Source organism: Oryza glaberrima, chromosome 4 (assembly GCF_000147395.1).
Source record: "Oryza glaberrima chromosome 4, OglaRS2, whole genome shotgun sequence".
Lineage (NCBI taxonomy): Eukaryota > Viridiplantae > Streptophyta > Magnoliopsida > Poales > Poaceae > Oryza > Oryza glaberrima.
Genome location: NC_068329.1, coordinates 3,860,543 through 3,932,274, shown reverse-complemented (window position 1 = coordinate 3,932,274; position 71,732 = coordinate 3,860,543). Strand labels below are relative to the sequence as shown.

At 41.5% G+C, this 71,732-nt stretch overlaps 4 protein-coding genes and 1 pseudogene across 9 annotated transcripts in view; all 5 read left to right on the top strand.

The window, feature by feature from the left end:
• The first annotated feature begins 15,546 nt into the window (after positions 1-15,546).
• On the top strand, positions 15,547-31,195 carry LOC127770358 (actin-related protein 9). 6 transcript variants are annotated; one of them, XM_052296033.1, is made up of 21 exons: positions 15,547-15,648; positions 15,769-15,841; positions 16,205-16,326; positions 16,407-16,466; positions 16,543-16,614; positions 17,813-17,915; positions 18,784-18,980; positions 20,631-20,751; positions 21,695-21,759; positions 22,916-23,005; positions 23,150-23,200; positions 24,119-24,250; positions 24,891-24,980; positions 25,155-25,225; positions 25,306-25,481; positions 25,554-25,597; positions 25,683-25,732; positions 25,807-25,852; positions 26,113-26,163; positions 27,008-27,154; positions 30,601-31,195. In XM_052296033.1, the coding sequence occupies exons 1-20, from the start codon at positions 15,646-15,648 to the stop codon at positions 27,149-27,151; spliced, it is 1,761 nt and encodes a 586-aa protein (XP_052151993.1). In that variant the 5' UTR covers positions 15,547-15,645; the 3' UTR covers positions 27,152-27,154; positions 30,601-31,195. The 6 variants fall into 6 exon arrangements, with proteins under 6 accessions (XP_052151993.1, XP_052151989.1, XP_052151988.1 ...); XM_052296029.1 differs by having other exon boundaries at positions 18,775-18,980; positions 27,008-27,170; positions 30,601-31,193; XM_052296028.1 differs by having other exon boundaries at positions 18,775-18,980; positions 30,601-31,189.
• An 8,786-nt stretch (positions 31,196-39,981) lies between these two features.
• Positions 39,982-44,151, top strand: LOC127769942 (riboflavin biosynthesis protein PYRD, chloroplastic-like; annotated as a pseudogene).
• Positions 44,152-46,131: 1,980 nt separating this feature from the next.
• Positions 46,132-52,316, top strand: LOC127769485 (DNA repair protein RAD5B). Its single transcript, XM_052295069.1, has 18 exons — positions 46,132-47,148; positions 47,265-47,398; positions 47,488-47,626; positions 47,735-47,788; positions 48,041-48,199; positions 48,293-48,444; positions 48,542-48,626; positions 49,137-49,328; positions 49,557-49,700; positions 49,807-49,956; positions 50,082-50,149; positions 50,236-50,358; positions 50,476-50,575; positions 50,730-50,842; positions 50,926-51,499; positions 51,600-51,671; positions 51,781-51,879; positions 51,970-52,316. The coding sequence occupies exons 1-18, from the start codon at positions 46,213-46,215 to the stop codon at positions 52,090-52,092; spliced, it is 3,417 nt and encodes a 1,138-aa protein (XP_052151029.1). The 5' UTR covers positions 46,132-46,212; the 3' UTR covers positions 52,093-52,316.
• Positions 52,317-57,356: 5,040 nt separating this feature from the next.
• On the top strand, positions 57,357-64,763 carry LOC127769887 (LEAF RUST 10 DISEASE-RESISTANCE LOCUS RECEPTOR-LIKE PROTEIN KINASE-like 2.4). The gene is made up of 5 exons (XM_052295547.1): positions 57,357-58,058; positions 58,146-58,294; positions 61,555-61,596; positions 62,356-63,418; positions 64,145-64,763. Exons 1-5 carry the CDS (start codon positions 57,379-57,381, stop codon positions 64,170-64,172), a joined length of 1,962 nt encoding a protein of 653 aa, XP_052151507.1. The 5' UTR covers positions 57,357-57,378; the 3' UTR covers positions 64,173-64,763.
• A 6,597-nt stretch (positions 64,764-71,360) lies between these two features.
• LOC127771687 (serine carboxypeptidase-like 10) overlaps positions 71,361-71,732 on the top strand; it is a 5,584-nt gene continuing 5,212 nt past the window's right edge. The window contains exon 1 of the mRNA XM_052297612.1: positions 71,361-71,524. Coding sequence (XP_052153572.1) covers positions 71,361-71,524 — 164 coding nt within the window. The remainder of the gene's footprint in view (positions 71,525-71,732) is intronic.

Genomic DNA, 71,732 nt, shown 5'->3' with positions numbered 1-71,732 from the left:
TAAAAATAGATCTTTAGTCCCGGTTGTTTATACCAACCAGGACCAAAAACCACCCCGAGCTGCGTGCTAGTCTCCCTCCCACTTCCTCTCTCTCCTCCCCTCATTAAACACAGCCGGCCAACTCACATCTATCCTTATCCTCCTCTCCATCGATCCATCGATCTAATCCTCTCCTCTTCCTCCCCTTCCCCGCCCCTCCCCTCCTCCTCCTCCTCCTCCTCCTCCCAGGTACAAGCACAGGCGGGCAGGCGGCTGAGCTCGGGCGGTCGCGGCGGCTGGCGCGGCGGGCGGCGGCCGGCGCGGAGGGCCGAGCCCGGGCGGTTGCGGCGGCCGAGCCCAGGCGGCTGGCGGCCAGCGCGGAGGGCGCGGCCGAGCGGCGGCTGGCGCGGCGGGCGGCGGCCGACACGGAGGGCGCGACCGAGCCCGGGCGGTCGCGGCAGCTAGCGCGGCGGGTCGCGCACGGCCGGGCGGCGGCGGCTGGGCGCATGGCGGGTGGCGGCGGCAAGGCGGCAGCGTGTGATTTTCTTTATATATTTTGTAGTGAATGATTTGTATATTTTGTTGGAGATTTTTCTTGTTGATTTGGGGATGATTTTGTGATTGATTTGTGGATTGTGATGTGTATGATTTGTGGATTGTGGATGTATATGATTTGTGGATTGTGAATGTGTATGATTTGTGAATGATTTTATTGTGCATAATTTGTGAATGGTTGGGTGGATCTAGGTGGGGAATAGGTACAAGCAAACAAAACAATAAAAAGTAAAAAACAATCGATGACGTAGCCCTATCCATCTTTAGTACCAACCAGGACTAAAGATGGATTTTTAGTCCCGGTTATTTCACCCGGGACTAAAGATACATATCTTTAGTCCCGGATTCATACTCCCAGTTGTAAAACTGGGAGTATAGGGGGTTATGAACCGGGAGTATAAACGCTTTCTCCATCAGTGATCAAATACGTGTTTTCTAATATTAAATAAGCAAAATTTCTCATGATAGTGTAACCGGTCAAATGATCGTGTGGAAAAATAAACTGGCCACATATCTAAAAAATGGGAAAAAAATTACTGAACAATTTTATAGTTGACTGTTAAACCTGGAACATTTTCCCTAGTAAACATGTGAGTACGGATTGCTGATATTACAATTCGACGTGTTACACCCGAAAGAAAGAGACAGCTGCATCACGCGCATATTCGATCACATGGTCTACAAACGAATTTAGTGAAGTACACTAATTTTATTAATGGTCACGTAATTCCAGTCAACAATTTAATTGTATCCCAACTCACACCTCAAAGTAAATTTATATGGAATAGGCTCCTGCCTTTTCCTTCGGTTCAGTGGATGCTCTTGCAGCCCTTTGCAGTATTCTACTGCGCTATTGGAAGAAGAAAACAAAACGACGATCGATGCTACTCTCTCCGTATTTTAATGTATGACACTTTTGACTTTTCAACCAACGTTTGACCATTCGTTTTATTCAAAATTTTTATGCAAATATGAAAATATTTATGTCATACTTAAAGAATATTTGATGACGAACCAAGTCACAATAAAATAAATGGAGGTAGTATTTTTTAGTTGTCCGGAAATCTTTTTTTTTAAGTCGAACATGTAGACCTTGTTGGGATCTCCCATTCGAACTACGGTTCACATGTTATTTTCTTTCTCTCATTCGGGTGATAAGAAGCATACTCCCTCCGTCCTACAACGTTTAAGCGTGCCTTTGAATATGACGTCATGAGGCTGCTATCAGTGAGCCTGTTACATTGGCCCCGTTATTTTTATATGATCTTCCTAAAAAATATTGTTGTGACGTGTACTAACTACTGCCAGTGTACAATACATTTTTGGTCTTAAAATTTAACAACTTTTAACATTTAAAATTTTTTTAAATATAACAACTTGATCACCTATATTCTCTTCTCAATTAATTATAACCTTCCACCAATTAAATTCTCCACCTACTTTCTCTTCTTCCTCAATCACAACATCTTCCCATTTAATTCTACCTAGCTATTTCCTTAATACTCATTCTAACCCTGAAAATTCAGGGATAGAGGTAGTAAGAAAATTCATACTGCAGTTCAAATAACACTCTATATATCCTCCTAGCTAGTTTCCCTTATTCTTTTTTAGTTTGAATAAACAATAAACAAATATTGAAAATGCTATAGTTGAATTATTTTTCAGGTATGCCTGGGAGTATTTTAGGTGGTTGTGTAATTAAGAAACATTATCTTTGACCAGATAGAAGCTAGCCAAGCATAATTCCAAATGTCAAGCGACTAGCTAGCTAGCTACAGCCTACTACAAGACGAGAAAAAACCAAATGTCAAACAACATGCCTGGAAAATTGGCAGGTTAGACATCATCTTTATATCGCAGTTTGTTAGAAGGGATCACAAAAATGGGTGCAATTACAAGTCCTATAGTTGAAGTTCGGATCGCATGGTCAGGTCAAAAACATGCGTGGAAGACTTGTAGTGCATGTGTTCAACGAGCAAATGCTACTCACCTTCCAAACATATATATATAATTTCTCTGAACAATATAGTTCATTCCAAGAAATTGGGCTGTACGAAAGTTGTTTCAAGTTGTCTGTCTAGTTGTCAATTGAATTTAATTAATTTAAGTGCATTGCAAACTGTTCATTTTTCCAAAACAAACAATGAGCAATATATATACTGCTCTATAGCTTAGTAGTAGTAGTACATACGCACAGTGGCGTACCTACGTTATTCTTCTCGGGGTCGCGTCACTAGCATAATCCTAGCTATCTGTAACGGCTCAAGATTGATACTATTTAACACCGTTTACTTTTTAAAATATGTTTAACCGTTCGTCTTATTCAAAAAAAAATTAAATAATTATTAATTTTTTTCCTATCATTTGATTCATTGTTAAATACACTTATATATGTATACATATAGTTTTACATATTTTACAGAAGTTTTTGAATAAAACAAACGGTCAAATATGTACTAAAGAGTTAACAGTGTCAAATATTTAGAAACAGAGAGAGTATAATGGTTCAGCCAACCGTTACCAAGCATTCATTACAGCGATGTGGCTAATAATTAGCTGGAGGCTCGTTACATATGAGTCTGCCATGAAGACTCATCTGTAACGATTCAAGAGTAGTAGCCGTTACATATGAGAGGAACGCTCCGAGGGTGTCTCTTGTTGGGAATTATTGTCGAATGACAACTGCTTCACGTCGAAGGACGTGGTAAACTCGATGTGTGGTTAGAATAGTAAGTCAATATATTAATTGGTAAAAATTTTTGGATCCCCTATTACATGGCCCTAGGGGGCTATTTAATTATAATCCTAGTATAGGCTCATACCCTCTAGGGTTTGGCTAATACATGGAAATTTACATGGTTACCCTCATGACAGGAAAATTACAACGGGTATATAGTGTCTTTTACATTCATAGGCCTTGAGACAGCCCCCTTGGGCCGGCCCATTAGCTGGCGAAGGGCCTCTATAGGCTGCTGGGCCTCCTAAGCCTTTAGCCGAAGGTATTTGCTACTTCGGGCGATGGCCTTGTGCTTCACCCTACAGCCCTCGCCCGTGGTGGATCTCCGGTTGATCGATGAGCCTGGAGGCAAACCCTTCGGCTTTCATTTCACGGCTTCGCCCATTCTTGATGGCGAAACACCCTTGGTCTTCGTCATTTTGGTTCGCCCAAGGGTTTCGCCCCTTGGCTTCGCTAGTGGCACCCGTCTAAGAATTAGCCGATGCTTGTTGTTCTGGATGGTTTCGGTAGGTCGGCCGAAGGCCCTCATGACATACCTCCAACAAGCCCATCACGGGCAAGGGTGAGTAGGGAGCTTTGGCTAAGACCGTGCAAGATGTATGGTACGCCATGAGGCGCCCCCTTTTGGCCGATGTTCCCGCCAAAACCATTCTTTCACCTGCAAAACTTAACACTTGTAATTTGCCCTCTTCATCATTTGCGTAAAGTTGGCGAAATTCTTCTTTTTTTTTCTTTTTGCTTGTAACAACAGTGTTGGGCCATGTGTACTGTACACTTTTGGCCTTATACTGTGCGGCCTGATCCAATGAGAACTTACCGTTTCATCTACCCCTTGTGACACGTGGCGGGCTAGGATTAGGTGGAAGGCGAAGTGTCGCTTCATCGGGCTACAACCACCCCTCCCCCCCCCCCCGACGGGTCGCTTTGACCTTTACCCCTCTCACTTTTTACCACAGTTGCTTTCAGTCACCCTCACTCTCACGCACCTTGTGCTTTTCGCTCTCGTGAGTTTGTCTTTCTCCCCCATTAAGCCTTTCGCCTTTGTACTCGCTTGGTGCTTTCTCCTTCACCACGGATGAAAATGGCCCCACGCAAACCTACCCAAGATGGTGCGATTGGCGATGGCCCCGGGAGCCTTGGCGACAACTGGACTTGCTACCTAGGCAAGTCAAAGGTTGACGACTCCGATGTAGCCGCAATGGTTCTTGTTGGGGTAACTACCGAAGGCCATGCCTCTCAACCTAGCAATGACGTCGTCCTAGCGCCAGGCGACGGGCGAACCGTGGTCTTTGCCTCCTTCTTCGACGCGGACTTCTAGCTGCTGTGCGACGATTTCTTGCCCACCGTCCTGGAGATGTATGAGGCGAGGCTTCCGCAACTCAGCCCTTTGGCCATCGCAAAACTCTCCGTCTTCGCTTAGATGTGCCGAACGACCGGGTTCACTCCTACAGTGGAGCTCTTCTCCCTCCTCTTCACCGCCAGTGCGTCGACAAAAGATGTGCACACACCCGCTGGGCCGAAGAAGTCTATCTTCGGTAGTGTGAACTTCAACCTCCGACCAGAGCGGTCGGACTCATGGCCGGTCCCTACGTCCATTTCGAAGTAGGATTGGCATTGGATGCAAAAATGGCTCTACATCGACAATCCTTGCGCCGCCAACTCCGACAACGCGGGTAGGCTCCGGTTTCGCCGCCTCCACATCTCCATCAAATCCAAGCCGAATGTGGAGGTTAGTGGAACGCTAGAGTAAAGGCTCATCCTTCTTCGCAAGGTCGCATGTCGCCTCAGCACCTGCGACCTTTGCAAAGAGCATTGCATGCTCCGGATCGCTCCCCTTGCTCAGGATTGGGGGATCGAAGTGAAGGAGGACGAAGAAGAGCTCGACCTTCCCAGTCTCGTTTTTCCCGAATGGACCAATCGTAAGCCTTTTGCCACCGATCGCGTCTCTTTCTCTCTTATTCTTTCTAACTACCAGCCTAATTGTCTTTTTCACTTTGTACGACTTTTGCTTGGAGATGCAGAAGCTGACACCAACAAGATCATCGGCGGTCTAACAACTGCGGAGTATGGCTGGCTGCTGCAGTGCCAGCTTGACGGCCGGGCAAACCAGGTGCATGATGGTGAATTGCCTGCCTGGGCGAACTCCGCCAAAGTAGACAAGGGGGCCAGCGCGTCGAAGAAGTGCAAGCGTGCGGTGCCGAAGGCTGCCCCTGGTGCCCGGATCTGATCCCGCAAGGTTTCCAAAGCGCCTGTCGTCGAGTCGGAGGCAGATGATGAGGACGACGAGGAGGACGAAGCTGCCGACGGGAGCAGGGGCGAAGAAGCTTCCCATGGCAACACCATTGCTGGCTCCAGCGCATCTCCGCTTCGCCAAACGGACCTCGAGGGGCGAAAACTCTAGCGGAGATTGCCAAGGCTACGCCGAAGAAAGGTGGTCCAAGTGGCGTGAAGAGGCAGGCGAAGGTCGTGATGAAGGGAGGGGTGTTGATTCCCTCCGCTTTCACGGACAGCGAGTCCTCTTTGCCAAGCACGCCCACTTCGCCAGCGCCCCGAGCTCCCGGTATACAATATACGTGTGAGGACGTCCCAAAGCCTAGGTGGTGCAACGCTCCAAGGCATGTCAGCGCGAAATATCTGGATGGATGGGGTCTCAAATAAAGCCCAAATAAATACGGTAACCATCCAACCTCATCGCAGACCCCGACATGTCTTGAAGAGTGCACTACATAGGCTCTAAGCCATCGGATATGAAATAGAAGACACAACCATTGGAATAGCCACACCAGTCATCTATGTCATACGCCCGTCAACCACTCGATGGTGGCGACCAAAAGCGTACCCCAGAGACTCGATCTCAACAAAGGCATATTCCCCGGTTATCTCAACCATTTCAAACCCATCCTCATGTGGGACTAGTTGCCCAGGAACGCAACATAGTCTCACATAAATCATCTCAAGCATGATATCCAAATAATAAGTGGTTCTAAGCAATAAGCATAAATAATCTTAATAAGGTTCTAAGTAGTACTTGGCGACAAGCCATAAATATTTGTTCATGCGGTAAGCGTGCTACCCAAAAGCCCATAGGCAAACCGACTAGGGTAAATCCCTAGTTAGAACCATCCTGGAAATCTGCAACATCACAAGCTGCATCAAACTCCTCATCCAAACAGTCATTACCTGCAGCGAGGTCTGAGCATAAACAAGTAAAAGAAAGCAAGAAATCAGTACATTAATTAAATTAATGTACTGGCAAGTCGGAAACAATCCTAACATACTACATGTTGGCCATATTCAAGTAGGTTAATTTGCATAAATGCCAATTTTAGTTCACAACATGTTTCGCAACGGAATTTTATAACAATAGTATAGAGTAAGTAAAACTTGTAATGTGAATGAATAAATAACACACATCTACCCCTCAAGGTAGATCATCACCACTCTCCATCATCTCATCACCATTCACCTAACTTTACCCAAGTTCACAAACAAAACATTCCAACCATTTTCCAGGTTCACAAGAGTTTATCAAAATCACAAATTATACTCATGACACTTCACCATGCTGCTCATGACCGTGAGCACGGCTAATCGATTAGTTTTAGACTCTGCAGAGTTTGTACAACTTTTAAGCCCACATGATATGGATCGCTCTAGTTTTTCCGATACCCGTCGGTATCACCACACTCTACACATTGAGTGTGATCTAGAGGTCATAACGGAACCGTTACATTGTTTATTGTCTAGCCTTGCACCAGCACGATGTGTGTTTTACCCACGCTACTAGCAAGGTAGCGCCACTAGGTAGCGGACCCACGCTTTAACCTAGCGCCGTAAGGAACCCAGCCCAGAATCCCTCACGAGGCACGACACCGTTGTATTGGACAGACTACCCGCTAAAATCATCACATACCACATATCATTAATCAATTTCATCATATCACAAACCATAGGAAGTTCCGATAAGTTACCAAAACCTAGTAACCCATACCCTTCGGCCTACCAAGATACAAGGCTAAACTCTAACAACTTAATAGGTTGAGGCCAGCCCATACTTAGCACATGTGGTTTGTACTGTTTTCATTAGTTGGTGACATAGAGTGGGGTCCTTAATCGACCCGGGCGAACGCTCCCCCTATCGGTGTACAGCTACCACCATATGTACACCACTCGCCGCCCAAGTCTAAAAACAAGTTATCTCCATTTTCAGTTCACAATACTCACACATTTAAATTTCTGTCCAGCAACATCAAAATAACCATTTTCACATATAACATTTATCAAAACGAGTAATTTGCAAGGCGGTAACCGAATATAAGCATATAGCGGCAATATAAGCATAGTATAATCCCAAAGAACACAATAATTGTATTCAAAAGCACTCTATGGTTACAACCAGCAAGAATTCAATATTTCAAGGTGGATTATGCAGCAATTAGGTCATATCTACCATTCCCACATTTATATTTTTTTTTACCAAAAGTAATACTAGCTAACGTATGCATGTTTGCAATAGAATCATTTAGCCCAATAAAACATAGGATCAATGTGATCAAAGGAGGGGCAAACTTGCCTTCGTCTGCAAACTCCTGAACCTGGTCGTCAACAAACTCACCCTCTTCTTCTTCGATGTATTCTTCCTCTATACAAAATACGCGTATACGATAAATACAAAAATGCATAAAAACCAAAATGCATGAAAATGCATGAAACTTATGCAATGAGTGTGTGCTGGTCTTAGGTGGTCTCTGGTGAAGGAATTTTTATTTTGTCACTTTTTATTTACAGAGATATGCATTTTACAATTAAAAAGGTTTAAAAAGGGCTAAGTTTTATTAAGCAACATTTTTGTGCAGAAGTGAAGAAATTACTTTTACAAAGTTACAGAGCATGATTTTAGAAAGTTAACAGAAGTGGTTTCACAATTTTTATAGCTATATTCAATTTGTTATGGATTTAACAAGTTCTAGGCAACATTATGGCAAAACAAAAATAAAGGAAAAGTTTGTACAGAAAGTACCTAGTTTTATATTTTTGTAAAATAGCTCACAGCTTTATGGATCTAATAAAACTGGTTTCACAATTTTTGAAGTTAAAATGAATTTTCTACAAATTTTAGAAGTTCTGCTCATTCTCTGTTTCAAACCAAAATAGAAATCAATTTTCAAAATTAAATTCCAGCCGGGTCCACAGGTCAGTGAAAGGAGATTTGCAAAGAGGCCGTCGGAAGTTGGGGGAATCAACCCGCACTTCTTCTGCCACCTGGACAGCAAACTTTATTAAGAGTCCCTATTCTTTTGTTTATTTCCATCAAGGTTCTGCTATAGTAATATGAGTCATGGCAGTTTTCAGATTGGACCCTAGTGTCGATCAAATTCAAGAAATGAAGTCCCCAGCTAGCTCACATCGGGAGCAGCCATGGCTGAGCTCGGTCTACGGCTCACCGGCGGCGATCGGTGGATCGAATCGGTTCGAGCACAAAAGAGAAAATGTAGAGGACGTTCTTGCGCATCCGTGAGTGGTGGTGGTGAGGGAAATGGTGGTCTGTAGCCCATGGAACATGAGCTACAGTGGCGGTGTGTCTCGGTATGCCCATGCATGTGCATGCAGAGGCTTGGTTAGTGCAAAGGGTTAGTGCATGTGCTCTCATATGGTACCAGGGTGCTCACCAAGCAGAGAAACGGAGGCAGCGAGGTCCAGGGAGCGGCGGAGGTGGTGGTTATTGGCCAACGGCGGCAAAACTCCGGCGTCGACGTCGCCGGGTCGACTCAAGGCACGAACTGCAACTTCGAGAGTACAGGGGTGTAAGAGATGAGCCACAGAGGGTGCATGCACGAGGAATCCGGCGGAAACTCACCGGAGCTTGGTGTTGCTTCGGTGGTGAGGAACGACGGCCGGAGCGGCGTCGGCGGTTCGGGTGGCCGGTGGCGAGGACGGTGACGCCCACCACGTGCTCGACAGATTGGCCCTAGGGCAAAAGGGGTACGGGTGAGCTCGGCGTGATGCGTAGGTCACGTTCCATATGAGGGAAGAGAGAGGGACTCACCGGGGATGCACGGCGACGATGGCTAAGTCGCCGAAGCCGGGTAAGACGGCCGAGCTCTGGGCATTCTGTGCGTGGGGTGTGTTTTCTTGGACTTGGAACGCGATGTGGGGAGTGTGCTGTTGCTTCTGGTGCTTTGGCTTGGGATATAAGGAAGAGTGGAGTGGGGGAGTGAGAGAAAGAGAGGTGGCTGGTGCTTTCATTGTGTTCCTTGGGCATCCATTGGGCATGGGGGACGGTGGATGCTGTGAGGGGAGAGTGGGAGGCTGTCATGTGGGTCCCAGAGGGTGTGGGGCCCACTGTCAGTGAAAGAAATTCGAAAATAGCCTTGGAGGCTAAGTCAAAGAGGGTTGCCTGCCAAGGATCTTTGGAGGGGATTCAAGGTGGATTTTGTGCAGCAAGAAATCTGGGCTAGATATCCTCTTGGTCAGGGGTGATGTGGAGAGTAAATGTGCTGAAGTGGATTGGGTTAGAAGTCTCTGGTTTAGGTTTGATGGAGTGATGAACATGTATTGACAGTGTTGGTTAGCAGCAGTTGACAGTGCAGTTAGCAGCTGATTGGATTTTTGGAGGGAGAGAAGAAAGGGTTAGAGAGTGATCCAGGGAGTGCCACTCCTCAGGTTGTTAGAAGAAAGTTAGTAGAAGACTTTGGCTGAAACCAAACTTCAAAAAGAGGTTTTGAAATAAATTTTACAGAGAGAGCAAGTTTGAATCTGCTAAGCAGTTCTTTTCAGGATTTTGGAGAGATTAAAGGAGAACAACAAGTTAGCAAACCTTACTGAAAAACTCTGAAAATTTGTGGATTGATTTCTGACATATCAAGGTTTTTTTTTTTTGAATTTTTGTGGAAGTTTTGGATGTATATAATTACCAGATTAATTGTTTTTGTGACTCTTGGCCTATCAAGATGCATATGATGAGATGATTAAGATCAAAAACAATAAAAATCACTCCACAACCACATGATGCATTTAAATTAAATTTAATTCTCAGGTTTACAGGCTTAGGTATGTTACAATACGTGGGCAATATATGTCCAAACAAAAAGGACAAAAGAAAAATATGGTAGAGAATTGTTCCATTAATCTGTTGTGCGTATACACAAATCAAAAATAAAACATTCGGTAATCGGTGTAATATAGAATATACACCGAAGCTAATTAACTAATCCTAACTTTGAGCATTTGCTATACACTTAAAGAATCTCGTCACTCCACACAGTCCACGGCGATGGTGAAGTGGATGGCTCCAGCAGCGGGGCAGATCGAGGCAGCAAAGTGCGGAGGTGTAGCAGCTCGATCCATCCACTTCCTTCTACGCCGTCCCCTCAGCTACTCCGAATCTGAGGTGATCGCTGCCCTGGACTCCACCCTGTTAGTGGGCCTGTATTGGTTACTTAGATTATATATTTATTTTTCGTAGATTGACAGCATCGAAATTCTTTACACCAGTATATTACACTTGTATTTTTCGTGGGTCAAAAAAAAAAACCAACTGATCTATGGACCAAGCTTTCAAGCAGGCCCTCACTGTAGTGATTCGGCCTAAGGGTTTACCACAATATTAACCGCTGAATACATGATAACAACAGAATATATGATACACAGAAGTGAATCATCTAGGTATATACCATGTACCCAAATATCTCTATTCGTATGTTGCCGCTCTTAGGAAATATAAGCAGTCTGTTAATATGATTACTTTAAAGCAGAGGACAAGACTGCCGTAGTTGCATACAATTACTACCACAGAAAAATAAGCAGAACATCAGGTAAAAAGAAAAGGTGAAAACATGGTTATTTGGTTGAGCAGCATGATACTATCAAGGTAATATGGTCAATGCAAGGTAATAAAGAGAGCACAAGAAAAAGCAAGTCGTGCATTCGAACTTTTGAACAAAAGTATATAACACAAGAAAAAATCAGGCATACAGAAGATCATTTGACAGCATGATTTACATTTGATCTCACCGATCTACTTGTTGGATCCTGCTGTCCTAGCCTTCCTGCTATGATTTTACAACATCTCTAATTGCTAAATTAGTTCCTATTCTCCTTCAGACAAAGCAAGCAAATTTCTAGATATGCTCCAGTACCCTCAATTGATATTTTTCACATATTTGCAAGTTATCAGGACAAATGCTTGTCCACATGCCTGTGGGTACATGGCAGCATGCACTATACTAAACATCCAAAAAGTGCTTCGATGTGATAATGTTCAGAAACTTGCCTTGCAGTGACAAAGAATGTGGAGTGGCGGTTGCGAAGGACGGAGGCGAGGTGTAGAGGAAGGATGGGCCATGGGCAGCCATGGCGTCGGCGGTTCGCGTGAGGACCAGCATAATAGTAGCACTTGTTCACCTTCTCCAAAACTTTCATTAGGCGTAATGTATCTATATATCTATTACAATTTGTCGCCAAATCAGCAATCTGCAGGAGAGCAAGTGGAACAATATGATTTTGAAACTACAAGATCCAAATTAGGGCATGTACAACGGTTTTTTTATTAGTGGTCTCTCTATATTACCATGCAAGTAAGTTTGATGCATGGAAGAAAGAGAAATGAGGAAAGAGAAATATAGTTGTTATGTACGACAACGGTTTAGAGTCGACTCTTAGTATTTCTTAGAGCAAATTTTGTTTCATGGTAGTGAAAGAAAGGAAAAAAAGAGTAAGAAAAAGTATTTTGATACATTAATGGTAGAGACTATATTGTCTCCAACTATTGTAGGACGTTAGTCTTTAGATAGCGTAGAGCTCATACCTGTCTATACCTTTGTACCTGTCCTTAATTGGCTGCAACGCAACTAATCATGAGAATGCAACCAAAATTATAATTTTCCATCTATATATATAGTACATATGGTATCCTTTTAGAAAAAATGTTCTAATAACACCACCCTGCAACCAAAAAAAATGTAACTCCACGTTCTAGTACCACATGGCTTGAGCGGAATTTAATCGAACACCTCCTGCGCAAAAAAAAGAGAGTATGCAATCAAATAAGAACTTGGTGCTAATCTTTCAAGACAAAATCAAACAGTGAAAGGGAAGGGAGAAGAGATCAAATAAAAGGCAAGACAATCTGGGAGGTGGAAGAGATCGATGTTATTCTGCTTGTGATTACACTTCGTCTCTTCTTCTTCTTATTGATTTTCAATCCTGACAAAAACAAAAAACAAAATACAGAAATAGTCTTACGACCTCAACTAACCTCAATGCATAAGCACTCAGGCCCGGGGCATTGGTTCCTACTCGATCGCCACCATTGACTTCATGGGATGAGCACCTCCACATGCTGGATCCAGCTCTCGCAAGTTTGCTTCACCACTTTCTTTCAGCCCTGCCAAAAGAAGTATTCCAGTTTTAGCAAGGTGTGGCACATTTTGTAGTTTCAAATTACAGACATATCCTCTATTCCTTATAATACAAGTAATCTTTTTGAAATGGGCACAACAAAGATGAAATAAGTATGGATTATGAATCTATCACGGTCTAAATGCACAATTATTAGCACGCGCCTTTAAAAGCAAATCAATCATTGAGCCATATAAGGGAGAGATCAGAGATGTATAAGCAGCTTTAACTGAAGAAAATTTCATGATTCAGAGAAACCATTTGTGCACTTAAGTTCCTTGAAATTGGATCTTGATCTCCTTTGTTTACAAACCTACAAACTATCTGGTAACTAAAACAAATAAACACAATTTGAGCTTACCAGTTACTTGTCGCTCCACAGATGGAGACAACCGTCGGCCCATCCATCTACTGCGTATAGATAATTAATTATATATTGATTGCATTTCATTTAACATCCTCCAAAAATAGTTACCACCAATGGAAATAGACAGAATTCTTCCACCAACAATATCTAACCTGTAGCGACTAGATTTGTAAATTTTCGAAAAAAGATTATTTTTTAAATATTTTAATAAAAATAAAAAAAATTTTAGGCCTAGGCACGGCCCAAGGAGGCCATGGGCGCGTGCTGTGCCAGCATAGCCCAAATATGGCACGTGGGCCGGTGCAGGCCCATTAGCACGAATACAAATATTAGAAAAGGATTAATGCAAAAAAAAAGGAAAAACAAAGGAGAATAAAAGGAAAATAGGGGGGAACTAGGAAAAATGATGAAAATAGGTAATACACATATGAAAAACTTGGGGGAAATGGGAAAAAAAGAGAGAGAAAATAGGAAAAATATGTGGGAACTTAGAGGGAAAAAGTATACTTTAACTCCCTTAACTATCACCTGGGTATGATTCATGTCATCCAACGATAAAATCGGGTATATCGACTCCTCCAAGTATCAAAACCGGTGCAAACAATATTCCTAAGTGGTTTTGGAGATTGTTTTGGCTGACGTAACGCCTACGTGGCGGTCTGGACCAAGTCTTTGTCCTACGTGGTGCTTACGTGGCATTAGAATAAAAACAAAAATAAAACAAATATGGGACCCATATGCCATTCACAAAAAAAAGTATTACGGGACCCACTAACAAGTGGGACCACATGTCATCCTCCCTCTCATTCCCTTCTTCCTCCCCCTCTCTCCCTTATCTCTCTCTCCCCCCGGCCTTTCTCTTCTCAGACGACGGCGGTGGAGAGAGGCGGCAGCAACGGCGGCGATCGGCAGCAGCTGTGGTGGTGGGGAGCGGCGGTGGCAGTGGAGAGCAGCCGAAGCACCAGCGCCATCACCTGTCGCCATCGCTGCCTCAATCCGAGCCACCGCCGCGTCGGGACGAGCGACGCTCGCCACGAGGCCGCCTCCTCTCGGCCGCCAACAGATGTCCCCGCGAAGAACTCCTCCTCGCGTCATCCTTCCTCAATGCCGCAACGCCTCCTATCCCCACCGCCACGCCACCAACCTCCTCCCTGTGCTGCTACTCCTTCTCTGCTCCTCCCCGCCGTCGGCATCGCCCCACGGCGGCCTCCTTCCTATGTCGCCATTTTTCCCCTTGCTCCCCACCACAGTCTGCATCACCGCAGCAACCTCCTTGCGCAGCCAGTCCTCAGTCCGGTAGGACCTCACTGTCGGCCCTTTTCCGACGCCGCCCGCCCTAAGCACTGCCTGCGGCAGCCTTCCCCACCGCGTTAGCCAACCTCTTCCAACTCGCCGCGCCGTCACTCGCCGATCGCCTCCCGCTCAAGCGCGCCCGCGAGTGGTGAGAAAGAGATTAGGCGGAGAGATTGAGAAGACTTAGTTTTTATTCTAATGCCACGCAGGCGCCACATAGGACAAAAACTTGGTTAAAACCGCCACGTCAACCAAAACCACCTCCAAAACCACCGAGTGGTTTTAATAGTTGGAGAAGTCAATATACCTAGTTTTGTGGTTGGAGAACATGAATCATACTCGGGCGATAGTTGAGGGAGTCAAAGTATAGTTTTTCCAACTTAGAAAAACAAAAGAAGATAAAACTGGGGAAATTTCGTTGGACCGGCTGGGCGAATTTTTTTTATTTATACATTTTTTATTAAAATATTTACAAAAATAATTTTTTGTTTAGAAAATTTACAAATCTAATCGCCCGCCGCCCTTTGGGAGGGCGATCTTCCAGAGGGCGGCAAGGGACCTAAATGCAAATTTTCCAGCACAACTTGTTAGCTCTATGATTTTACAATTTAAAATTATATTATATAAAGTCAGATGAAATAAAACTTTATATCAAAATTGTAGATCTCAAGGAGATCTACAACTTTGTAGTTAACAACTTTTTCATTTAAGATGTTTTAGATATCCAAATATTCGTTACAAAATATAAAACACATTTTAAAAAATCTCAACATTCCAAACGACATTGGATGGAGATAAGCTTTATATAAAAGTTGTAGATTTTGATGAGATCTATAACTTTGTAGTTTATCACTTCTCCATTCAAAATCATTTAGAGTATCGAATAAGTATTATTAGTTTTTAAGCAATTTAAACCGATGGAAAGGGTTTAAACACAAATATAAATTTTGCATTTAGGTCCCTTGCCGCCCTCTCAAAGGGCGGCGGGCGATTAGATTTGTAAATTTTCGAAAAAAAAAATTATGTTTTAAATATTTTAATAAAAAAATGTATAAATAAAAAAATTCCCGCCTGGGCCGGCTCGTGCTTGGGCCATTGCGTGCCGGCCCACAGCCCGAGCCGACGGCCCAAGCGCGGCACGGCCCACGGGCTGGCGTGCCGTGGCCGGGCCCCGGCCCATTTTAGCAGCTATACTCCCAGCGCCGCTCGGCCGCCGGCGACCACGAGCGCGTCCCCGACGAGGCTGTCGCCTCCGACTCCGGCGCTCCCTTCCCTTCCCTTCCGACGCGCGCGACGCCGTCTCCGGGGAGAAAATATGGTAGGCTCCCCATGGCTTCTCTCCCCTCTCAATCGCGGCCAAAATTCCACTGGGTTTTCTGCTACTTTTGAGCCATAAATCCCCGAGAAACCCTAACTAACAAGTGATTTTCCATCGCAGGATTACCTCAAGACGGTGGTTCCATCACAGCTGATGGCCGAGCGCGGCGCCAACCTCGTCGTCATCAACCCAGGTGCGCCCCTCCGGAAACCCTAGCCCCTGATATCAATCTGGTCATCCCCTCCTCTTTTGGGTGCTATTTCGTATGGCCAAGTCCTTCTTGAGATTCATGCCTTCCACCCTCCAATATCGAGAATATTTGGACGATTCGAATGGGTTGATGTGTTCTTTTGGATGAAAGAGTTGGAAGTAGTTGGACGAAATGCATAAAGCGCAACCGTATTAGTAAAGTAATTTTTGTGTGATAATTTTGTGGTTGTGTGCTGACAAATTATCTTCGCAGCAGCTAGGTGCCTGCCTTATCTAGATGCAGTTTTGCTGCCAGTTCAATTCGTAGTTGCTTTCAGCTGACCAATCAATTATCCGTGTTCTCTAGGATCTTCAAATGTGCGCATTGGGTTCGCAAGTCAGGATGTTCCATTCAATATACCGCACTGCATTGCTCGACATATCACTCAGCGGAAGGATGATACACCAAGGCTTTCTGTGCGAGACAAGGTGGTGCAAATATTGGGAGGTTTGTGATGCAATGCAATTTATCTTTATCCTAATTGAACGACATTCATGTTTATTTGCAGATGCTCAACTGCCATGCAACTCCATCGCAGAATGCAGAGCGGGAGAGGGCATATGATATTGTAAAAAGCAAACACTTGGCGTTGTTTCTTTTTGGATTATGTTTCTACTTGAGCTAATGAGGTGATAGACTTGCAGATTGCATCGCTGCTCAAAATACCCTTTTTGGATGAAGAAATGCCTTCAGCGAACCAGGCGTTACCTCCTAAGGTAGGACGCACGATCTTTAAGTCTTATCTATCTGGTTGTACGGTTATAGGCAATGAGAGTGAACTACAGAACTAGAGGAATCTGCTGAGAATATAGTAGCACATGTTCCACCCTACTGGATCAACTACAGTATTATTGGGTTTAAAAATTCGAGTTCCACCCTATTGCAAGATCCAGATGTCCTTTTGCTCTTGTATGGAACAAAAAGGCTTTAAGATGGGCTCATTATATTATGTCTTTGGTGTTGATGTTTTTTTCTTAGCAGCCAAATGTATGTTACATTATGTACAATTAAGTAAACTATGTGATCTTCTAATCCTTTACAAAGGACCCAACAAAATGACATGCACACATCTATGTAGATCAATTCACAAAAGATCACATGTTATGGAACTAAACATCACAACAACTAACTCCTTTTCATGAGTAAAGATATGCTCGGGCACTTTGGTCTTAATGCATAGCCATGATCAGGTGGGCCACAGAAATCCTGCTTCTTGCCCATCAGTGCCTTGATTGGGTGAGTTAGCACTTTTCAGTGAACAAAGAAAAATAGCATTGGTAGAGGGAGAAAATGGGGAGATAGAGTGGATATTGCTTGTTATCCTTTGTAAGCAATGATACCTCTCCTGCCTCTAAGCTGAAGGCAGAAACTAAAGAATAGCAGGAAGCTTATTCTTGTAAGTCGACTTCACCTAGATATGGTTCAGGATTGACACAATAAAACACTGTATTTCACTAATTAATATAAGCTCAAAATTCTAGTTCAATGTTAAGTCTATGTTTTTGCAAATAGATCCTTGATATCCAATATCCATGAAAAACTTGAGGGGCTATCAAATATATAAAATACTCATAGGGTGTGTTGAAAAGAGAAAATTGATAGTGACATTCATTTATATTGTACAGTGAATCTTTGAAAATATTGCAAAGTGAACTGATTAGTTCATCACTTTCTCCAACTCTTCTGGATTTATAGATTATTTTTGAATTATTCTTTTGTCTAATTTGAAATATACTTTTATCTTTTCATCTTTGGGTGTAGCTATAAATGACTACAACTGTTCGATTTTGCAGTATAGCTCTGTTAGATGGTTTGAGTGTTTGACATCAATGTTCTTGAGACCAAACTTGTTTTGTTTAATAAAGATCCTAGTGTTGTTTCTATATGCTGATATCATTGCATTTACCTCTTCAGATGGGACGTGTTGATGCCCTTTCTTCACAGCAAAACAAAGATGATAGTAAATTCACATGGACAGATGTAATGGACAGAAGTATTAAATCATCTACACCAATTGGTACTGTCTGATCATTTTGCTTGTTTTATGGGGACACTTCATTCTTTGTTTTCTCTTTTCATAGTTGTCCGTTAGCTGAAGCTAAATTGTATACTTTAAGTTAGGGCACTGTTTCTGTAGATATGCTTGTCCATTTGGAAGTTGTACATGAATGTTATTTGATATGGCTTATTTTATTTGACATTACAATTCATTTGTTATGCCTTATGTGGAACACCCCCAGCCAAATGGGTGGTAATCCTCAGATTGGAAGTTAACTTGGATTTGGGCAGTGTTTACACAATTGGAGTCAAATTCAAATGTAGAAACTTGGGGTCAAACCATTTGTGTGCGCATTTGTTGGAAAGGAGGGAAGAGGGCAGAATCCTATGCAAGCTGCCATGCGCGTATCAATGTCTGTGGCCTGTGCCTGAGCTTATGGCAGTAGTGAACTTTGTACTCTGTAGGACCATTGCATTATGATTTGTGGCTAGTTTAGCTGGAGCTTGGAGCGAGCTAGTTCTGTTATTTTGTTGGATTTAACTCTTATGTTTTGTTATGGTATTTCTTTCCCATTGGATATATTTGGATTGGAACTTTGCAGTAGCTATATTGATGTGGACATTGTACTTCAGAAACAATTGTAACTGTTATCTGAAAAGGTGGAAGCTTAGTCGAAATTTGCATCCCATTCTTTTTACATAGCATGTATCGTCTAGCTGCTTTAGATTATTGGATTGGGCATAGCATGGGTATTAGTGGATTTGTTTAATTCCAGGGAGATTAGAAGAGCAGTTTTGCATCAATAGTGAAGTAACCTATGTTTTACCTATACTATTTTATGATATCAATGTTTTGCTGAACTACTCAAATTGGTCAGAAAGGCCAGTTGACAAGGATGCTGACGTGGATCCCCTGCAAAGATCAACTCCTGACGATACTGAGCCTAATTCTGAAGAAAACATGTATAAAGAAATAATATTTGGAGAGGATGCTTTGAAAATCCCACCTTCTGAGTCATACTGTCTGAGTCACCCGATCAGGAGAGGCCATTTCAATATTTCTCAGGATTATTCATTACATCAGGTATTAGTATGTGACTTAATTATTATATGCCATTTTCCTTAGGCTCATTCAGTTATAAACTTATAGTAATGCTCCTTCTGGATGTAATTGACAACACAGCCATTTCAAATGATTAAGCTAGGTTGTGGTTACATTCAAGATAATCAGTAAGGAACGGAACATGATATTTGTTGGAACATTGTTTATTAAGTAAAAATGTATTAACTGATTTGCATTACAACTTCGGTAGAAAGGATTTGCTCAAATGTATTGAACAAAGCTGACGCCATCCACAAATCTGTTAGAAAATTTGGCAGAATCTCCCCTGTATTTAATTACATCCACGACAAACAGTTTATAAAAATAATTAAACATCACTTAACCCGTAGACATGATAGCACACAAACTCTCACAGTATAAAAGTAAACAATAATTACAAAGCCAAATGTGAACTATTCAAATATTAAGGAACTAAGTTTAGTTTAATTCTGTGAGCTGTGGAGATAAGGGGTGCTACTTCCTGCCCATACATACTGGATACCTAAAACCAAATAAAACAGGTGAGTATAATATACTCAGCAAGTATAGTATGGAACTACAGAATGGAAATAGAAAAACATACACACAGCAAATTGCAATAAAAAACACATTTTTCTTTCAAGACAAAGGATTCATTTTATTTTCTTTGAAACTCAGCAAGTATAGTGCCACTAGTAAGCCCTAGCTCTGCTTACTTGGCTTTGCTGGCAAATGCTCTAAAGATGTATTCACTCTTGTCCCGCCTATTGTTTCAAGGAAAAGAAAATTTTGTTTCAAAGACAAGAAAAATAATCTCTTTTGTCTTGAAAGAAAAAGAGTTAGTAGTTTTAGTGTGTTCTGTGTAGCACTCTAGGTTTGTGGATATGGTACCTAGGGTGTTATATTTCTCCATCTTAAAACACATATCAGGAACATGTTGAAACAAAGCGTTAGTATTTTCTTTGATCTCAATATCCCTTCATCACTTCTCTCTTTTTTTCTTTTTTTTTTCTTTTTTGTGATCTGCAATCAAGTCCAATATTGTTCGATGCTTTAGCATGCACCCAATTTCTCAGACCTACCCAAAATGGGTCAAGTGGTTCATCTTCTGAAAAAGCAATATACGTGATGAAGTACAATTGTGATGAAAGAATGAGATACTAACGTTCTGAATCCACTAGAATTATTATTTACACTTTCTGGTATCCATGCCTACTTACTGGTTCTTCTTCTTCTTTTTTCTGCATAATTAATAAAACAATTAATCAATCAGTTTATGCTGCTTGTAAGGCAGCATTTGTACAGCCTTGTAGTGCCATATTGTAATTTTAGGCACTGTTGATTTTGTGTTCAAAAGTTAAAAATTTATTCCAAATTATCTGTTATTTCTTCCTCAGTTTTTATCTCTGATGTGATGTATTTGTTTATGAATGACATACCATATAAAATGTTCAAAACAAAATCTGGCTATCAAATTTTTAGAAATATTAAAATCTGGATTTGATGGCTGATATTTTGTATGCCAAAAGAGAAAACTAAGTGACAACTCTTTATTTTGAATTTGTCATAAACCTGTGTATGCTGCCTTCTTTTTTCTTATGAACAGCATAGTATCACAATGCTAGACCATCTTTTTAATTAAAAAAAGTGCAGGTTTTAGAAGATTTGCGCACTATTTGGAACTGGATATTGACAGAAAAATTGCATATCAATCCAAGAGATCGGCATCTGTATTCTGCAATTCTTGTTCTAGGAGAGACATTTGATAACCGAGGTATTTCTTCTTTCAAGTACATATGTTTCCTTTGACTTGTCATTTTGGATATTAATGCAGTCCCCAATACTGTACCTTTGTCCTTAATGCTCTAGTTACTCCCTGTCCCAAAATATAACGGAAAAATCAACAATTTCAACATTTGACTAATAATAATTGAAGTAATATATGTTTAGTTCTATGCATGTGATGTTATTAAATTTGTATTTGAAAGTTCTTTCATAAGATGTTTATTTTGTAATTGTTACATAATATATTACGATGGGAATTATTTGTCAAAGCTCTTCGTTGGAGACCGTGTAAAAAAGTTATAGGTTTATATTTTGGGGCGGAATGAGTAAATGTTAGCAGAAATATTTTAAAACTATAAGCAAAGGATCTATCTGGTCTCACTACTGCGGGTTTAGATGGATCTTAACATTCTCACTATAAGCAAAGGATCTATTTGGTCTCACATGCTTTTCCTTTATTCTCTAGTTAGATGTTGGCAAAAAGTTTTAAAAGATAAGGAAAATTCTATTTAACCCCAAACTACCATGATGCTTAAACTTACAAAATCAGATCAAAGTGAATAAACCCTGAAATAGTTCTGGGTGGTGGTTTTGCCCTCATCTACTAGCACACAATATATTCATGTTCTGATGGCATCTTGTGCTATCTGTGATTTAGTCCACAACTCTGCCCTGTCTGCTTGACACTGGCAGTGAGAATCTGGAATGATCTTTCATAATACTGTTCTGCATTGAAGTAGTCTTGAATTGACAGATGAGGAAAATACTGGCCACAAAGTTGACATGTACCCTATCTTATGTTTGTTTTTAGTTTTTACCCTTTTACTATAAATTATATTGTATAATGCGTGTTGCATAACACTTTTGAGCAAGATTTTTCTTTTTGCTGATTTATCTGGTCAAAGGAAGTTAATTATTTTATTCCATTTCAGAAATCAAGGAAATGTTGTCAATCGTACTTTGCGATTTGGGTTTTAGCACAGCAGTGATACATCAGGTTAGCTTTTGCATCCAATCACTGGGCATTTTTCATTTTTCTTTCTTTTCACATTCTGGATGTAAGAATACTCTGTTTTACATGGAAGACCTAATTAATTGGATCGTTCATTTGTAAAGTGGGACAAATGAAACTCCACATATAAATTGATTTCCATGTACTACAGTACTATCTATTCCTCTGAAGTGCTCCAATAAGTGTGACAAGACACAAATTTGTAAAGATGGGATGCTAGAATTTTGTCATTTTGAAAGTTTGCATCATTTTTAAGGAACATTGGAATTGGTATGAAAGTACTTGGATGTACACTTGGAAAACCATTCTCCAAAAAGGGATATCATTTAGAATTGTACACTTCAATAGCCACAGGGTGGTTTCCACTATTCTGATGTTATTGTTGAGTTAATCAATGAAGGTTGTATTCACTGAATGGATTGTGTTGTGCTCCTGTGTTTATGCTTTGATGCATTATTGTCTTTGTTAATAACTAAATATACTGCTGAGAGAGTGGCCAACTTGTTAAAACAGTTGAGATATTTCGGTTGCAATGTGGATACTTTTCAGAGTTCAGATTTGTGCCAGAGCAGGAATTTTCTTAGCACAGCAGATATAGTTGCTGAACAGTTTTTTCTTGTACCTTCATTAGATAACATTTCAATGTTTGGTCCAATCCCAGAGTGGAACTAAGCCCTTAGCCTACTGCAAAAAGTACTGCTTGTAGCCCAGCTTGACACTGATTATAGATGCTAATTATTCTGGTTTTAAACCAGTCCATACTTCACCAGCGCACAAAATAAGGGACCCATGAACGTTTCATATTCTTGGGCTATATGAACGACAGAATTTCACATCTAAAAGCTAGGATTTAACTTGTTTTTTGTGCTCGAAATCTTAAGTTGACGCTGGCTCAGCTAGGGGACCAGCTGGTGGATTCTACCTTCTGTGTTCTTTTAGTAGTTATTGACTGATTGTCTGACAACAGGTTTAATGATTCTAATGCGGAACTACAAATTGAGACTGGTTAGGTTAGGGAACTTCCTACTTGCACGGCTGTATAAGGCTTGTAGAAGAATAGCCATTCAACCAAGTTATGTGTTTGATGATCCACAAGTTGAGACATTGAACATCCTTATTTCTTCTGTATATGCTTTGATAGGAAGCTCTAGCTGCAGCATTTGGAAATGGCTTGTCGACATCTTGTGTGGTCAACATTGGCGCGCAAATTACACAAGTAGTTTGTGTTGAGGTAATAACCGTAGCATTTTCTTTGGTCTTTCACTAGCCATTGAGAAATGAGGGTTGTATTCTTAAGTCGTAATATGAATAGCTTTTCTTTAGCTTTCTAGATACTGCTTACGTACCAATATATTGTCCTCCTTGATGTATGCAGGATGGTGTTGCTTTACCCCACACAGCCCTGGCGCTTCCATACGGTGGAGATGTATGCCCTAAATTATACTGTTTGACCTACACAACCAATCTTAGTTACTTTGGATAATCCGCCTTTTATGTTCATTCTATTTAATAGTTTATCATTACTATGAAAATTCATTGTTTGTGTTCATTGTATTGTATCACATTATATCATTTGTTTAGAGTATATCGCTATGGTCATGCAATCTGTGTAGACATCAATAATTTACTAGGAAGACCAAGCTTTAGCATTAAGTTTGTTACGATATTAAGTTTGCTTCTGCCTTTGGTTTATATTGTTTTTGTTTAGTGTTGGTTAACAAGTTTTCCTTTTTTTTCTTGTGTGTTTCTTTCTCCAATTTGTTATGCTAAATGGTCTGGTGCAACGCTGCTATCCACAACGCCATCTATACTTGTTATTCTTTGTTTTTACTTTTTTAGAGCTATTATTTGCTCCTATTTCAAAAAATATGTTTGTGCAGTTTCTGTGTAGCGATTTAGTCTGATATCAGTGTTTGAAACTAAAAGTAGACATTAAAAACTTCTCAGCGAGTCTAGTCTGGTTCTGTTTTTCTTTCACTGCTGCCAGTAACCAGTGAAAAATCTGCTGAAATATGGATTAGGATATTGAGTTGGTATTTGAAATATGACCAGAAACCATCTAGATAATTTTTCGCATCTGGGAATTTTGTTTCTTAGTCAAGTAATATAGGAAATTCCTGTACAATTTGAGATCGCCTCTGTTTTTCTGTCCCTGCTTTTAAAGGGGTTTTGTAGTTAGCACTAATTTGAGATTGTCTTTTCAATTAGTTATTTATGACATGATTATTTGATAGCACTGTTGTTGGTCTAATCAGTATTTACTTATCATCTTCCTTGCGGCAAGGCAGTCTGAGTTCTTTTTAATACATTACACATCAGCTTTGCTTTCCTTTTTCTTTTGTAGGACATATCTAGATGCCTTCTTTGGGTTCAACGTCGTCATCGCACATGGCCAAACTTCCAAACTGATCCAGTGAACAAGCCTATAGATATGCTAATGCTCAACAAACTAAAAGAGTCATACAGCCAGATAAGAGTAAGTGGCTTATACTTATTTGCATTCATTCTTATAAGGGCAACAGATGGCAGAGGTAGTGTGTGCTTCAGTTAACATTTCCATCTCCAGTGTATAGCAGATTGAAATTCAACATCTTCAGAACAACCACCAAAAAAGAACAATAAAAATATAACACCAGTAGCATTGAATAATGGTTTCTAATGTCACGGTATAGAATTCCTGTTATGCTTTAGGTGCAAATCTCTAGAATGACAATGAGTCGGTGATTTGGCTCGAGTGGTATATTTGTGTAGCTTGTATCATATGAGTTACTATTAGTCTTGTCTCCTGTCAGTTTTCGGCTCATCCCTTTACTTTTTCCGTAACTTTCATGAATATGTAAACACAAACTCATATCTGTAGTCTTATTTTCTTTATCATGAGTTGATCATCCAACAGCACAAAAATAAATTCAACATAAAAATGGATCTGGTTGCTTGTTTAGATTCTAGTTACATATCTTGTACTCACTTGTTTGAAAACAGTGTAATAAAATGGACAGAGCTATATTATGTTAAACAACAAAACAAAAGAGATCGTATATGAGGGATTACATATATATTTCAAAGGACAATTCGCACCTGAACCATGATCTCAACCTACATTTTCTTTTTCACAGAGTGGAAGTTTTGATGCTGTCAGTGTTGTTCATTCATATGAGCATGAAAAATCAGTTGGTCATCAGAAAACAAAGCTATCGGCTCTGAATGTAATCCATTACTATTTACTCCTCTCTTTCTCTTATGTGCTTATTTTTTCCTTTTTTGGGTTTATCATCAAATACTAGCACAGGTAGTTGAGCTACAGTCCAAGAACAATGCTGGTCTTCATTTCATTATTTCGTCTTAGTTGATTTATGTATGCCTTTTTTGTGATTAAATAGGTACCTCCTATGGGGCTACTTTATCCAAGGGTTCTTGTCCCAGAAGAATACCCCCCACCTCCTCGATCTTGGTAATATTTTGATTCATCTCGGTAGTTTGGGTATTGTGTGTTTGGATTTGATTACTTTACAGTAGTTTTTCTGCCTGCAGGTTCCAAGATTATGATGACATGTTAGAAGATACATGGCAAACAAGTGACAGTCTTTACTCAAGTGGGAATGGTGGGTTCGGTATGTGGGACAATTATCCGATGTTTCCCACCAGATTAAAAAAGTTTGATAACATCGGTCTTGTAGAAGCCATTGTTAGTAGTATCCTTTCGACAGGTAGTGTCTTTACTCTTCCTTATTATTTTGCTCCCCTTATCTTGAAACTTTTCTAACACCTGCTGACCACAGGACGTATTGAGCTTCAAAGGAAGCTATTCTGCAGCATTCAGCTGGTAAAGTACCAGGCGTCTTTTTAGTCAATACTTCAACACTGTTAATTCAAAGTAAGTTGAGAGGAGTGCTTATGTGGCTTTTCAGGTTGGTGGTACAGCTTCAACAGCAGGCCTTGCACCAGTTCTAGAACAAAGGTTTGCCACTGGAGTCATTTTTCAAAAGACTATAAATGTGCTGCTGTGTGTAACAATTCATATGTTTTGTTCAGGGTTCTCAATACTATTCCATCAAATCAACCGATAGAGAAAGCAGAGGTATGTTCTTTCAAACTAAGAATGTGAACAAGTTTTTAAGTACAAATGCACACTCCAATTCTTGAAAATAACTTGCAAGTTCTATGATAGGTTCATTTCTGACTAATATATTCTATGATAGGTTCATTTCCATCTATCACATGGTTGTGACAGCATCTTGGTGTCCAAGGAGGGGCCGCTCGAGAGCCATGGTCACTAAAGATGCTGTGATAACCATGGCCCATCATTTCTTTGTTATTAATCTCATCTAATATTGATAGGTATTACAGTCGAGGAGTTATCCATTATTTGTCCCATGGAAAGGTGGTGTGGTAAGTTACATCTATCTTCAGTCTGGTGCTCTCCTATTTCTTGTAAGACAAACTAATGAAATCATTACATATTACATGATAATTTATATTTTCAGTACATTTTCCTTATTGTTCAAATGCATTTCATTTTAAGGGAACTTTTGGAATGAACATGATCATATGTTAATCTCACTATTTGATTATGTACTTCATTTCCCCTTCCTATAGTCATATGATGCTTTATTTATTATTCCCAAAAGTAGTAACTGGTAATGTAGTATCAATCTAGTAGAAATACAAATATATCTAGCACTTAATTGGAAAGGATGTTACACATTGGCAAACTCAAATGGAGTGTCAATGTCCCCTTAGGTGGGAAATAGACAAATCTTAACTACATACTTGTGTGCATCATGAGCCAAAGAATAAATCCACTGAAAGAATATTCAGTTGATAACCTGGTACAAATCCTGAACAAGTGTTTTTCAGGTGTTAAGGTGACATACCCCTTGTTTTTGTGCCACGTATCTTAACATACTTTTGCTTGCTTATATAAGCATATTGGTGAAATCATTGGTGAAGTTTGACAGATTATGGTAATCGAAGAAATCCAAAGCAAGAAAGCAATTTACTTAACATAAAATAATGTCATCTAATTGGAAACTTCAGAATAATAGATTTAAAGAGGCTCACTAAATAGGTGGATCCATCTTTAAATTATTTAAATGCTTTATATTTTGCCAGTTTATGCCACATGTTCTTAATGTAAAAAGCATGCAAATGTGTGCAGTGTTGTTTTGCTCCTTTTTATTTTCCCCCTTTTTGCGCTCTTATATTTCAAATTCATAAGCCCTAACTTGTACAGATTTTGGGCGTACTTGATATTGGTCGTGATGCTTGGATACATAGAGAAGATTGGGCTAAAAATGGTGTCCACATAGGGAGTGGGAGAAAATATAGGGATTCTTATTTTCTTCAGGCACAGGCAATGTGTTACTACAATTCATAACAGGTATCTCTCCACCCTGGTGAGCGCCATGTACTTGTCCCTGTCGTCATTTCCATGCTCAGAGCCTCAGTTATGTTATTTCTTGGTCAATTCTGTAGTTATAAACTTATAATCTACATTTGAGCTATCATGTAGGAAATTTTAAGTGGAAATTTTAGTCTGCCTTTTTAAGGGATAGCATGATTTTGTTTCACAGTTACATCATATATTTCTTTATAACAATTGGAGGCTCTCCTGGAAGCGACCACAAATTTTGAGGCCGAAAACTAGATATCCCCACATTAATCTGTAAAACTAAAAATCTATCCATCTATGACATCTACAACTGTATGGTAAATGTACTGATTACAAATATACAGTCTTTCCTAACACATGAACCGATATACGACTCTAGCATGGTATCTTGGTTAGATTTGATTGTTGGAACCACTAAGTTGTTGAGTCGATTTTGTAGCATATAAAGGACACTAAAGAAATTTTAGTTAAAATATGCACGGGTTAAAGGCTAGGCTGGTTTTTTTTTTTAATAAAACGCATGAGAGCTGCGCTTCATTTCATTAAGAAGGAAAAACAAATCACCCATACAACCAAGGGCTCGTGATCCCTTCCCAAAACACATCCGCAAATAGTGCCCTTTGGTTAGTGACCTACAAAGGAAAACTTGAGCGCAAGAGCTCCAGCCAGGCACCATAGCCTTAGCTTCTGTTGACACTGCCTGCAACACCTCCATGATGTTTGGAATTGATCCGTTGAAAACACAAGTCATTACGCTGTTTCCATATTTTGCAAGCAACTAGGGTAATGAATGAAGTCACCCCCTTATTTTGCTCCTTAGGAACATCCTTGACAGCTTTCCACGACTGTTTAGCAAAACGAGTTACTGAAGGTTGAGGGGCAGCACCGGTCAGCTTCAAGAAAATCTAGGTCCAAACTTGCTGAGAGAAGACACATGAGACAAGGATGTGCTCGATGGTTTCATCCTCTTGATCACATAGTGGGCAGGTTGTCAGGTGCACTAGTCCGTGTTTGTCAAGACAGTCCGCTAGTATACAGCTTAAACACTAAGCTATATAATTCATTTTCTAAACATGGTATACAGTGCCAATTTTAAATCATTTATCTTAACTAATTAAAATATTCTTAATTTTCCTTTCGTCACCTAATTTTCGTCCGTATACGCAATTTTTTTCACTTGTCTGTGTGCGATCCTCTCCCAAAATTTTGGTTCATCAGTCCGTGAGATTGAGACTGCGTCGCTCCCGTCCGGTACGCGCATACAGGAGATCAAATCCGATCCATCTGAGCCAAGAAGCATGGAAACGAGAGAAACTGAATCACAAAATCACAAATCCAACAACAATGAATCAAAATCATCCCAAAAAATTAAATCACAAGAATTAAATCACCGGGGCCACTGCGTATCCGAGGCCAAGCATGCCGCTGCCCTCAGGCCGTCATGGCTTGTCTGCGCGCTGCCGTGTGCCACGAGGAGGGTGCACTCACGGATTCACAGCCGATTCATCAAAATTCACCTCGTCGGCTAGCCGATTCATCACAGATTCAATCACAAGGAAGGGGAAAATCAAAAGGAGGAAAAAACTGCAAAAAAAAAATCTCTTAAAACATTCATCACAAAAAGGAAATCACAAGGAGGGGGATGGAGGAGCGTGCTCCTCACCGCCACCCGCAACCGCGCTCGTCGCCAGGGAAGGGGGCCGCCGCAACGAGGAGGACGGGGTGGACCTGGTGGCCGACCGGAGCGCCTCCCCCCTCCGATCGTCCCACCATCTCCATCTTCACCTCCCGCTCAGAGCTGCTCCCACTGCTCGCCAACACCACTGTTCGCTGCTCGCAAAGGACATGATGCCACCGCCGCTCCGGTTGCCTGTTGCTCGTGGAGGACGAGGACACCGCACCTGTTGCTCGCCAACGCCGTCGCTGCTGTTGCTGGCTTGCTGCTCGCCAAGGCCGAGGACGCCATCGCTCCTGCGTGTTGTGAGAAGGGAGAAAGGATAGAAGAAAGAATGGCTGTGGAGTGTGGATGGTAGGAGATAAGGTAGAGAGAGAATAGAGAAGGGGTAAGAGAGATAAGAGTTTTTTTTTGACACGTGGTAGGGAGGAGCTGAGATAATAAAGCAGGAGTTGGGTTGGTGGATAGACTTGAGGTAATTTTTGCTTGGCTCCTATTCTTGTTTTCTGTACCGATTATTTTTTACAACCGGAATCAATGTTTATCTCATACTCTTATCAGTCCGTTAACTTGAATTGCACATGGGGAAGAAAGAAGAGCGAGGATAGAAGAAAATGGAACTGACATGTGAGTCCCACGGCTGGGGTCTGACGGAAAACTCGACGGAGTGGCACAATTCTAATTTCCCCAAATTCCAGTGGCATACAGCCGATATCGTGAATAGTAGTGACATTTATCTAAAATGACATATTTGTAGTGACATTTTAATCGCCTCTTGCTCAGACTCAGAGAGAAGCACCCGTAGAAGTAGCGGTAAAGGAGGTCGTCGCACATGGGTGCGGAATATAGGGGAGGCGACTGGAGCGTCAAAGAGGCTATCGCCATCGGATCCACCCGTGGGAAGCCGTGGGAGGGCGCCGCCACCGCCTTTGCTCATGGTGGGGGAGGGCGTCGCCGTTGCTGTCCGCGGTGGGGTAGGGCGCCGCCAAATGGGCCGCACGTACCTAGCAAAAGAAGCCACAAGTTTGGGCCGGGCTAAAATCAATGTTTTCTCTCTCTCAGTAATTTTAAGTTTTTTTTTTATTTTCAGAAATAGTATTAGTACCATTTTAATTGTTTATGAGTACTTATTAATTTAATTCTAGCTAAATTGAACCAACGAGAAATTTGGCTAGATGTTTCTTATGACATGGATTTATTTTCCGATCAACGTTGATTATAAATTTGTATACATTTCATTTCTGTTCATGTTTCTTAATTATTTACACCAACAGTGATGTAATTCAAGAATTATTTCTGTTTAACTATGTAATTAGTTGAGACAACACAATGATGAGATCTCATTATGGTGATTATTGATAGCTACAAGACTAGATCACTAGTAAATAGCTAGGTTGTGTCCTGACTGCTGTGTGCAGTTGCTCCTCCTGAGATGGGTCCTCTTGCTCTTTTTTGAGCTTGAATAGATTTGCTTTTACTGACTAAAATTTCCAAACCAATCTTGAGGGCTTCTTTTGAAGCCTTCTAATTATTTGCAAAGATATGACCTTCAGAAATTCTCTTGCTGCCACTGTATTTGTACAAAACCAATATTAGGTTTATAAAAATGCAGAAATTAACTTCATGATTTTGTAGGAGATATTTTTGACAAGTGCTTTTTTTAGGGATGACAAGTTTAAACTGCGATATTTTTTATAATATTTTTACAACCGAATTCCTAACCAATACAAGATTTACTTATATTTGTTTTTTTTCACAGGTAATTTTTATGAAGACTGTCATGGGATGTAGGGTGAATTGAGTGCACTTCATGGTGGAAACCTTTGGATATAGCAGAAGGTTCATCAAGAAGGGACCCGGATGTACTGACCCTTCAGTTAGAAGTAGCATTGCATGTAGAACATCTATTTTCACAGTAATCTACTAACCCTGTAACTCGTATTGTCGCATCAGGATACACCTCCATGAGATCGTGTAGACATGCTTTGTGAGGTCAGGAAATTGTATGCTGTGCATGAGTTGCATCCGTTATTCTTGACATATCATTTGTTCCTCTTATGATTTAATCTGATGGTGGCATGGTGCATGTTTATCATTTAATCTGATAGATTTTTTTTTACCATCATTTGTGCACCGATAAGATAGTTGATTTGAACTGCACCAGTCAACAGCAATTATATGCGAGTGAACTAGGTCTTACTATCACAAGTCCTAGAATATACAAACAATTCCTTTCATGGATACCATGAGATAATTTTCATGCACACATGCCACCACCAGAAATAAGGCAGGTCCAGTCTAGAAAACTTTGGTGTTATACAATTTCTGCATATGTATTTGTAGCTGTTCACAATGCAATTGCTTTTTCTTTTTCTCATTCATATTGCACTTTCTTCGACGGGCCGTCAGGCGAGAGGCAGCATGACCGAAGCTGAATTCTCCTGGCACCAATGTCACCTCAAGCTCGATCACAACCTCTCCGGTGTTGCTCGCGCACGTTGGTCACCGTGTGCTGGACGAGGACAGTGACCCTCACGCAGCCGCTCCGGTGGCGCGCGGCTTGGACATCGCCGGCGCCGAGCTGCGGCAATGAGCAGAGGAAGCCAGGAAGGTGATCTAGACGACGACCCCGGGATGGAGCGCTAGCTCCCGCAGGGTTGATGATTATGAACCCGGCGTCGTCGCTGGCTGGTGCAGCGCGTCGACATCGGTGGTCTCCTCGTATTGTTTTCTTCCTTCGAAGCGCCAACTGGCGACGTTAGGGCGCCGTCGGGATAAAAGCCAATGGTGATTAATTAAGTATTAGCTTAAAAACTTGAAAAATAGATTAATATAATTTTTTTAAGCAACTTTACTACATAAAACTTTTGAAAAAAAAATACTGTTTAGAAATTTAAAAAACGTGCTCACGAAAAAAGAGGTTTGTGAGTTGGGAAAGAAGGGGAAAGAACACAACCTTATTCTACAATACCCATTGGTTTTATCCGCTTCATTTCTTCATTCACATCAAGATTCATCACCCTTGCGGTATAATTCATATATTGGATCAACTTGACGTCCCAGGCAACATCCAAATAGATAAAGTCATCAGTGACAAGGCCTAGATGGTTATCATTCATCTTCCAACTACCGATAATAGCTGGATTTGTGAGTTTGTATTCCCCACAAACAATTTTCTCAAAATCTCTTGCACCCTCCCAGAGCGTCCTCACGCACCTTGGTCCACGACGCCCGCCCCTGCGTCCATGACTACTCCTTGGCGCCCCTTGCGCGCTCTACCACCTCTATGGCTCGGCTACCTCGACATCAGCTTCCCAACTTCGGCTGCACCGACCATGACTACTCTACGCACGGCTTCATTGACCATGGCTCCATCGCACTTTTCGCTTCGGCTACATCGACTATGGTACAAAGCGCTATCATCCGTATTGAGCATTTTTGCTGGTTTCTTCTCCAATTCAAGTGTCTGCACTGCTCACGCTTGTACTGCCAGGGGGGGTGTTAGAGTATGTAGGCAAGATCGTATTGTATAACGTTTGCTATGGTAGAATAGGATTAGTTTCCATCTCTATCTCTCTGAGTTTACTTAAGATCCAATACATGCATTCCTATAAATACCGACCCCCGAGCCTCAATATAACGTGTCAATATTCGTAGTATTTCTCTCCTTCCTATACTATGACTATCCAACAATATCCACCTCGAAATTCTCTGATGAGGGGAACAAAGAGTCATACCAGATGGTATTGTCGATGATATTGCTAACAGGGCTCAATGGACCTAAGCAAGTAGTCTGCCTTGAGCAGGGCCCTGTGATGAGGAGCCCAAAAATCTTCCATTGGTAGCCGAGAAAGTGCCTTGAGATAAAGATTGAGGATTCTGTCAAGAAGAACACTTCGCAGTGATTCATTCAACCTGCTGTCTGCTGGCACACTGTCAGTACTAGCATCCATGTCCAAGCGATGAAGCCGTTGAGCAACAAAATCCATGGGTTAGCGTCCGATTTCTTGAGCTTGAGTGGCTGCTTCTGGAGCAATCCTGACAAGCAGCACAAATCCTGAACAGAGAGGCTTGCGACTGAATGATTCTTGTGGCGGATGAGATGATGCTGCCAAGATGAGAGGCGAGCGCGAATGAGCCGGTGAGGAAGGCATCGATGTCGGTCGGGTTGCCTGGACGAACACGCGTCGATGAGAGAGGAAGCGGAAGTATGATACGAGGAAGGCGATGAGGCCATGGAGAGAGCACTCCGTGACGGTGCGTGCCTCGGGGGGGAGAAGGGCAGTCCCGTCACCGGCGACGGCGACAATCTTGGAGAGGATCTCATCCCTCGACGCCGCCGTGGCTGCTCTGGAACTCACATCTCCTCTTCTGCTCCTCCTCTTCCGCTTCAGCTTCTTCTTGCCATTGAGTTAGTGGTTTTATGCAACATTAATAAACAATATTATACTTAGAACATGAAGTTGAAATCGCTAGTAATCGCGGATCATCATGCAACGGTGAATATGTACCCGGATCCTGTACACACCACCCATCACACCATGGGAATTGGTTTCGCCCGAAGCATCGGATCACGAGAGAAAAGAACTAACTGTTTACACCCAAATTTAGCACCTATGAACGAAATAGAGGAAAATTGCTAAAGTTTGGAAAGTGCCGGGTTTTCTTCACAGGGCCAGTCAGACCGCCGGTATATGAGCGGTCTGACTGCGGCCTGAACTCCGGTCTGACCACAATTATGTGGCCGGTCAGACCGTCAGGGTTCGAGCCCGAGTCTATTTTCGTCGGGTCTCGGGTTTCCTTGCTTGGAAAGGCATTTTCGGGTTTCCTTTGGTTTCTATTCTGAGTTGGACGTGGAGGAGGACCTGTAGAGGGCAAAACCAACCCCTATTTAAGGGACAAGGCCGGTTCAATTGTAATCCCCCGAGCATACAATCCAGTTGAATCGCCTTTTCTTTTACCTTTACTTTTTAGCCATATTTTCTATTTTATCATAGTTTTAGTCCATCTTTGTCGATTTGCGCCGTAAATCGTCCGCCGCCGCCATGAGAGTGCGACACCTCTTTATAGGTTTGTCCTGAAAACCTTCCATTTTGCCCACGAGACGGATAGTTATCTCATATCAATCTACATTGGCCTAGAGGCTGATTTTGATCTCTAAATCAGCTTCACTAGCCGGTTTAGCCGTTTTCTACAAAAACCCATCTTGATTTGACCTTTTGGCTAGACCGAGGTGGTTGGCGATTCCATATCACCGCAAGGCGTTTAGGTGTTGCGATCGTGCTTGTCAACTTGTCACAAAAAGTTCCCAACACTAACGACCTGTTGAGGACATCAACACCATTGATACATCCACGTCCCCACAAGTACAACTTTATGGTCCTATTACCCGCGTTCGTACACGTCAACTTAACTATCAGGTGAGTTCTTTCTTGAGTTCATGTTCCTCTTCTTTATACCCCGGAGACGTGTGCACTCTTGTTTTACTTAGGAACGATGGAGAGGATCCAAAGGGAAGAGGATTCGCGCGGGGTGGATTCGGATTGCAGGACAACGCTAATTTCTGACGGCTGCCAGGACTTCATGCGAACTCCGATTTGTGCGTGCAAGTACTTCATGGAAAGCTTATCAGGTCTACTTTCAAATGGATCCAGCCACATGTCCATATCTATTCTGGAGCGGCCGCAATTTTCATTTTACTCCCGACTGTTTTCTGTCCATGGTGCTGCGTCACCTCTTTTGGCCCAATGGATTGTGTATCAAGTTGGGCCCATTAGGGGCACGTCCTAGGGTTTGAACACGACCCTGTGGTCGTTCTTCCCTTCTTCTTATACCTCTAGCCACCGCCAAGAACACTTTGATTTTGTTTAGATCAAAGTATAGCGTCACTACTTTGCTGAGTTGATCTCGTGATCGATTAGATCGCCGAATTGCTTGTTACTGAACCCCACTTGTTACTGTTGTTGATTCAATCCAATATCTTTGATTCGCAAATTGAGTTGCTTGTTCATCTTGTTCTTGCTGGTTCTCGATTGCTTGCAGGAACAAATACCCTCGTGGTTGGGTGATTGTGCATCCATCAAGATTCACGACCGCCTCTGGAATTGGTGTAACGATTGCTAAGACACAACATCCCTGGATAGTTGTAGTCGTATCGCCAACGTCGCTCCATCCAATCGTCTTATCCCTCTCATTGAAAGATCGGGACACCCTCGCGCACATCACCTGTTTGGTTGGAGGGAGTTGGTGATAGGGAATGGGAGTTTAGGTTATCTGAGAGTTTAAGCCTGTAATTTGGTTGGAAGACATGGGAATTCGAGAGGGTTTGGGATAGGGAATTAAGGGGTCCAACTCTCACCGATCCCTTACCAGGGGCATGTTAATTCGTGCGACTCGGAGGGAATTCGACGCGAAAACAAAACCAAGGATGGGGACTAAAAATGTAACTCTCATGACCAATCCCACCATCAATCCCCTCCTTCAAACTCCCATTCACTTTCCCTTCTCTTGCCGTATAGGCCCTAAGGAAAGGCTAGTGATGTGCCACTATATGGAGAGGAATTACCTCATTCGTCCACGCGAACTAGCTATCAACATGAAATGAATTGAGTGAATAAGGCAGAAAAGAAAAAAAAAATCTCTAGACACTACCTGCTCCCCTTCGAGTCCAAGTATCAGGTGAGCGCTATCACCATTTGGCCTTCACCAAATTTTTGGTGTTGGTAAATGCACCTATGCCACTTGGCTCGCACACGCAACCCTGCCCCGAGTTCTGTTCTCCTTTCGTTCTCTTCTTTCTTTTTGGCCGAGAATTTCAGGTTGAGATATCTGCTTATCAGTGAAATTTCAAACCGAAATTTAAATCCTTGACTATAACTAGTGAAGACGGCAAAACATACCCCAAGAAATTTATGAACCACAGCTAGCTAGTGAAGACATTAAAAAAACCTAAGTGATTAAATCCCTAACAACAACTAGCGAAGGCGGCAAAACAAACCCCAAGAAAGATAGCTAGCTAGTGAAGACATTAAAAAAACCTAAGAAATCCAAGAATGACAGCTAGTGAAGAAAAGAAAATGCAGTGTGGACAAGAGGCTGGGTACATTTTCTTGAGCGGGTTAGCTAGCTCGTGAAGACATTAAAAAAACCCAAAAAGTTTATGAATGATAGATTGAGCGGGTTAGCTAGCTGGTGAAGACATTAAAAAAACCCAAGAAGTTTATAAATGACAGAGAGAAGGAAAAAAATGTGGAGTTGATATTTTCTTGAGCGGGTTAGCTAGCTGGTGAAGGCATTAAAAAAACCCAAAAAGTTTATGAATGACATATTGAGCGGGTTAGCTTGCTGGTGAAGACATTAAAAAAACCCAAGAAGTTTATGAATGACACAGAGAAGAAAAAAATGTGGAGTTGACAAGAGGCTGGGTACGTTTTCTCTAGCTAGGAGGCCGAAATCCAGTTTGGGCGGGCTGACTTGCTGCCACAATTCCAAACCATTTACGACGCCAGCACATTTTTTACTTTGTGTGGGGTCGAACCCTTGCAGGGCTCCCTTAAAATGAGGGTGTCTCTCCCTTATTAAGGGACTTTTAGATTTGGTGTTACTAGGAAACGACTAGCACAATTGCCAACTCCATGCCCCCCAAAGCATGGGGTTACAAGTCCGCACTACCAGACCAGGCAGCTAAGATTGAGATACGCCCTCTTTTATGTGGCTTCAACACAATAAAAATTCACGGTATGGTACTAATTAAAAAGAGGGGTTCCAGCGAGTACGATACCGTCTCCAACTCCCCCATCGGCGTGCTAACCCGCGCGGGCTCGACGACATACGCGGATTGGAGCGAGCTAGCAGAAGTAGCAGCTGGGACGCATGACAGAGAGACCTGATTGCAGTTTGATCGCAGTTGCGTCGCGATCAGATCGATCGATGTCACGTACGTGCAATAATATCCAATTCAGTTCGGCGCAACTGATCATGCATGCATGATTCATGCATTAGAACGATCGACCCCCATGTTTTCGTAGACCTTTATGTGTGCTAGCTGTGCGTATATATGCGTTTCTTACGCCAAACGAGACGTACGAGAGCTTTTGCGTCCTCCAGCTGGTTGTTCTTTGTAGGTTGTTGCTAGCGGCTTGCATGCAATGGGCATGCAGAATTGCAGGTGGTGATCACGTTCAGGTGTTTGCAATGGTACCAACGCAATTAGCTAGGAAATTAAAACCGCCTAGCCGTGATTTGTGGATCAGGTGACGCCGTGCGAATCCGAGGCGATCGATGTACTCCTCGGTCCTCGCCCACCAGCAGAGGGGAGGGGAGTGCCGGATTCCTGTGGAATAACCAGCCATCCAAGCCAGCGGCAAAACTCCTCTTCATTTAAAAAAACACAGGGGCAAAATTGCAAACTTTATGTTTCTCTGAACAATTTTTGCTAACCATCTCTTTTGTGTGTACCAGATCTGCTGCCTAGAAAGTTAGTTATTCATCTTGGTGCATCTGGCTAGATCCTTATATTGGTTAAAAAAGACTTTCATGAAAACAGAAGGAACTTATCAGGCTTTTATTTTTATTTTATTATCATCCTTGCTTACTGACGTGTTGTCACAATCAGAGCAAACCTCTTGCGGGTCTGCATTTATGAGATATAAACATGCTCAGCACAAGTAATGCAGACTAAATTGGAGTTTTTTTATTTGTTGAGAAATTCCTCATAGAAATTGGTTGACCTAACATTCTGGATGATGTGGACATCACTACCTCGGATACACACAACAATCTTCCAACGGTCATTCAAGGACCGATAACAAGAGCTCGTGCACGACAATTAAATTTAGAGGTGAGCTCGTTCTTATGTTCCTCTTTGTATGAATTCGAGAATAGATTGCTACCTAATGATTATATTGTGATTAGGAACAATGGAGGGAACAAGGAGACACTTGGAGAAGGACTTAGAGCCATGGAGGATCATCGAGGACGTCCAAGTCAAGGTGGAGGCCCAAACCAAGTCGACGTCAGGTGTAACTCGGAGTCTAGGACCAGTCTGCACTAAAACGGGCGCCCAGGTCGCATACGTGCTCGGATTGGGGCGTTCTTTAGTGGATGGAAAGCTAAGAAGATAACATTTCCATTGGTTTTGGTCGCACGTCCAAATTCTTTCCGAGTCAATGGGAATTGACCGAACAAGTTGACGTCCAAGATCTGTCCCGGTGCTGCGTCACCGTATTTGGGCCTTTGGCCCATGTATCGTGTTGGAACCCATTAGGGTTGCGTCGAGAGGGGGTTGCACGACCCTAAACTCTATATATCAGTACCCGCCGCCATCTTTAGGTTTTTGGGTTTTGCTTAGATTAATATGTCAAGAACAGTTTCGCCGCTAGATCGATTTGTAAGACCCCAACTCATGAACTTAATCATTCATCTGCAATTTTGGTTGTTTTCTATCTCGTTCTTGTTTGTGTTCTTCGATTGGCAAACAGGGATTAGCCTTCTCGGCGAGGTCATCCGCGTTTCGACACGGGTGATAACTAGAGGAGACGTGGTGCTGCGATTACGGGGCTCAAGAGCGTGCGCGTTCAAGAAGCCGGATCGATTTGTGTCGCGACTCCGCCCAAATCGTTGTTTATCAGAACCTTTCGGAAGATCGGAAACCCTAGTGCACATCACTAGTGGCGGACACTTAGGCCCTGTTTAATTCCCCCAATAACTTTTTGCAAAAATACCATATCGAATCTTTAGACACATGTATGGAACATTAAATATAGATAAAAAGAAAAACTAATTGCATAGTTTTTTCATTCGTGTCTAAAAACCCTTTCCGACATCCGGTTAAACGTCAGATGTGACACTCAAAAATTTTCATTTCACCTACTAAACAGGCCCTTAAAATTGTCCTACCATCGACAACAAAATGTTTGACTAAGAGTGTTGGCGATTGTTTATGCGGCACTCAATCGAACATCTCCTGTGCAGGACAAAATAGTTTTGCTCTCGTTCATCGTAGCCAAAATCAAATAGGCAAAAGAAAATAATGAACTGGGAGGGAGAAGAAACTGAAACTGGACAGCAGAAGCAAACTTGCCATAGAGCTATGGAGACCGGACGTGAGGGCCGGTATAGGAAACGGTGTTGGTGTGAGAGCGAGCCCACGGACCGGGCGGCGCGACGGAGACTAGCGGGGATAGGGGTGAGGTGGTGTGACGATGACCTGATGAAGTCTCGGTGGATAACGGACAGTGACGTGATCTATGGTGAGGCGAGCTCGAGAGAGACAGTGACCTGGTGGAGGTGAATCGGTGACGGCGCTAGGACGAGTTGGTGCGGCGAGCAGAGGAGGCAGATGGGGCGATGTGCGGAGGAAGGTTGCGAAGGAAAAGGGATGGCGATTGATTTGCGCGTGGAAGGAAATCGACAATCGAGTGCGTGATTTTTCACCGGTAACCCCGTGTGGGTGTGGCCGTGTTTGCGCGATCTGTGAGGAGGCGAGAGGGGGACCGTAGGTGCCGTTAGGATTCGATGATTTTGGGTCGTTGGATTTGATGAAAAAGGTTTGTAGAATTATATTTGGTGAACTATGGAGTAGATAGACAGAGGACAGTTTGAAACTAAGAATATTATTATATATTTTTTTCTCATTGTTATTACTTATTAAGTTGGCCCTCTTATATTTTTAATTCTGGCTCTATTACTCTTGGAGTTAAATTTAAAAATTGAAACCCTGCCAAACATATCAGAGCAAGTTTAATAGTATATCCAACTACTAAGGGTGTGTTCGTTCCATGGACAATGAGTGAGATAGCACATCGTTTTCCGCGCGCACGCTTCCCAAACTATTAAACGGTGTGTTTTTTGCAAAAAATTTCTATAGGAAAATTGCTTTAAAAAATCATATTAATCCATTTTTACAATTTAAAATAGTTAATACTCAATTAATCACATGCTAATGACTCACCTCGTTTTGCGTATCTTCCCAATCTTCTCAATCCCCTATTCCTCAAACTCACCCTAAATCATATATAAGTATACAACCAATTTAATAGTTTATTCATACAATAATTACTCATAAATAAATACTGCACCATTAATACATGATCCGATCTCTCATACACACAATGGTTTTGTAATTTGTGTTGCAGCTAGCTACAAATATGTAGTCCGTTTTCTTCTCTCTCTTCTCTTGTCTTGTCTACTTCACATGTGTTTATAACTGATTTGTAGCGCTCTTAGGTTGGCGTTTTGCTTTGAGATTGTGAAACGCCACGTGTCATTACAAGAGAGGAGGAGATCAACGAAATGGCAGGTCTCGTAATTTTTCTTTTTTTGCTTCCGCCGCGGCGCCACCCCCGTCCGCCCGTCCCTTCGCCGGAAGCGGCGACTTCCAACGGCGTCCTCTCCTCCTCGGCGCCGCGGCCATGGCCTCCTCGCCCGTCTCGCTCTCGCGCCGCCACCACCTCACCCCGCGCCCCGCCGCCTCCGCCTCCGCCTCCGCCTCCACCTCCACCTCCCTTCGCCGCTCGCGCCTCCCGGTCGGGTGCGCCGCGGCTGGCCTGCGCTGCCAGGCGCAGGCGCGCGACATGGACGACGACGGGGTCTACATCCGCCGGTGCGTGGAGCTGGCGCGCAAGGCGGCCGGCCACACCAGCCCGAATCCCATGGTGGGCTGCGTTGTTGTCCGCGGCGGCCGCGTCGTCGGCGAGGGGTTCCACCCCGAAGCCGGCCAGCCCCACGCCGAGGTTGCCTCTCCTTTCTCGAACTCTCATTTTAGAGTTTGGTACATGAATAATAGAAGGGCTTTTTTTTAATCATTATTATTCATTAATTAGTGTTGCTTCGTGCAAGATTAAGAATACTGAGATTTTTCACAACCGTTCAATCCAGATGGAATCATCGCACACAATGTGTGATAGAATATTGTGCCTAATCTTGATTTTTGCCACACCATCTGTAACATTGCAACATGTGTGTGTGGAAAAAATTAAGGAATTAATAGATATTAATACAGCGAGCGAAATTGCAAATTGCAGTCTGTATTGTAAAAACCAGTTCGCAGTGTATAATTTATGGGAAAAAATTGTCCGTTTGGTACTTAAAAACTTAATGCTGATTTGTAATGAAGTTGATATTATACTAACATAGTGGTGTTACCAACTGCAGGTATTTGCTCTGAGAGATGCTGGGGATTTAGCAGAGAATGCGACGGCTTATGTGAGCTTGGAGCCCTGCAACCATTACGGGAGGACACCTCCCTGCACTGAAGCACTCATCAATGCCAAAGTTAAGGATGTTGTTGTCATGTGGGGGCTCACGTATGAACGCAGGCCTCGTAGCAGTTTGCGGCAGCAACGTCCGGACGAGCAACAGTAGTTCGGATAGGATTTACCTTTGCAATTTGTTATTAGACTTAATCTTTGAGTTAGTTAGCATCTTTATCTCTAAGAGTTTGTTAGGATTACATCTCATGTACTATTTAATGCCGATTGTGGCCAGGGAATAGATACAGCAATTAAGTCCATAACTAGTTTATATCCCTGCCTCGCCGGTGCGTCGCCGATCACGGCTCCGCCGCGCCGACGAGGTCCAGGGCCACGTCCTGCAACTTCCTTCAAGTATTCGCTTCGCCGTAATCCCGCCTCCAATTCCCTTGTCCGTGACAGTTGTGGATGGGATGACTGATCCAAATCCTATTGTGGCATCCAAGGGGATTGAAAGGCTCCAAAGTGCTGGGATAGATGTCAGGGTGTGTATGGAGGAAGAAGCGTTATGCCGCAAGCTAAATGAGGCTTACATCCATCGCATGCTTGCTGGGAAGGCCTTTGCAACTTTGAGGTAAATATGCAAACATATTCCTACTTTTTCTTTTTCTTGAGGCACTTATTTAATTAGGTAATAGCAGTACACATGGTTTGCAATTATGGGTCTGCTAACGCGTATTGTAGCTAATTTTTGCAAGAAAACAATGTTACATATATACCGCGATAGTACTTCTACAATGTGGTTTGGCCAAATTTAGGATGCTAACTGATTCAGCTATGTTAGTGCAATAATGCTCATCTTCTGTTCCACGACATATCATGCTGTTTTTTCCCTTTCATTTGAAATACAGTGCGCAATTTGGTGATGGTTTATCTGCCACATGAATAACAGAACTACGCTCTCTATGAATGGAGTCGTCGTAAATCAAATTGGGACTGGAGCTGATCAACCCGGAGGGTATTACTCACAGTTACTGAAAGAATGTGATGGAGTCATAATTTACGGCATTTCGGCCAATATGACTTCCTTTCCTACATCCCATGAAACTGGTGCAAAGCAGCCTCTTTATATCATCATAGCACAGGGAGAAGATTCCCAATTAAATATTCCGTTTCTCAAAGAAGAATGTGCATCTGAGGCAGTAGTTTTGACTCACAGTCCTGTCATTGTGAAGCCACCAGGAGTTGAAGTTTTAGGTGGTGTTTGGATTAAGTCCCTGTATTTAGACACTAATTTAGAGTATTAAATATAGACTACTTATAAAACTAATTACATAAATGAAAGCTAATTCGCGAGACAAATTTTTTAAGCCTAATTAATCTATAATTAGAGAATGTTTACTGTAGCATCACATAGGCTAATCATGGATTAATTAGGCTCAAAAGATTCGTCTCGTGAATTAGTCCAAGATTATGGATGGGTTTATTAATAGTCTACGTTTAATATTTATAATTAGTATCCAAACATCCGTTGTGATGTAATAGGGACTTAAAAAGTTATAGTCCCATCTATACAGAGCCTAGTCCTTGATCGGATGAGCTTGGAGTCCATTCTTGAAATTCTCGCCCAGCGAGGGCTATGTAGTGTGTTGGTGGATTTTAGGGAGGCTGGAGGAGACTTTGCATCTCTTCTGAAAAACTTTCAGGAGGAGAAGCTGGTACAGAAGGTTGTTGTGGAGCTCCTGCCTATCTGGGCAGTGAGCAAAGGGCCAGGTCACCTGGCGTTTGGTGGGAGCCAGTCATTTCCACTGAAGGATGTGGGGCACAAGGAAGTAAATGGATGCATTCTGCTTGAGGGCTATGTATAGAATCTTTTTTGTTTGATGATCCTCACCTGAGTTGCTCTGCTTGTTCGCCTGACTCTGGTAAACAGACAGACATGTAAACTTGACTGCATGGCTAGATGGTCACATTGAGCAGGTGTCATGCCGTTTTTTTCACGCATTCTTAGAATTGTATAAACTTGGCTGTTGGCAAAAGTAGAGTTTTTGCCTTCCTTGGCCCATGTCTTGGCCATATTCCGGAGAGTCAGCAAGGATAGAAGGCGCTTTTATTGGCTGAGGATGAGGAGGTTCATGGTGGAAAATGTAAAGTGAATTCGCAGAAGGTATCCGTATGAAATTTGGAGGACTTCAAGTACCATATTTAGAGAAATTTGCTAGAGCTCTCCAGATCCACTTTGCCCAGAGGTATGAATGGAGTGCTCGAAAGTCGAAACAACCCATCAGTATGTTCATTGACTCCTTGCGATGACACAATCACACAAACCAAGCTCTATTTGCTGCACCCACAGAGGTTGTGATTGTAGTCACAAGGCAATCTTTTTGGAATCAAATTGGACCGGGCTGCGACCATTCAAAAGCTTGGAGCCAAATCCCTACAAACACTCAAAAAAGGAAGAACAGTATGGTCTTTGGCGCGATGCGAAATAATCATCGGGTGAAGCTTGGAAGACATTTGACATGATCTCTCAAGTAATCTTCTGACCGTATATCTCAGCATTTGGAAACTGCTTTTGCAAAGTACCCTTGTCCTTGGCGGAGCAACTCGAGGATACAGTCAGATGGAAGTGGCATGCCTTTGGGGATACAGTCTGCATACCATGTGCAATTTGGGAGATGATCAATCCTGCATCAGCAAGTTTGATATGGAAACCATGGGCTCCATCAAGACGCAAATTCTTCATTCGATTATTGCGTTCAATTCTTCTTTCAAAGTAAGTTTGGAACGGCATCATGGCCTGGGTGCGCTTTTGACAACAACTCTCTAACTGGAATTTTGGTGCCCGTCCTGGTTTGTTGGATTGGATCAGAGGTACAAGAAAAGCCAGAACCAACCGCTCAGAGAAAAGTTGAAGTGGATCTTCATTTTCAGAAGAGCTTTGCCCAATATACCTCTTGGTACGTCGTGGATTCATTGTGAACATGTTTACACTTCTTTCTTCATACATCAGTGTATCAGCCGAAAGATGGTAATATATCTGTAAATAGTATCTCACTGTTAATCCACCGTGGTCATGTTTCTGGATATGCTAGGTGGTGCACAAGAACATGTTACAAGTATTAGGCCTCCTTTGGAATGAAAGAAAAGTGTAGGATTTTGAGGATGTGGATTTTCATCCCTCGAGGGGAACATCCCCTTGTTGTTTGCATGTCATCTAAATAGCTATTAAAAAATTTTAAAAAATTGACAATATAGATTAATATGAAATATATCACTCGAGAAACATGTAAGATCAAATTCAACTTCTACAAGTTGCAATAAAAAGAACAAATTAAACTGAAAATAGTTATCGTGCATTCGCAGTCATATTTGTTATTTTTGTTATAACTTGTAAAAGTTGAATTTAAACTTGCATGTTTGTGGAGTGATATATTTCATATTAATCTATGTTGCAATTTTTTTTAAAAAAAATTTGATAACTATTTAGATGGTATGTACGAAATGAGAGGATATCCCCACGAGGGGTGAAATCACTTTCGCAGATTTTATTCCTATGGATTGAATTACTGTATCGGCATTTGGATCATCCCCGGAAGGAATCATAGGAATACTTAAAGGCAAAATTCCTTTTCTACGGATTTGATGGCAGAAACGCAGGAAAGTTCCCATCTTACTCACAGCTCTTTTTTTTTTTTTTCATTTCCTTCGCTTGGGGAAGCTGCTAATCACATCGTCCAAGCATGGGGACAACTGAGAATAGCTCGTTAGCTTGATAATTCCTGTGTTTTGTTCTAACGGGCTAAATTTATCTAAAAAAATTCCATATACTCCATCCAAACATCAACTCAAACAAATTTTCTACATGTTTCAAATTCAATCATCTCTTTTACATATGCATTCCGTATTTTTCTAACCCTTCGAGCCCTTTGTGGTCACTGGTCAGACGACAAGTCAACGTGACAATGATCCGCTGACCTAAAGTCCTAAGCTAACCAAGTAACCAGTCAACTGGAATCTGAATGACACTATGATAATAGGACGCACATGTGCTACCTGGATATCCTTAACAACATGTGTAATAAAGGACTAAAGACAAATAAATTACTAGTAATTTTTTTAGATAAAGAAATAAATTACTAAGAGCAAGTTTAATAGTATAGCCAACTACTAGCTCCAATTCATCTATAACCAATCTAATAGCTCATTCATACAATAGCTACATACTACACTATTAATATCTGATCCCACCTGTCATACACACACTGCGTCTTGGAATCCGTGCTACAGCTGGCTACAAATCTGTAGCCCGCTGCCCTTCTCTCTCCTTATTTATCTGCTTAAAATATGTTTGTAGCTGGCTTATAGCCTGCTATTGTATCTGCTCTAATAGCTTTTCACGCGCACTAAAGAATTCTATTCACCCATCCAACGTGGCAGAAAACATCACCCAAAACGAGATAACGAGTTTCACACTATTTGGTGAGTTTTGTTCAAAATCTAAAATAAACTAGGGGTGTGTTTAGTTCTTTGGGTGTAAAATTTTTAAAGTATACGGACACACATTTGAAGTATTACACATAGACTAATAACAAAACAAATTACAGATTCCATCTGTAAACTATGAGACGAATTTATTAAACCTAATTAATCTATCATTAGCAAATGTTTACTATAGCATCATATTGTCAGATCATGGTGTAATTAGTCTCTAAAGATTCGTTTCGCAATTTAATGTCCTATACATGTGTTTAAACATTTGATGTGATGTTTTTGGCCAAAATATTTTAGATCTGGGTGGTTTTTTTGGTGGGGGGAGAGCTCTAAAGTTTGGGAGATAAAAATTCAACACAAATTCGAACAAAATTTGTGACAAATCCAGTCCACTCCAACGCATGGACCGAGGCTGAGCAGTGCAATTTCCAACGCCGCTGTCATTTCCAATCTCCCACCCATTTACTCCCTCAAAAAACCGCGGTAAAAATTTGCCTCTCGCGCCAAAATAATTGCCGGGTTACCTCCTCTTCTCTTCCCGCGAAAAACCTCCTTTAAAACCCACCACCCATCTCGAGTCCCCGCCATTTCTCCATCCCCAATCCTCTCCTCCTCCTCCGCCTTATCTCCGCTCCAATCCCTTCCTCCATCCACCCGCCTCCGTTGTTCTCGCCGGCGGCGACGACATGCACGGCGACTGGCCGGAGTCGCCGTCCCAGGCGGTGCTCTACGCCGACGAGATCGCCGCCGTCCGCGCGGTTCTTGGCGCGGGCCTCGACAAGTCCCGCGTCGTCGCCGCGCTCTCCCGCTGCGGCGGCAACACCGAGCGCGCCATCAACGCGCTCCTCGATGATGACGCCACCGCCGCCGGCGTCGAGGACGAGTCCAAGAAAGGTAAAGGTGCCAAGACGGTTGCTCCTCCGGTGAAGGCGGAACGCGACGCTGGTGGCGCCGCCCCGAAGCCGCCGCCGCCTCCGGTGAAGGTTGAGGTCCTCGACGACGAGCCCGTGGGAAGCCAAGAATCGAAGGGCTGCTCCGCGAGGGTCAAGAAGGAGCGGGAGGACGAGTTGCTCGTCAAAGCGCCGCCGCCTCCGACTCCCGATCGGGTCAAGAAGGAGGAAGACTACAGATGCGACGGCGTCGCGGCCAAGCGAGGCGCGGCGACGGCGAACGCCGCCGGCATAAGCCTGGTGCCGAGGCCGAGGAAGAGGTCTCGCGTGGACGACGAGGCGGAGATCATCGACCTCACGGCGACCCACCCGGTGCCGTACCTGAACCCGAGGCCGATCCGGGCGGTGCCGCCGCCGGAGGCCATGGAGATGCTCGAGTCGCGGCGCGTGCGTGCCAGGCCGCCTTCGCCGTCGAGTGATTTGAGGATGGTGATGGCGCCGCCTGATGCCGAGTTCGGCGAGTTCCCCGAGGAGCGCGACTGGTTTCTCGTCGGCAGGTCGTACGTCACCGGCCTGTCCACCAACCGCGGGAGGCGGAGGCTGGACGCCGGCGAGCTCGTCCATTTCTCGTTCCCCTCATTGGAGAGGACCTATGGTGGGATCAAGGTGTCGAACAAGAAGGCGGCCGCTTTGGCGGAGATCGTGCGCTTCTCCACCAATCGAGCTGGAGAGGTTTGCTGCTCTTGTGATACAATCATTTCATTTCATTTCTAATAATGTTGCTGGTAATGGCTGATTTATTTGTGAGAAATTGTATTAATTTCTGTTATTTTTCATTGCTATTGTAGATTGGGAAGCTATCTACAGAATGGACCAAGTGCCTCGTGCCGCTGGTAAACTCATCCAAGGTGAAGATTCAGGGGAAGATTGTGTTTCCCACGGTGGAATTGAGATTGATGGAGGAGATTTTGTTGTATGTTAGGTAATTGTTGATTATGCATGTTTGCTTTTCTTCTTTTTTTTTAAAGTTTGTGTATTGTATCATTGTAATGTTTTTTTTTCTTTCTGCAGCTTCTACATCCACCGTTCTGTATTCACCGCAAGCGGCAACAACTCATCATGGGACCTGCTTGCTCCTGCAAATGTTGATTATTCCACTAACCCTCTTTACAGGCTGTTCAGATTGCTCAAGCTAAGGGCATTCACCAAGGTAGCACTCATGTCAATTCCCTGAAACTCTCCAGTTCTTGACTTCTTGTAGTGCTCTTGATCCTGAATTCCTGATGATTGTATATGCTAATGCTTGTGTCATGGGCAGGCTGATATCACTCCTGAGGAGCTTGCTGCAGGAAAGAGGCCGCGGAATCTAAGGGTGAGCTTCAATTTCTCTTGCTGGTTGTTAACTATGATTATTTGTTCAATCGTATATCTCTAGCATGTAGTACAGAAGAGCAAGCCTCCGATTAAATGTACTTAATTGATTGCTAAACAGAATGTACTTCGTTGTGGCCTTGATCTAATTTACTGCATGAATTGTTACCGTGATAATTTCTGCTAGCATGTAATTTCTTTTTCCTAGTTATGTGCCTTTTGTTGATATTTTTGTTTTGGATACATGAACTAGGGTGATGACAATGATGAAGATGAACCCATGGCTATAGTTGGATTGGAAAACCGACACACAGCTGGCCAAACATTTCCTGAGCAAGGCACTGATGAGCAAGCTATTTCAGAGGCTGCATTAAACAAAATTGTCGGCACCGCTGAAACATATGACTTGGAGGTAACAACAAGACCTCTATTTGATTGCCACTCCCACTATCGGAATGTTTGTATATGAACAAAGTTATGATTTTAAACAATCTGTGGAATGCAGGAAGCAGAGCCCCCAAGCACTCTTGTCTCGGTTCTAAAACCATACCAGAAGGAAGCTCTGTTCTGGATGTCTCAATTGGAGAAGGGTATTGATGCTGATCAAGCCAAAAAAACTCTTCATCCCTGTTGGAGTGCCTACAAAATCGTCGACAAGTATGTTCCTTCTGTTTCATTTGCATAGTTGCATCGAAATGTTAATTAGGAAAGTGTCCAGAACTAAATATTCACAAGCTGTAATGTTTGTTTCCAGGAGAGCTCCTGCAGTGTATGTCAATGTTTTCACTGGCGAGGCAACAACCCAGTTTCAAAGTGTAACTCAGTCAGCAAGAGGAGGGGTAAGTTTGTTTTAAGGATCACTCGTATATGCATTGTACCTTGTTTAGGTTGTATATAGACAGTATTATTTTAATGACAATTCCAGACGGTAGTGTTCTGCTTTCCCTGTTTTGTTTTGTAGTTTCATTAGATTTCCCAATGCAGCATTATATGTTCTTTTAATGTTACCACTAGGACTTTAATATAAACAAACGAAATGTGAATGCGTTAGATTGCCTTTTTATTTCTGGAAATTCTTAGAATGTGGATTGAAACTCTGCATTATTGCATTGCCTATCTAGTATTATGGCCTTGCTCTAGTAAAGAGGTGTGTAGGAAATGGTTGCTTTTGCATGCTTGATGAGTGACTAGCATTGCTGGGGTTTACAAACTTTGATGAAATGGTTGCTTTTGCAATGCTTTCTTATCTTGTATATATTCATGTTTTTCAGGGGAAGTTTTTGTTAGAATATGAATATTTGCACCTGCCTAATCTGATGGTGCTATATGTGCCATCTTTTGCTTTGCAGATACTAGCTGATGCAATGGGTCTTGGTAAAACTGTCATGACTATTGCTCTAATACTATCAAATCCAAGGGGGGAGATAGAACAAGATAAGAGGGGTACTAGAGATCGTGACACCATGGCACAAACTTCGAGATCCTCTGTAAGAGGAGGCACACTTATAATCTGTCCAATGGCATTGCTAGGTCAGTGGAAGGTAAGAAATCGTATCTATGCTTACCATTATATTGTACTTTTCTAGTTTTATAGTTGTATTTTATTTTGCTTGCATTCAACTTGAGAACAATTGAAAGGGGAACCTTAGGTTTTTGTCTTCATTTTTTTCCAGCCTTGCATTTTCAAGCAGCTTGTTTGATCCTTTTTCTAGTTTCTGCTAGGAACTTTTGATTTGCAAGACTAGTAATGTGATCATTGTCCTTTGCAGGATGAATTGGAGGCACATTCAGCACCAGGAGCTCTTTCTGTGTTTGTCTACTATGGTGGCGACAGAACCACTGACCTGAGATTCATGGCTCAGCATAGTGTTGTCTTGACAACCTATGGTGTTCTTCAATCAGCTCACAAGAATGTAAGAGTTTGGACTGTGGCCTTCTCTACAGTGTAATGGTCATAGCTTTTTTTGCAAGAAGTGTGGTCATTATATTTTAACTAACGAAAAATGGTACTATTTACAGGATGGCAGCAGTATCTTTCACAGGATAGATTGGTATAGAGTTGTGCTCGATGAAGCACATACGATCAAATCTCCCAGAACCAAAGCAGCACGAGCAGCTTATGAATTAACTTCTCATTGCAGATGGTGCCTTACGGGTACACCATTGCAGGTGAGTTTGCAACCATTGCCATTTGTTTTTTTAATACTTCCTGTTGAACTGCCAGAATTTGAAGCATTGATGAATAGTTTTGTAGTTTCTAGTAAGCTAACTTATCCGTATCACATTTGCTGCAGAATAATTTGGAGGACCTTTTCAGTCTTCTTTGCTTCCTACATGTAGAACCATGGGGTGACGCAAGTTGGTACGAACATTTTCTGGCTACATAAAATCTAATCCGATGTGTTATTGGGATTGAAAATCTGACTCAAGCTGTTTTGATTTCAAAAGGTGGAATAAGCTGATTCAAAGACCTTATGAGAATGGTGATGAGAGGGGATTGAAACTTGTCAGAGCTATTCTGAGGCCACTCATGCTGAGGAGAACGATGGAAACAAAAGACAAAATGGGAAAGTATGCATTTTATTATTTTGTTACTTTGTCAACACAATAAACTGCATCAATTATCATTTGCCATGCCTTAGCTCTTGGAAGTACTGTTGCTCACAACAATTAAATGCTTGTTTCCAGTCCCATACTAGTCCTCCCACCAGCTAATATTGAGATTGTGGAGTGCGAACAATCTGAAGAAGAACGCGATTTCTATGAAGCGCTTTTCAGGAGATCAAAGGTATCTTTGTTTTAAATTTTCTTGTTCAGGACTTTGGGTTAATATAAGAAATTGGAACCTTCACTGAATTGTTCTTTGGACCATTGTTCCCATAGTTCTTAATGTTCATGGCTGAGATTTGTTTTTGTCTAACACAAAATGGTACTCCCAACAGGTTCAATTTGATAAATTTGTAGCACAAGGCAGTGTTCTTAACAACTACGCTAATATTCTTGAGTTACTCCTTCGGCTAAGACAGTGCTGCGACCACCCTTTTCTAGTGATCAGGTTAGACATGGATTGCAAAGAAAAATGCTCCCTTACATTTTCATCATGTCATTTCTAACTCCTGTTAAATTCTAAATACGCAGTCGAGCTGATACTCAGAAGTATACTGACCTTGACGAGCTAGCACAGAGGTTCCTTGATGGGGTGCAACGTGATTCCGCGAGACGCAGTGCGCCTCCTTCACAGGCGTATGTAGAAGAGGTTGTTGAAGAAATCCGCCAGGGCGCAACTACTGAGTGTCCAATCTGCCTTGAGTCAGCTTCTGATGATCCAGTGCTCACGCCATGCGCGCACCGGATGTGCCGTGAGTGCCTGCTCTCTAGCTGGAGGACGCCATCTGGAGGACCATGCCCGCTTTGCCGAAGCCCCATCACCAAATCTGAGCTGATCACATTGCCTAGTCAGTGTCGATTCCAGGTTGACCCTGAGAATAACTGGAAGGACTCATCTAAGGTGATAAAACTCATCAAGATCCTGGAGGGCCTTCAGGAGAAGAGGGAGAAGAGCATCGTGTTCAGTCAGTTCACTTCCTTCTTCGATCTTGTTGAGGTTCCCTTCAATCAGAAAGGGGTCAAATTCTTGAGGTTTGATGGGAAGCTCAGCCAGAAACACAGAGAAAAGGTTCTGAAGGAGTTCAGTGAAAGCAAGGACAAGCTGGTATGCACATACATTTCTAGTTGTACTCTTGCTTTACTTTCTGCAACGTTTGATTCTTGAAGCATCACATATTCTGAAAATCTTTTTTCCTGAAAATTAGGTGCTACTTATGTCACTCAAGGCTGGAGGTGTTGGACTTAATTTGACTGCTGCCTCCAATGTGTTCCTAATGGTAATTGAACTATACATTGTCAATCCAATGACCTGCAAATACTTATTCTTGCATCAACTTTCTAACCTAAATGGTCACATCAACCTTTTTTTCTTTTGCATTCATATAGGATCCATGGTGGAATCCTGCAGTGGAAGAACAAGCTATCATGCGAATTCACCGTATCGGGCAAAAGAGAGCGGTCCAAGTAAGGCGCTTCATCGTCAAGGTAAGGACATTGACAATCCCAGTCACAACATCTGCTCACTTTTGCCAGAAAGCACAGCAAAAATAAAAACACATTCTGTCTGGATTCCAGGATACGGTCGAGGAGCGGATGCAGAAGGTGCAAGCGGGCAAGCAGAGGATGATCTCTGGGGCACTGACCGACGATGAAGTCCGCTCCGCTCGTATTGAGCAACTGAAGATGTTATTTACATGAGAAGTCTTTGCAGGATGTTGTACAGTTCATATTTTGTGCCCTGGAGACTTGCTAGCATTTTAGGGGGAATGATCCAATGTTTTAAGGGTTCGGACTTGTGAATGGGGATGGAATGGGTGTGAAACTATGTGCCCATTCGATTTTGTGGATATATCTCCATTCTGGTCTGAACATTTTGTATATAGTGGCTCTTCTTAACATGAAGGGCCTCTACCCTTTCTAAATCGTGATCTATTGTGCTGAAATGGCTGTTGGTGTTAACCAGGGAGTACAAAATCTCTACTGAGGCTTCCTTTCATCCATGGTATATACTGACCTGTTTTGTTCTATTACCTCTTTCTCAGAAGAAAATTTTCTTTGGGAGGGGGATTTTTGTTAATTACAATATCGAAGGACATGACCTCTCAATTACATACATTCTCTGTACTTCACAATGCATAGTCCTAGGTAATTGACCTAACTTGTGACATTGTGAGCAGTACTACACTAACATGGCATTAAAATTAAAAAAATAGATGTGTGATGTTTCCCTTTTATGTACAACGAAAGTATAACTTCTGGTTCTGTAATATGAGAATACACAAATATATTAATTGACAATAGGATTTAATTTGGTGGATGGAGTTATTCACTCACGCCTCCACTACAACTGTGTTTCGCTTACCAAAGATATAAAATAGTTTCATCATATACACCTTAAATATATATCTATGCTGTATAAGATGGAGTATCATGTTTGAACGGCCTCCTTCAATATTTGTTGGTGTAAACCTGTAAGGTGTTACGCTTAGTTCTAATCATGTTAATGGCATGGCATAGCTAATTTATCGTGCTTAGGGAGCATATTTTCTGAGCTACTAAACATTACATTATGTGTTTTATAAAAAAAAAATACAAATAGAAGTTTTTAAAAACAAATTAAATATATTTTTCAAGTTTTAAATAGTTAATGAGCTAATTGCTCATCTCGTTATGCGTGCTCAAGCTAACCTCTGATTCAAATACGACTAGATTAATACTTTCATCCGTTGGTAGCATGGTCTACCATTATATATTCGCCCCTTTGAAACGTAATTGAAAGAAAGATAGAAATAGAAAAAAAAAAGTAGGAATAGAATGTCCTACTCATTGAGATTATGAAACATATGAAAGTTTCAAAACTATCATTTGATTAGCACACAAAAAACACAGAAAGTCTGACACATACAGAGAAAAATATGAGGTGAGACCTCATACTTTTTTTTAAAAAAAATCTTTAGAATAGTCTATTTTATAGGAATTTTTTAAAAAATGGGTAGTAACCAATTCTTTATTTTAGAGGGTTCTGTATGATTATTTTTGATAAAAATTCTTAGTATCCCTTGGTTTTTTCTTGTTCCAAAGTGAGTTTGCTGTGTTCGGCACATGATGTTCTCAACTACTCTCCCTCGAATTCCGCGCGCATGTTTTTTAACCCACTAAACGATGTGTTTTTTTTAAAAAGTTTCTATATAAAAGTTACTTAAAAAAATCATATTAATCTATTTTTTTTTAAAAAGTGCTAATACTTAATTAATCACGTGCTAATGGACCGTGAGCAGATTGGTTCCCATCTCGTCCAAAGGAACTCAGCCTTCTTGTCTGCTGCTGTGACTGCTGTCGGCCTATCTCAACTTGTTACTTTTGTCTTACATGTACACACTCCGTTGAAATGAAATCAAAGGAAAATGATGACCAAGCACAGATAAAATGACTTTTGACGCTTGACCTGCATCTGGTCTGGTCAATGACGTGCATGCTCGACAGAAAACAGCCTCATTTTAGAATTATTAAGTTGGTATCTTAGGGGCTGTTTGACTAAAATAAGCCCCTCCCATCCAAACACCACCTTATACTCCCTCCGTCCCATAAAAAATGAATCTACGACCGGATGTGACATATTATAGTACGATGAATCTGGACATATGTATGTCCAGATTCATAGTACTAGGATATGTCACATCCGGTACTAGGTTGGTTTTATATGGGACTCGCTGATTCCTGTCCCTACTTGTTCAGTTAAGAGAGCTTGGAGGAGATTAAGGGAGAAAAGTTTTATACCACAATATGTCTCATTTAGTAGCCTGAATTCTGTTGAGATTCTGACTCATTTCCCGAAGAAAAGACCGACGAGAAAATTTCATGGGCCAATTCTCTTATCCAATTGAAAGCCCACGGGATGAGGTATTCTAAACCCGTTTCATGTGGGATACTTGGGAACCAAACCATGTTTGCAGAGGTCAGGGAATTTCCCTCGCTCAAGATGCTCAAGATGCCATTGAGCCTCCCTTCTCACCAGCCCTAGCCTTTTCTCCTCCTCCTCTGGCAAAGCCATTACCGTTGCCCCTCCCTGTTTGGGATCTAGGGTTCAGGCCTTCTTTCCTCTCCTCTCATCTTCCTAGGATTTCATAGCAGGTAGAGTTGGTGAGGATGTGGGCATGTGGCCGAAGCCACTCGAGTTTGATGAGGTAACACTGGTCTAGTGTAGTAAAAAGTCAATCTCGAGGAAGAATTCTGCTACCATTATAGAAGAAGGGATTGCTAGGCTCACGTGGATTTCTTAGACTTCTTTCTCAGTACCTCTGTTGTGCCATTCATTTTCGAGGAAGAATTTTCGATGCAAATATAGAAGAAGGGGATTGCTCCCGTGGATTTCTTAGACTTATTCTCAGTACAATGTACCTGAAAATGTACATGGAAGTTGGGGGAATCTATTTAGTTCGTAGGTAAGTACAATATAATGTTCAAGAAAATGTACATGAAGTTGAGTAAATCCACGTGGATTTGGACTGTCATTACAATCGTTGTATGTTTCTGTTCATTGCATTGCAGATTGGAGGAAGCAACTGGTTATAGCATTTTAATTTGGACAGGAATCTTGGCTGGTTGATCGAGGAGGGATGATTAGTAACAGTAATTTTTTTTAATGTATCGACTAAATATCTTGTTTTACTAATCTTCCTAGATAATCTTGTTCTCTTGTACTTTCTTCTATTTGAAAATTAATTCTTAATGGGCTCATAGGTAGTACTCCTTTCATCCAAAAGAGTTAAACATATTAATTTTATTACCAAAACCAAGGAGAAATTAACACATCTTACATGTAACAAAGATTAAAGAGAGACAACTAATAAGTGTTAAGATGGCTCTTCAGGTTGCAATTAAATATTTAATTTATCTCCTCATTTAAGTTTTAGATAAATGAAAACTACAAATATTACTAACTTATTTGGAAAAAAAAATCAAAATATGAAATAAATCTAACATTTTGGAAGGAGTGAGTATTGGAAACAAGTGTATGTTCAGTGGATGCGTTTTAAACCTCATTTTCCAGGCTGTGTTCGTGTGTTAGAGTTTCTTTTTCTTTTCTAAATTCCTATATTTAGTATATGTTGCGTGGTCCGAGGACCACCCTATAAATCCGTCCTTGCTATAAAATAAACTTCATTTCATTGGTAGCGTAATACTCCTCTTCTACTTATTATACTAATCTTCGTCTAAAATATATGACGTAATAACATCATTAGAGAAAAGAAAACAGAGGAGCATATTTTTATGGTGGTGCCGACTGCCACCGTGCCACGTCCTCGCTGCTGCTGTGAATGCTTGTCGGCCCATTGAAATGATCAGTAGCTGGTTCTTGGTCCTGCATGTACACACTCCATTGAAACAAAACAAGTGGAAAATGATGACGAGACCTGCATCTTGTCTGGTCAATGATGGCATGCTTGCTATTGCTCGACAGGAGACTGTCTCAGAGAATTAAGTTAGTACTCGTTGACACATGGGCCTCGCTGACCCCAGTCATAAGTATTCCTAGGATTCCACTTTATTAATGATTACTGGAGAGCCCAGCACTAATTAATTGCTCACATGTACTCCTTACATAAAAAACTCCAATTCTAATTATAAATAATGTGAGCCCATATTCAGCTTCATAGCTAAGATTAGATTTTTACACATGCAGGTTCATAGCTACAATTAGGCTTCTTTTTTTTTACTTAGGGTGTAGACAGAAAGTACACTTAAAGTCAAGAAGTTATATCTATGGTATCAAGACACAATAGTAGTAGTGTTGGTTACAAAAATTTTCACGTCATATATTACTAACGATCTAGCGTTGACGTATACTTCCTCCGTCCTAAGATATAAGGGATTATACTTTTTTTTTTTGCAAAAAATAAGAAAGTGGCAAAACCAAAAAAAGACAATACGAAAGTGATGATTGGAGAAATTAATTAGTAAAAAACATCATATGAAGGAATAAATTAGTACAAAAGGTGGTAGGTGAAGAATAAAGTACCGTCTTAGAATTATAAAATCACTTTTATTAATTTTTGAGGATATAATCTCTTCCATTATGAGACGAATGGAGTAGGCTTGATCACATGATTCACTATTTGAGTATGCCAAAGTTATTGGCTAGCAGGCTGTTGGATTCATCATGCTGTATTGGGATGATTTTGTGCCTGGCGACTGTTTAGGAATTGCTAACTTTTCTCTCTCATCACCTTCTCTTACAAAGCAGGTACGATAATATAACTAGCTACTTACTGTAAAAATTGGCAGCTGGTGTTTAAAGATATAGTATAGCATTGTATAACACATGATTCACTAAACAAGTTTGGCATAAAGTTATTGGCTAAAAGACAGTTGGATGCATTGTGCTGTCATATATAGGAAGAAAAAGTTTGTGCATATTCTTTCCATTATATACTTGTCACTAGGTGCTATACTGCTATTTATTTATTTATTTTGATGGGGAAGTGCTATACTGCTATTCATATTTAAACTTTTATTATCATTAGTCTATTTTATCAGAACTAATAAATAAAGCGTCGTTGTATTATAACTGTAAGCACTAAGTTTTCCATAAAAAAAATACTAATGGTCAATGTTAAAACATAGTCGGTGAACAATAACAGGTACTCACTACGTTTCATATTATAAGTCGTTAGATTTTCTCTTAAACTTCTTTAATTTGGTCAAGTTTATATAAAAATATGATAGTATTTTCAACCCGAAACAAACATTTTATCGAAATATATTTAATATTAGATTTAATAAAATTAATATGATATTTTAGATATATTCCTAAATTTTTCTATAAATTTAGTCAAACTTAATAAAGTTTAACTTAAAAAAAAATCAAACTACTTATAATATCATCAACCACATCTAATACTCCATTCTACTCCATAGCTGAAGAGGTGCTAGACTGCTATATAGCTAGAGCTAGGGCCACTCGCTTTGCACACAGCGACCGCCATGGATTCCAACCTCGCCGTGCTCCTCGCCATCGTCGTCGCCGACGTCTGCGTCGCACGCACCACGCCGCCGGCGTTCGCGCAGACGGTGCAGGTGTGGTCGGAGTGCTCGCCGGAGAACTACACCGCCGGGAGCGCCTACGGCGAGAGCCTCCGCGGCGTGCTCAAGGACGTCGTCGACGCCGCGGTGTCCGGCGGCGGATACGCGGCGGCCAACGACGCCAGCGGCGCCGCGCACGGCCTCGCCATCTGCTACGCCGACGCGCCGCCGCAGGTGTGCCGGCTCTGCCTGGCCATGGCGGCCGGCAACCTGTTGCTCGCCTGCCCGCGCGCCGTGGGCGGCGCCATGCTGTACAACAACTGCCTGCTCCGGTACGCCGCCGGCGCGCCGTTCCTGGCGCGGCCGGACATGGACCAGGAGTTCTCGTTCTACAACCCCAACATGACGAGCGCCGGCGACGCCGCCCAGTTCGGCGCCGCGCTCAGCCGGCTCATGGACCGCCTCGCGCTCGCCGCCGCGTCGTCGTCGTCGTCCTCCCGTGGCCGGCGGTTCGCGTTCGGGCAGACGAACATCACCGGCGACGACGGCAGCAGCCTCTACGCGTTCGTGCAGTGCGTCGACGACCTCTCGCCGGACGACTGCCGCCGCTGCCTCCAGAGCATCGCGGCGTCGCTGCCGATGTAAGGATTGACACGACCACGACGACATTGAGACGGCAATGCCGGCATCGATCTGAGCTTGCATGGACATGGATATATGCGGTGCAGGACGAGAGGAGGACGCGCCTACTCGCTGACGTGCTACACGCGGTTCGAGGTGGTGCCGTTCTACAGGCCGCCGACCGCGACGAACCTCGTGGTGGTGGCGTCGCCGGCGTCGGCGCCGGCATCGCCGTTGCTCCCCACGGGATCAAGAGGTGAGTAAAGTAATACTTACATGCATGCAAGGCTGCAGCTAAGCTAGCTTCTCCTTCTTCCTTCTCACTTTAAATATTTTTTTTCTAAAATGTATAATCCCATCACATCATTATATTTATTTTGATTAAATCTTTTATATTTTGATGGAAAAACATATATTTCATTGTTTCATTTAATAACGTGTGTCTTCATTTGTGTTTTGAAAAAAAATTAAATGTTTAATTGATTGATTTTTTTATTATGTATAATTTAATATTTAACCGATGGTCAAATGAAATCTGATCGCTCGATTTATAGTTTTCTCCGATATTTAAGATAACACAAATGGTTTATATTATTGGCATCGTAAGCTTGGTGCAGTGGTATCGACCCTACCCGGGCGGTAACTGTGTAGTTACCCTGTTGAGCTGCAGAAAAATTGTACAAGATTTATTAAAAATTCGAATTTCTAGTTGTTGAACTTCTTAGTATTTTATTAAAAATGCGAATTTCTAGTTGTTGAACTTGTAATCTTTTGAGGCGTTGCCTCTGTACTGTAATGTCTGGGACTGCACCTAGAACGGGCTTTCAATAGAAGCCGGGCCTATGGCCTTTCTCTAAAAAAAAAACTATATAACCTTACCTCATCTGGCGATTGCCTGCAATAATGGCACCATAAGTCATAAGGCATATAATTATTTTTTTCAAAAAAAATAGATAAATGATGATAGAACTTCCCTTATTTCTGACCAGTACTAATAACAGAGTTACATATATATATTGTAGCCAACAAGTTGTATTTTCTTTTTCCAATCACGTTGCCATGAGTAAAATAAAAGACATTTGACTACCAGTCTACCTATTCGGAGTGTAGCACCAGTCGGACCAAACCATTTGTTCCAGATTCCTAAATGTCGTTGGCACCATATTTAAGAGGGTAACAAAACGACAATTATTCTTGGCTGGCCAGCGAGTGAGTGCCCGAGCCGGAGACGCAACAGAGACCAAACTTCAGGTCTGGTTTAGTTCTCAAAAATTTTTCACAAAAACATCGTATCAAATCTCTGGACATATATATATGGAGCATTAAATATAAATTAAAAAAACTAATTACATAGTTAGGGGGAAATTTGTGAGACGAATCTTTTGAGTCCAATTAGTCCATGATTAGCTACAAAGTGTTACAATAACCCATATATGCGAACAATGGATTAATTAGTCTCAAAAGATTCGTCTCACGTTTCCAGGTAAGTTATAAAATTAGTTTTTTCATTCGTGTCCGAAAACCTCTTCCGATATCTGGTCAAATATCCGATGTGACATCTAAAAATTTTCTTTTCGCGAACCTTTTGAATTTCATATGTCAGGTCCAGCTCAAGAGTATTCAGATGAATATATAAGAATTTCATATACAAAGTACTCCTTCCGACCCAAAATATAACAACTTCCGGCCTCTAGAATTTGTTCTAAAATATAATAACTTCTACACTGACATTCTCTTCTCAACCAATCACATCCCTTCACCATTTAAATTTTTCACCTATCTCCACTTCTCATTCAATCACAACCATTATCTATTTAATTCTATGTACCTTCTTAATAACCGTGTCTAACTCTAAAAATAGTTATACTCTGGGACAGAGGAAGTATATACAATATGCAATCATTATATAAGTATGAAAAAGATAAGAAAAGAGAGAGAGTATTCGTATACTATATGTTATAAATATATTATACCATTAGTATATATATATTATGCACGTCAAATAGAATTCAGCTTTTAGCTATAAAATCCTCTTTAACCTTTTATATTTTGAACACGAAACTTTAAAATCGTAATCCCGCCTCTGTATATGTGTACGAGGATAGATGTGTTTTTCATCGTATGGATATAATACGGATTCGTACAGTACCGGACGTGTGCGTGCATGCATGCGCATCACACTCGAGCTAGTGCACGGGTAAAAGGTTGCCGACCACCGAAAGTGGGCAACTCAAGAGAGTATAATTTTAACCTGACCCCTTCGCTTTGATTAATGCTGATTGCTTCTCAAATTAATTAATTAATGTTGGTAGAACGGTAATCACGTGGAGGTGATGTAAGAATGCAAAAGCTTGTAATAAAAAAAATGAAGAAAAAAGGAATGCAATCTTGTGTGTGTATATATATATATATTTTCCAGCCATCGCTCTGTCATTTTTTTATCTTTTTTTTTCTTTTAAGAATTACACAGCACAACAGACGTCTCGTTGTCGATGGGTACATCGCCTATCACTGAAAGTATAAAGCCCTTAAATCCTGGAAAATTCGCTCCCATAAGGAGTCAAACCTAGGACCTAAGGTGCTACTGAGACTCTTGTAACCACTAGATTACAGGCCCTTTCACACTTCTCTATGTCATCTTAATGTAATTGGTACTCCTACGTTCCAAAATAAACTAATGTCATATGAAACGTGATATATTCTAGTAATACGAATCTAAACAAATAACCTCGGGTTGTTTGTTCAAATTCGTAGTACTCCGTACTAGAATATATTATATCTGATATAAGGTTGGTTCATTTGGGATAGAGGGAGCACCATCCATCTTCCTCGTATCTGACATGGAGGAACACTAGATCCACCACATATATGCACAATCCTTCACCTTTTAATATGTGTCTCCTTTTTGCCCTTGCCTTTGACCCTACCTATGATTTTGTCTTGACTTATTAGTGGCGGTGCTGGGAGTGAGAAAAAAAAAACCAAACTCAATTAGCCAAACATTACCCGGGTTATTAAAATGTAACGTATAAAAATAATGTCATTTTAATTAGTTGATTTGATGCAGTTCAGTTTTGATTTCAGTAATTTGATATAATATAACCGAACAGAGTGCTTGTTACAAAAACTATATAAACAATATTATAGATTTTTATGAGAATGTGCATATTTGAAAAGATGAATCCAATAATCAATAGTATTTTGTTCTGAACCGTTGTGTGAACTGACATGTTATGTAGATAACTCGTTTACACAAACATTTTGATTATTAGACTTGAAAATAATACATTATTTTTTTGAGAAAATGTTGTGTAAAATATCATACTTAGACAATGTTTATGTTCCACATCTGTGAAGCAGTCAGATATCCGGAGAGTACACAATTGCTGCTAAGGATCGGAATGGCACGTTATCTTGCAATTATATCCTAGTGTCATTTTTGTACATTTTAATTTGCAAATGTTACCATTGCTCTGTTTCAATTGAATCTCATAGTTATACAACTTTTCTTTGCAGATGGTAAGCCTAGCAAGTTACGCATGAGGTTGGCATTGGCAGGTATTATACGTAGAAACATAAAGTATACATCTTGTTAATTTTTTTGGTTTATTAATTATTGGTGGTTGCCACAATCATACTGATTTTATAGGGTATATGTTGTTCTATTTTCTGAATTTATAACTGGTGTTACCCTTTTTTTATTTCTTTTGGTTTTACTTGTAATCTCGGTCCTGTTGTCAGCTTTTAATTAAACCCAAAATATTAATTTTGTCATTACTCAACAAACATTGATATATGTTTTTCCATCACTGTCCAGTCAGCACTGTTTAGTTATCATATTTTTACCCCAAAAGACAGTAACGACCTTATAGGCTGCATAAAAAAAAGTGGAAATCAAGAACAAATTTCACGAAAACAAATACAGAAATTCATGGACTTCCTTAATAAACAGTGAAAGAAAAGTCCCTAATGAAGAAACACATTTATGGAAGCAATTTTTCCATTTCTTAACAAATATAGGGCATGATGTTTTTTTTTTGATAAACAACAAGCATTGACTGCAAAAATATCACATTTGCTAAAAATGAAGTGTAGGATGACAGAACAATGAGTAGGTTAATTTCAATGAGCCGAACGAGGGAAAAATCCTCTGTTTAACCATGGCACTATGATTCTTATAGCATGGCAGAGTATAGGACCATCAAAAACATCTATTGCTTTTTTTTTAAGATGCAACTAGCGCTCGTTAGCTGATTTTTCATTCCTATTATATTGACTAAAATTGAGCATACATCTCACCTTCATTCTTTGTACTAGTTTCAACTGTTGCAGCCACTCTCTTGGTCATATCTTGCTTCATTGTTGTGAAAATTCGTAAGAGTGGAAAATTTCAGTTGAGGATCATTGGAAAGAACTCCAATCCTAAGGAAAATATTGAAGAGCTACTTGATAACTATGGTTCACTAGCGCCCAAGAGATACAAGTACTCACAACTAAAGGATATGACAGGGTCTTTCAGTGAGAAGCTAGGAGAAGGTGGCTATGGAATGGTATACAAAGGTACTTCACCTGATGGCCACTCTGTTGCTGTGAAATTCCTCCATGATTTGACAAGGAATGGAGAAGAATTTGTAAATGAGGTTATCAGCATTAGAAGGACTTCCCATGTTAATGTGGTTACACTTGTTGGTTTTTGTTTGGAGGGATCCAAACGAGCTCTTATTTATGAATACATGCCTAATGGATCATTGGAAAAATTCATTTATGCTGAAAATTCAAAAACAACACTAGGATGGGACAAACTTTATGATATAGCAGTGGGCATTGCCAGAGGCTTGGAGTATTTGCACCGAGGTTGTAATACACGCATCATACACTTTGACATCAAACCTCACAATATCCTACTTGACCATGATTTTGTCCCAAAAATTGCCGACTTTGGCTTGGCTAAGTTATGCAATCCGAAGGAAAGCTACCTTTCAATGGCCGGTATGCGAGGAACAATTGGGTTTATTGCACCAGAAGTATTTTCAAGAAGATTTGGAGTTGTTTCAACTAAGTCAGATGTCTATAGCTATGGAATGATGCTTCTTGAGATGGTCGGGGGAAGGAAGAACTTGAAAGCAAGCGTTGATAACCCAAGCGAGATGTATTTTCCGGACTGGATTTATAGGTGTTTGGCAGATGTTGGAAGCTTGCACTCATTTGACATGGAACATGAAACTGAGGAGATTGCAAGAAAAATGGCCTCAATTGGCCTGTGGTGCATACAAGTATCACCTAGCTCTCGCCCTACGATAAGCAAGGTTTTGGAGATGTTTGAAAGAAGTGCTGATGAACTTGAGATACCACCAAAACATTGTTTTTACTCAGCCATACAGTAAGTATTTTACACTATTGTGCATCTGAAGCAAATAGAGTAAAACGGAAAACTCAAATGATCCCTTAAGGGGATATCCCCTCATTTTTACATGTCACTTAAAAAGTCATCAATTTTTTTTTAAAAAATAGTAGGATAGATCAATATGTGATATGTCACTTCACAAACATGCAAATTCAAATTCAACTTATACAAGTAGAAACAAAAACAACAAATTTGACTATGAAGTGAACGCGTAATTCACGGTCAAATTTGTTATTTTTGTTTCGAATTGTATAAGTCAAATTTTAACTTGCATGTTTGCGAAAAGATATATCACATATTGATCTATCTTAACAATTGTTTTAAAAAAGATTTGATAACTTTTTGAACGACATGCACAGAACGAGGGATGTCCCCTTGAGGAACAAAAATCCACTTCCTAGTAAAACACGTTTAAATTTGGTTTACCCTTCTCCCAGTTGAGAAACATGTATACTCATCTTTAATAGTAAAATATCTTCCTGATTAAGTTCAAAACATGAATTTATTATTACTGAGCACACCACCGGTGTTACCATTTACTGATTCGAGGATATTAGAAAACAGCTATGTTTTTTCATGGTATCATAAAAGTGGCATTATTTGGAGGGAAGAAACATAAATAAATCGCTGAACATTTTCTCTTTATTTTTATTATGTAATAATAATTTCATTTTATGAACTTTTTATTGGAACAACCTGCAGGGAGGATTCTTTTGAACAAGAGAGCTAGCTACAAATTGTTACCATTTCCCCTCCAGTTTGAGTTTATACATGTCTATCCAGCACAGGATCCGTGAGGAATTTTGGGCAACTTAATTTAAAGTTATTACTGTTGGCAACTCTGTAAGAGCAGGTAGAATAGCAGGCTATAAGTCAGCTATAAACATATTTTAAAAAGATAAAGGAAGAGAGAGAAAAGCAGCAGGCTACAGATGCAGCACGGACTCCAAGCCGTAATGTGTGTATGATAGGTATGACCAGGTACTAACAGTATAGTAAGCAACTATTGGCTATTACATTGGCTATAGATGATTTGGAGCTAATAGTTAGCTATACTATTAAACTTGCTCTAAGGATCACAAAAGATCTCTACATATGTACAATAATGTGACTCACCATTAATCAACACTTATCAAGTTTGGTTATTGAATTATGTGAATTCTTTGTAAAAAAATTGAACAGATGGAGTATTGTTTTCACTGCTTAGTCTGCACTTTATTGTCGTCAATATTTACATGGTGTCCAAACTAAGGCCAGAACGGCTTTTGGATTTGGGCCTTGGCTACAGCTGCAGCCTGTTCTTCCGTCCTCCATTTTATAATACTTGACAATTTCAACTTTATATTGTTTTAGTTCCAAAACTTCTATTCTATAAATTAACTTGTAAGCATTAAAAATACATGATATTATTAGTATAAAAAAGGACTACCTTACATAGAAAATGTAAAAAAAATATAAATATATTGAGAGCTATCGGTGATGAAAGCTTTAATAGTTTGGCCGAATATGGAGGGAATAGCTCACAACAAGTGGTCCGAATAATGCAATCCAATAAAGCTATTTGAGATATTCTACGGTAATAATAGGATGAATAATACGAAAATAACACGGCCATGTGAAATGGACGAGCGTATGTACTGTGCATGTGTACCGCAGAAACAACTGTGTTGTTTCATTTGATGTGTTCTCTTTGAAAGAAATCAGATACTTTTCATACTACCAAATTGATAAAACAGAAGAAATAATATTTTCTAAAACACCGTACAAATGCTTGCACTCATAATGCACAAATACTAATCCCCATAAACGTACACACGCTCTATCCCTACAAACATATGCCGATATATCTTAAGATTGACGGAATCCACACAGATGGCTCGCTGTCGATAGATATTTCGCCTACCAATGAAAAAATAATTAGCCATAAATACGAGTAACCGTGTCAAAGCCTAGGAAATAAAAGTAGTACTTACAAATTAAGAAACAAAGAAGTTATAAAAAAAATCAAAAACCAAAAAATAAATCAGTCAAATTTCTGAAAAAAAAGGAGAAATAAATGTGTAGAGAACTAAAACAAAGATTGGAAGTACTTTTTTTAGGAACAGATTGGAAGTACTTGGTTGTCATGTTTCTTCATTTCTTTTAGGGACAATTTTGTTTATGCCTCTACTTTTATACCTAATATTAATTGTACCTTTATTTTTTAGGTTTTCGTTTTTGCCCTCGCTTTTTTAACTGAAAGAGGCGTTTAGCCTTATTTTTTTTATGGAAGGGAGTGGAGAAGAGTTATTGCAGTAAAAAAATAGAGAAAAAAGAAATAAATATTTTCCAAAATATTGATTGACCTTTTTGCCCTTAGGAAATTTAGGACTAATATCTGCCTCCACTCCACAAGACCACGACCTGTGCTTAGGGTTGAAACTGGTTCGGATAGTTTCCGTCCGTCCGGATCATTTTTCGGATTCGGATAGTTTTGGTCGGAACTATCCGGAAATTCTCGGATTCGGAAACGAATTCGGATTTTTTTTCTCAGAAACGAAAACGAATACATTAAGGGTGCTATCCGTCGGAATCGGAAAACGGTCGGAAACTATCCGGAATTTTTTTTATATCCGCAGACATTGAGCAAATTTTAAAAAAACACGTATATATACATAACTTTTTCATGCGGAATCAGATGAAGACAAACTTTATATCAACATTGTAGAGCTCGATGAGATCTACAACTTTCTTATTGACTATATTATTATTTGGGGTAGTTTAAGGGTCTAAATATTCATTATAATATACCATATTAATTTTTACAAAATCTCATATGTACAATTCAAACGACATCTGATGGAGATGTGTTCTATATCAAAGTTGTAGAGCTCAACGGGATCTACCACTTTATAGTTTATAGCATTTATATTTGAAAGCATTTAAAGTATAAAACAAACATTACAAGTTTCAGAGATGTGAAATAAAATAAATAACATCTCCAATTTATACAATGGTAAGTAATAAGTTATACATCTAGTAAAAGGTCTTGGGAATAGAAAATGATAATCATATTTGCATATGGATCTCTTAGAGGAACAACATAAAAATCGATTTTCCCATATGGTTGTAGGACCATCAACAAAATTAACGGTATAAATATTGGAGATGTTGATCTAAAATAATAAGCGATATCTCTTCCTTGATAAAGAAACTCAATTTGAGGGATTCTTTTTATACCGGTAAATATTCGCTACCATATTCGTTCCGTCTCGTATTCGCTCCGTATCTGTATTCGATAATATTCGATTTCATTTTCGTATCCGAGTTTTCGATTCTGATTCCGATTCCGAAAAAAAAATAAAAACGAATATGATAAAGCTAGTTTCCGTCCGTTTCCGATCCGTTTTCATCGCTACCTGTGCTTGTGGCGGCGGTGACAGGCGGCATCAGTGGGTTGGCCAGGCGGCGGGCAGCAGCAGCCGTTGGCGGCGCCCCGACCCGCGACGAGCTGGAGGCCATGGCAGCAGGGAGCAGCGGACAAGGCAGCGACCCGACCTAGCCGCGGCGAGGAGGAGGCCCGGCGGCGGGGAGGAGCTGAGGAGGCCGTGCGACTCGGTTCAGCTCCAAGAAGGCGGCAGGGGAGGAGGTGTGGGCAGGCGGTGGCTCCGGCGAGACGATGCGGCGGCGACGTTGCGGCGCATCGAGGCTGCGGCGGGTCTCCGTCGAGCCACCGTAGCGGGGCGACTAATTCGGCGTGCCGCCGCATCGAAGCAAGCCCGTGAGGCAGCGGCGCAGCCTTTTCCTGCTCGGCGGCATGACGTCGGCATCGTGCTGCTGCTTGCTTTCTTGATCGTGCTACTTCTTGCTGCGCTTGAAGCCTGGTTGGCTGCTGTTGTTGTCCTTGAATCTGCCAAACTTCGAAATGTGCAATAGCAAGAGAGGCTATAGATGTCATTTTACCAAAAATTTAACACCGTTAACAAGTCCATCTAAATTAGTGGTAAAACTTGGCTTCATTTGAGAAAAAACAGAGGCAAAAATAAAAGCACAGAAAAAAAAAAGGGTAAAATTAATATTGCACATTAAAGTAGGGGCTTCAACGAAATTGCCTCTTACTTTTATCGTCTCCTTTATAATAATTAAGTGCATCGTAATTGGTGATACAATGTATGTGTTGTGTTTATGCATAGGACAACACAAGAATATGAAAAATACATAACTTAAAAGCGATATGTTTCTCTAATCCAAAGTGAAAAAAAAGACATGAAAGCATATACGAGTCATTTGATATAGTGCCCAAAAACAAAGACATGAAAGCATATACGAGTCATTTGATATAGTGCCCAAAAACAAAGACATATTTACAAAGAGTGTTCCAAGAATACAATCTTTTGCTTCCTTTTTCTTACGAGACAAAAGAGACACGTAAAAAAAAATTTTATAGGGATTTAAATCTTGTGAAAATTCTTGGCTAATCCTATAAATGAAAAAGGGCCTTAGTTGATGCAGAAGCCAAAATTCATCACATCCTTTATAAAAACAAAATTAATTAATAATCAATAATGCTGATAGATCAGATAGACCCATCCAATAATTGTTTCGAAAGATATGCACGTCTGCTAAAGGTATCCTCAAAGATACGGGAAAATTTCCGGTTCAGGCTATTTACAGTGTGGTGAGGTGGCGTTTAATTTCAGTGTGCCACATTAGATATTCCCCTCTACATCAGCGTTGGTCACGACTCACCAAAAGTCACTTAGCACTTCCTGAGAAAACCCACTCTTCATCAGAGCATGTCAAGCCCTCAAGGCAAAGTACTCACCAGAGCTCGTCAGGGTGAAGATGGCGAGCCCCCAAGCGGTCCCACCTCCCCTCCCCCCACGTCCTGCCGCCCGCCAAGGCTACTAGTTCGAGCAAATCGGCCCATTTGAGAAATCGACGACCGTCGGCCAGATCCATGGTATGCTGCCACCAGCGGAGGACGCTCATGAGAAGTAGGATAGGATGGCCACGACACCCCGATCTGGTCATTGTTGAAGCTACACGACCAGTCTTTGTCGAGGTCATTGCCAAAGGGGGAGGGGAAGCCAGCGACAGTGGGAAGGGGGAGGGAAAGCCAACAATAGGGGAGCCTCGGCTTGCTTGGCACTGCCGAGGTCCCTGTGATCGTCGCCACTAGATCGTTGGGAGGGCCTCAGCTTCTCCACTAAATCCTCGGAGTCATTGTTACCAAAAACCGCCGTCTTCGAGCGATGAGATCCGTGATGGCGGTAGCGGCGGCCCATCGCCCAGCTTCGTTGGGGAGCTCGACGGTTGTAGAGATGTGAGCCCTTCTCGACTGTTGGGCAGTGGGAGATGGTGTTGCGGACGTGGACATGGATGTGACCAACGACGGCGAGTGGAAACGGAGGTAGGGACCAAAAAGGGAGCTGGCGGTGGTGGGCCGTCCGGTGGTGGGTTGTCCGATGGGAGGCGGCAGCGTTGGATCAACGGTGTTGCATGAGGGGAATGGGGGTTGTGTGGCCATGTGTGGAAGGAGAGATTTTATATTTGTTTTCGATTTGGACGGTGTTTAGTGTGAATTTTGAACAACTATCTAAATTGAAACACCATGAGGACTTATCTATACTTTCTATTACTTTCTATAAAGTTATAGCCCACTAAGTATAAAGCTTAGCATGCAACTATGCCACATCATCACTCATTAGCAATAAATTGCATATTTAATCCATGCAAGCATACAACATCATCTACAATTTATTTAATTTCACCATGTAAGCATATCCAATCATCACACCTTACATCATTTGCACAATATTTGAACAAATCTATCAATAATTTTTGTAATATTTAACATATACCTATCAATATGTTTCATATTAAAGTGCAGATATCATTTGTTTGTTTCAGGATATATACATGTTTCATTATTATTTTTCTTTTTTGCTGCTAACTTGATTATCGAAAAAAAAATATTGAGAATTTCTTAGTAATTTCCGCAGTAAAGCGCGGGTAAACACCTAGTATATAAATAAAATGTTAAAGGCTGACATGAAAAATAAAAGTAATAGCTAGATCTCCTTGCATTGTTGAATAAGGCCCGGTTTAGTTCTCAACAAAAACTCTTCACCATTTCACATTGAATGTTTGGACACTTGTATGGAGTATTAAATATAGACAAAAAAAATAATTACACAGATTACGTGTAAATTGCAAGACGAATCTATGATTTAATAATGTGGTGCTATAATAAACATTTGCTAATGACGGATTAATTATGCTTAATAAATTCGTCTCTCATACAGGCGGAATCTGTAATTTTTTTTTTATTAGTCTACGTTTAATACTTCAAATATGCGTCCGTATATCCGAAGCAACACGCCAAAACTTTTCACCTCCCGAACGAAACAGGGCCTAAACAAAGTTGAGACCTATTACCTCATTCTAGGTGGCACTCTTTAGAGCATCTCCAATAGGTTGGCCATCCCACTCTCCAAGCTAAAAATGGCATACATAGCAAGAAAATGAGGTGCAACATACTCTCTATTTGAATGGCGCCATCTCGTTGGCCAAATAACCAGGTGGGCTAGCCAAATCTAGCCAGCCGATTTGGCTGGCCAAACACAGCATCAAGCTGCCCCGAGCAAGGCCAGCGACGACGCCTCCGAGTCCAAAGCAGCTACCTCACCGCCACCACCTCGCCTCTTCCCATCGTCGCACCGTCGCCGCCGTCACGCTGGCCCACGAGTAGAAGCGCCGGCGAAAATCCCCTCACCTCAAGCAGTTGCCGCCGCCACCTCCCCATCCGACGTAGCAGCATGGTGGCCACCCAGCCCCGCTGCCGCGAGATCCGCCCACGACCGCGCTGGCAGGGTGGCACGACGTCGAGCATCGCCGTAGCCTCCCACTCACCGCCACCGGCGTCCAGCACTGATTTCCGGCGTCACAAAGGCCTCCCGCTCACCACCTTCTCTCGAGTGCCGGAGAGAGAGAGAGGAAGGGATGAGCAGCGGCGTGAAAGGAGCGGCGGCGCCAGTGAGATGGGAGACGAGGTGGTAGAGGGGCTGGCGAGGGAGGGCTTGGCTGTAGCCGTTGAATGGCTCGGGGAGAAAGGGGAGAAAAAAGAGGAGAAAAGAGAAGGAAGAAGGCGGTATCTGAGGCTGACAGATAGGTCCCACTATCATAAACTCATGATGGAGAGTCTGTTGGAGTAATTAACTAGTCTAACTAGCCAAACCGGTTGATGAGTAGGGTGTTTGGAGAGTTCGATTTGGATAGTCTATTGAAGATGCTCTTATGGGAAGGTTTAGGCCCTGTTTAGATTCCAATTTTTTTTCAACCTTCCAACTTTTTGTCACATCGAACTTACCTATACACAAACTTTTAACTTTTTTATCACATTATTTTAATTTCTTTAAATTTCTAATTTTAGCGTGGAACTGAACACCAGCACTAATCGGTTAGAAGCAACGTTGAGTTGGATGGACATTTCCGTTGGGTACGACGACGTGCCCATGTCATGTCACTCATCCGTCCCATCCATCCACACCCACTTCAATTCCACTGTAGCTTCACCTCTACTCCCTCTATCAAAAAAAAAAAAAAAAGACAAACCCTGATTTCCGTGCCCAACGTTTGATCGTCCGTCTTATTTGAAAAAATTATGAAAAAATTAAAAAGACAAGTCACGCATAAAATGTTAATCATGTTTTATCATCTAACAACAATAAAAATACGAATTATAAAAAAATTTCATATAAGACGGACAGTTAAAATTGGACACGGAAACACAGGGTTTTCCTTTTTTTTTATTATTATTTTTATTTTACGGAGGGAGTATGTCCTTTATTTCCCCGTTCACCTGTCCCCTGTCGGTAGCTTCTAACCGAGGTAGCTGCTGCTAATTTACCCCAAGCTTGAGCTAAGCTAGCTAGCCATGGCGACCAGGCTAGAGCAGTGCTGCCTGCTGCTGCTGCTGCTCTGCTCCTGCAGCTCCGCCGCCGTGGCTGCGGCGTCGCCGGCGGCCATGAGCAGCAGCAGGAAGGCGGTGGATCGCCTGCCCGGGTTCGCTGGCCCCCTGCCCTTCTCCCTCGAAACAGGGTATTAATATAAGTTTAGTAGTACTAGTAGTAATCTTACGCTCTGTGTTGCTTGCTCGATCTGCTGTGATCTCTCTGAAATCCTGCATTCGATCTGATTCTGAATTCTGAGCAGTGATTAACTGCATGCTCTGATCCTATGCTCTGCTGTGACCTCTGAAACTAAAAAATGTTTCGGTTCGATCTTGTGTTGATGTTCTTAGCGGTTT

Coding starts and splice junctions, on each gene's coding strand:
- LOC127769887 (XM_052295547.1), top strand. CDS start 57,379: ATGGATTCCAACCTCGCCGTGCTCCTCGCCATCGTCGTCGCCGACGTC. Junction 58,295..61,554: donor GCTCCCCACGGGATCAAGAG/GTGAGTAAAGTA, acceptor TTTTCTTTGCAG/ATGGTAAGCCTAGCAAGTTA. Junction 63,419..64,144: donor TGTTTTTACTCAGCCATACA/GTAAGTATTTTA, acceptor AACAACCTGCAG/GGAGGATTCTTTTGAACAAG.
- LOC127770358 (XM_052296029.1), top strand. Junction 16,327..16,406: donor GGCTTTCTGTGCGAGACAAG/GTGGTGCAAATA, acceptor GTTTATTTGCAG/ATGCTCAACTGCCATGCAAC. Junction 23,201..24,118: donor CGCTTCCATACGGTGGAGAT/GTATGCCCTAAA, acceptor TTTCTTTTGTAG/GACATATCTAGATGCCTTCT.
- LOC127769485 (XM_052295069.1), top strand. CDS start 46,213: ATGCACGGCGACTGGCCGGAGTCGCCGTCCCAGGCGGTGCTCTACGCC. Junction 47,399..47,487: donor GAGATTTTGTTGTATGTTAG/GTAATTGTTGAT, acceptor TTCTTTCTGCAG/CTTCTACATCCACCGTTCTG. Junction 51,672..51,780: donor CCTCCAATGTGTTCCTAATG/GTAATTGAACTA, acceptor GCATTCATATAG/GATCCATGGTGGAATCCTGC.